Source organism: Apus apus, chromosome Z, assembly GCF_020740795.1.
Source record: "Apus apus isolate bApuApu2 chromosome Z, bApuApu2.pri.cur, whole genome shotgun sequence".
Taxonomy (NCBI): Eukaryota; Metazoa; Chordata; class Aves; order Apodiformes; family Apodidae; genus Apus; species Apus apus.
Window position 1 is genome coordinate 47,939,015 of NC_067312.1, and position 60,948 is coordinate 47,999,962.

General features: G+C 39.8%; 1 protein-coding gene across 4 annotated transcripts; it reads left to right on the forward strand.

The window, feature by feature from the left end:
• Positions 1–25,835: 25,835 nt before the first annotated feature.
• TUT7 (terminal uridylyl transferase 7) lies at positions 25,836–58,767 on the forward strand. 4 transcript variants are annotated; one of them, XM_051643637.1, is made up of 29 exons: positions 25,836–25,913; positions 28,301–28,827; positions 31,915–32,090; positions 32,681–32,797; positions 33,795–33,972; positions 34,419–34,507; positions 35,592–35,643; positions 37,508–37,577; positions 38,459–38,585; positions 39,347–39,466; positions 40,436–40,567; positions 41,311–41,491; positions 41,878–43,007; positions 43,137–43,287; positions 43,980–44,066; positions 44,895–44,995; positions 45,507–45,564; positions 46,276–46,379; positions 48,283–48,372; positions 48,460–48,573; positions 48,682–48,759; positions 49,351–49,528; positions 50,257–50,304; positions 50,484–50,575; positions 51,035–51,150; positions 54,591–54,916; positions 56,759–56,835; positions 56,996–57,059; positions 58,178–58,767. In XM_051643637.1, the coding sequence occupies exons 2-29, from the start codon at positions 28,332–28,334 to the stop codon at positions 58,243–58,245; spliced, it is 4,620 nt and encodes a 1,539-aa protein (XP_051499597.1). In that variant the 5' UTR covers positions 25,836–25,913; positions 28,301–28,331; the 3' UTR covers positions 58,246–58,767. The 4 variants fall into 4 exon arrangements, 3 of the variants coding, with proteins under 3 accessions (XP_051499597.1, XP_051499596.1, XP_051499598.1); XR_007891895.1 differs by lacking the exons at positions 56,996–57,059; positions 58,178–58,767 and adding an exon at positions 56,517–56,663; XM_051643636.1 differs by having other exon boundaries at positions 56,996–58,767.
• The last annotated feature ends 2,181 nt before the right edge of the window (positions 58,768–60,948 follow it).

Consider the following 60,948-nt stretch of genomic DNA (forward strand, 5'->3'; position numbering starts at 1 on the left):
GTTAAACTAAGGCATTCCTGTACCAAGGGACTGCTCCAGGGCAAAGTATCCACCAACATTATTGAGCCTATTTTCACAAAGAGGCACGTAGTTCATGCAGTTTGGGAGTGAGAGGGAAGCAAAGAAGATCCTCAGATGCATACAGACAGACCTGAAACTGAGGACAGTGTTTTCTTCCCTTACATTGCAGCCAGGAGCCAAAGGAACACAGTGGCCTGCCAGATTTGTGCCAAGGATTTCGAAATCAAGGTGAAACCTAGCAACCATGTTTCTTGGTCTGACTTCCAAATGCTTTTCCATTGTTTTACTTTAGCAAAATCAGCTCTTAAGCCATTTTTACATTTCCATTTAGATACTGATCTATCATATTCTCAAGCCCTTGGAAGTGCTTCCATTGACTTGGGTAAGAGCTGCATCATGCTTTTAGCAGTGCATCAGTGAGGAAAAAAACAATGGGAAAAGAAAGAAGAGGCAGAGACAGGAAATAAGTTCAAGTTGTGTTGTGTTTTCTTGTGAAGCTTTGAATTTTAAAAAAACAAAACTAAACTAACAAAAAAACCCAACAGATAATGTTTCCCTTTTGAAGGCTAGGGTTTGTCACAGGCTCAAAGAAGGGAACACTGGGTGATGGCCATGGCATTACTGATACCAGTGATCCCATGCGCACCATGTTGCACTTCAAAATCCTTCTTGAGTCAACAGGACACCAAGAGGCACTCTTGTATTTCTGGTTTGGGTCAACATTGGTAAAAAAAGGATGTTGTGACAGGACAGTGATGCACAGTTATAGATTCATAGAATCACCTTGTTTGGAAACATCCCTTAAGATCATCAAGTACAACCCTTAACCCAAAACTGTCTCTGAGCACCACTCAACCACTGCCCTGGGCAGCCTGTTCCAGTGCTTGATAACACTTTCAGTGAAGAACTAATATCCAGTCTAAACCTCCCCTGGCACAACTTGAGGCTGAATGTATACATAGATACATGAATGATGTAGTGAGAAACGAAGACTAGTAATGGTAGAGGACTGGGAGATGCTATTCAGCTACCTACACTACTGCTATGCCACTTGTAAGTAAGGCACATTCTCTTTTGATAATATGTTCAACAGAAGTTTGAGGAGGCCTTGTTTCCTTTTCTCAGCAGAGGCAAAATATATAACTTGATGTGACCTCAATCCCAGATCTCAGAGCAATAGGATGCTCTGGGACAAGTTAGCTGCATGATCTTCCCAGCCTCTGGACAATTGTGTCACTTCTGGAGCAGTGTGGGTCAACTGACTCGAGCAACTTTATATAAATTCAGTGTAGGCTTTTCTATGGATGTGAACATCACATCCAGCCTTAATAAGGCAAACAGGAAAGGGAGTCATATGGTCCTCAGACTCAGACAAGCTATAGTTACCATCTGTTTTCTGAAAATATTTGTATTTACAGGATGAATAGAAGCCCTGAGTATCTGTGTGTGATTTACTGGTTACTGATCTGTTAAATACCTGTTTGCTAGCTGGGGTTGTTCAGCCTGGAGAAGAGGAGGCTGAGGGCAGACTTCATTGCTCTTTACAACTATCTGAGGAAGCTGTAGTGAGGCAGGCTTTGGCCTCTTCTTCCTAGTGACCAGTGATAGGACAAGAGGAAATGGGGTCAAGTTGCTCTGGGGGAGGTTCAGATTGGATATTAGGAAAAATTTCTTCACAGAAGGAGTGGTGACACATTGGAACAGGCTGGCCAGGGAGATGGTGAAGGCATCATCCCTGGAGACGTTAAAAAAAGGGGCTAGACATGGTGTTTCATAAGATGGCTTAGTGGTTTGGGGTTGTAGGGTGGATGGTTGGACGTGATGATTCTACGATTCTATGTAGTCGTTGTGATCTTCACAAAGTGGAAGAACCATCACTCTAAAAGCTAAAAAATAATCACCTTTGTATGATTTATAGTACAAGAAATGCTGGAGTTTCTAAATCCACTTAACCACCTAAGTAATATTCTTTAACCTGAGAATCCAACTCATTTTCCACTCTAATAGTTACATGCAGTGAATATTTGAGACATAGCAGCAGGCATTGCATTTGTAGCTAGTTAAAAGAAAGCTGGATTAAGCATAGATGTGGATTATGTAAAGTGATTACTGATGTCCTTTAGAAGCTGAAAATTTTGAAAGCATTTCCTTGTGTTTGTTCACTTTTTCCAGTAAACCAAAATAGATAAGTTTCTGAAGGGAGAAGAATAGGCTTCTACAAAGTAAAAGTGTCAATGGCAATTATTTCCATAATTTCAAATTGACTTATATAGTAGTTAACAACTGGGTTACAGCCATTCTTTCACTAAAAACTTGCTGTTTAGTTGTAATCCAAAGTGAGCACATTAAATGTGGAATTCCACACAATAATTCCCACTGGAAAAATCTGTGAATGTTACTTAGTTAGTTAGTTAGTTAGTTAGTTAGTTAGTTAGTTAGTTAGTGAAAAACAAGCACTATGATACGCAATAATTGTTAAAGGTAAGATTCTGCTATGTTTAATTCCACTGAGCTGTTGAAATGAATTACACTGTTTGATGAGTAAGAAGTCAGTCAGCCTGAGGAAAGGAAATAGAATTGGGCTTTCTAGAAGCAAGAGAATGCCAGTGCTATTCCAAGACCTTTGATACAACATCAAGAAATACATACATAAACTATGTTGCACAAACAAGAAAAAAAATACTTTTAAATCTCCTTTTGAAAGAAAATTTTATGTTTTTGATAGATTATCAAATTGCCATCAGAATATCGGGGTGGGAAAAAAAAATATTTGAAAAGGTATTTATGCTGATTTTGTGATGGGAAACTTGTCTGTATGCTTGATTATACAAAATCAGCCTCTGCCTGAAAGAGCTTGCAACCAAGGAAAAAGGTTAGCATCAGATACAGAGAGACTGTGAGGACAGGGCAGCAATAACTTCCTAGCAGTCCCAATATCCCCAAAGCTTAACTGCTATCTGCATCTTGGGGGCACCAGGGAAAATTATGGGATTAAAAGGAACAAGGCTGGTTTGGGGAGCATTTCCCAAAAGTCCTTTTAGAACAAGAGAACAGCATCATGACAGAAGCCATAGAGGCACTTGTTTCACCACAGCGAATTGGTGAAAACTCAGTCATCTGGGAGATTTTCAGCTAGTTCTGGACAAGATGAGTGTGTGGTTGGACTGGATCTTAGGGAAGCAGGTTGGTGGATGATAGTGTCTGCTTCCTGTAGTATATTTATTACAAGGAACAGTAGTAGGCCTGAATAATGAAAGTTGCACACTGTAGACATTTGTTAAGATTCAGAGGAGAATTATGCTGCACTAGATTTGTTAGCAAAAGGGACTTTCTTTATCATGTCCTATAAAGCCAAAACATTGGCATCTGTGAAAATAAATAAATAAATAAATAAATAGCTACATCAATCAATCAAACAAACAAGCAAAACCCACTACAATAGTGGCAGGGTAATAAATAATCATCACACACAGGACTGGACCTGTGCTTAAATCAAAGTGAGTGCACACCGAAGAACTGGACCTGTCATGAGCCCTTTTCATTTGTGAGCACAACTATTGCCCTCATTGTGCTGAACTCTTAGAACTGCCCGTACAAAATATCATTAGAAAAACCAGGAAAACTATACTCAGTATTCATTAGCCTGATGTGGAATTCTTACATTATACAGAGACATAAGCTGTTTTTACATGTACTCAGAAACCATCTGCTCAGTTCTTTGCTTAAATTTTGGTCTCAGAAAAAAGCAGGTTGTATTTTCTCAGTTAAATATTCTAAAATGTAGCAATATATGTGGGAGAATGTATTGGTATCTAATGAGATTAAGAAATAAGCCTATCTGTAAAGGTTATATTACATACAGAAATTGTAAAAGCAAGTAGCAGCAGAGAAAGTTAAAGATAAGGCTGATTTTAAAACCTTTTGCAGTAGTATTAATTGCTCAATTACAGTTCTTTGTAAGAATACACAGGAAAAAAAATCTGCTCTGCTATCTATCCTTGCAATACCAGAATTTAGCTCACAATTTTTACTTTGATAGGGTCTCTAGAGACTGAGGTTGCAGACTCTTCCTGTATGCAGCTCTTTAAAAAGTGTGTACCTCTTCATGCTAATTTCCTGTGGGTTACTGTGGGACAGTGAAGCAAATATTCTTAACTGGAATTAACTTTTTCAAAGATTTCTCTGTGCATGGCTTCATCAGAGAGACTCTTTCTTCATGGTCTTTCATTTCCTTAGTCAGAGAGATCTCTGTAGGTAAAATAACGCTGTGTTTTCCCTGTGGTTGTAATGATATCCACATAAATCCTACAAAATACAATGTAGTGGTGGATACAGTCCTGAAATATTTGGGGTTTTCTAATCTTTTTTCTCAGGCATGTTCTGGGAGTACATGAAAATATGAGGGTGCCCTTTGAGGAGTGTGCTGGAGCTCCCCAGAATCTCCCACTGAATGTAAGCCACATGACTGACATAACTGTTTTTGACTACAGTCCTTCAAGACTCACCAAAGCTGTCCTTGCTTTCACAGCCCTGAAGCCCCCACCAGTGCCCTTGCCCCTTCTTCTCAGACCTTGACAAACTGCCAGTTTTGGATGTTTTCAACTCAAAACCAGGAATCTGAACAGATTTGCTTGAAAATGGGCCTAGTTTCATTCAAATTGTGTAACAAACTTCAACAGAGTCTGGGTTTTGACTTTTTTGTGAAACTTTAAACCACATGTATTCCACATGGTTTAGGTTTTTGTTGTGAATATCTTTCACAGCTCTACGGGAATAGCCTTTTCTAGTGGGCTTTTAGCATTTCCTATTCCAATCAGAACCATAAAAAGCAAAGGCTGGAAAAGATGAAAACTACAATTATGTGGAAAAAAGGGGGATTTTACTTTTTAAACCTCAGACAACATTTGTGTTAATTTAAAGCAGAGAGTGAGGTTTTTAATTAATCTGTGTTTTATTTTAACTCCTAGCCTTAATTAGGGGCACTCAGAAGAAGTCACTTCCCCTGTAATATAAAATCATGGAGCTAGTGACACATGGAAATTATAAACACTTTGGAGTGACTTGAGAAATGGGTGTTGGCTTTGCAGCAGCAGAAGAGAAAATATTTACAGTACATTAGGCTTCATTTCACTTCTAAATTATTATCTTTCCCTTTGGAATAATCTGTTTTTCAAAGATGGATTGCTACTAATGCTAGTGTCCTCCTCATCCATTTTGTTGCAGCCAATTATTTTTTCTTCATTTCTATATTGAAATTTCTTGTTCTAGCTATCCATAGTCAAATGAAAACTGAGGAAGTCCTTAATTTGATATATCTTTTGTTCCTGGATCACACTGTGGCCTCTGGAAAATTATTATACTTCTCTGAGCTTCCATTTTCTTTTTTTCAAAATAAAAATGCCAATACTTAACTTCCTACCAGAAATGTTAATTAACTCATATTCATAAGAGAAATTAATACTTTATATACATATACTTTAAAATAGAAAGTGATATATAACATTAATTAGTGGCATTATAATTTCTTATTCCAAAAGCCCAAAGAAGCTGTTACTTTGCAAATCACTTAAATTTGTGCTAAAATATTCCTATCTTTGATATCACAAGTATCAGTTATAGGAAGTTAAATACAAAGAAAGCAACACTATTACATAAAGGGGAAGAAATAATTATGTATGCCATTTTTATTCCCTTGATATAACTTCTGCAGTCCATGATGTGCTATTAGGTTTTGCAGCAAAAGTACAGCAACCTGGCTTTCTGCTCACAATAGCTAAAACCATCTGCGTACATGTAAAACCTTTGCTGGCGGGTTTCCATGTGTGGTTCATGCATTCCTTCTCCTGTGCAATTTGAAGCTGTCAAAAACTAATTAAATAATTACGTGGTTGTTACTGCAGCTGTGTGTATTCTTCATTATGTTATAAGGCTGCGGTTTGAGGCACTCTCCTGCTGCAGGTTTCAAAATACTAGTAATGGAAGGTGTGTTGTCGGTGCACGTTCAGCTGCTGCCAGAAAAAGCAGGGAGGGAAGTGAACTGTCTTTAACGTCAGTCTGTTGTTGCACTTTATACTGTATATTTCCTGTATACAGCACAGAGGTGAAAATACAAATTGCCTTATTGCAGCTTTCTCTTGTTGGGCAGAATTCAGCATGGCCTGTCCTGAGTACAGGGCAGACCAAAGTCCCTGCAGGACCTCCACGGTGGATGCATATCTGAAGGATTTAAGTGGCCTTGTACTGTCTCTCAGCCTGGGAGCATTATGTGGAGGGTGACATCAGGAGAGCACAGCTGTGGAGAAGACCACCTCTTCTCCTCCCCAGCCAAGAAGGGGACTGCTTTTGGTCCTGCCTGACTGCTTTTTCTCCCTGACTCCAAAGAAATCACTCCCTGGGCCCACCTGCCTATCAGTAAGTCACGGATAACACTGTATTTCCTCCTTCAAGAACTCATCAGGTGGTTTTCTTAATAGTAGTAACTCAACTTGATCTCAGACTGACAGTGCTACCCATATGCAGCACAGTGTCACAGAATGAATTCTAGAATGGTTTGGGTTGGAAGGGACTTTAAAGTTCATCTAGTTCCAAACTCCCCTACATGGGCTGGGACATTCTGGCAATGATGCCAAATTACCACACCTCCCACTCACTAGCATTAGATTTTCATTTGAAGAACAAGGAGCTGCCACTGCAGGAAAATAATCCCTACCCATCCTCCTCACCCTCCTGGTGGATGTTATTCATGTGGACAGAAAAACACAGCTTTTATTTACATTGACCAAAATAGTCCCTAGGGCATCAGCCCTTTGGACATAACCCTGACTCATGTCTCCTGACCACAGTGTAAACTAGAGAGAAGGGTAGCAGTCCCAAAGCAGAAGATCTGAGACCTCTTCACTGAGGAAGACATTTCTCAGGACTACTTAATGAGGCCACTAAGGCAGCCTAAATGCACGTAATGCTGCTGCTTCCAGAGCGTATCAAAGATGTTTTTCACTGCTGCAGAAGAGATGCTCTGGTTGCACTAGCAATGTACACTTCAGAGACAGCATAGCTGTTGAAGGAACTGTGTTACTGCCACAGCAAAGATGCATAATACACAGTGTCTCAAATTTATAATACTTACGGAGCAACTTTTAATAAGGTTTTCTTCTAATTTATGGAACTGTCTCATCACATCATCAGTTGTCTGCTTGGCTAATTGTTAAAAAATACTAATAAAGGGAAACATCCAGGTGCTAGTTTTCTACAATGTTTTTCACATATGCACCCATAGTATAATACATTAATGCAGATGCCTTCCTCCTAATGTCTTCATATGATTTATGACTACCAGCCTAGATGTCCACCGCCTTTTTCAGTGCACTGGACAGCTGAAACAAAGCTGTTTAAAATTTTCTGTTATCCAAAGTAGCCTTTTTTAAAATAGCCTTTCTCATACTTTCCCTCAGCTTACATGTGAGTAGCAGTAAAATTTCTGAAAACTAAAACAAAATGAAAATAAGCTACTTTCTGAAAACCCACGTTGGAAGAAAACTATCTTTCAAGTTCATAGGGGCTACTAGAAAGCAACGTGGGTCTTTGGGTCCCTCGTGTGGTCGGTCTGGCAGCAACAAGCTGCCATCACCAACATACCCTTGCATGATCCCAGATAAACCAAAACAAAGGGAAATACATGTTCCCAGAGTTACAGCCAGATCTGGCACACAAAAAGGGACAAAGATGCTGGTAATCTGCATGAGAGCAGCAAGCTCACTTCTCTTTATTATTACAACTATTGAAATTGCAGGGAAATACTATGTAGAACCAAATCCACTTCATTCCACTGTATCACATAAACATAATGAAACTACTGCAGATTACAACCCAAGGAAGGGTATAACACAATCATAGAATGCCAGGTTGGAAAGGATCACAAGAATCATCCAACCCTTTTAGATAATACTATAGTTTATATGAGATGGCTCAGCACCCTGTCAAGCTGAGGCTTAAAACTATCCAATGTGAGGGAATCCACCCCTTCCCTTGGCAGACTATGCCAATGTTTGATTGTCCTCATGGTGAAAAATTTACCTTTTGTGTCCAATGAGAATCTCCACAGGAGCAATTTGTGCCCATTACCCCTTGTCTTTTCCATATGACTCCTTGTAAATATGGTGTCTCCATCTTAAAGGTCTTTTCCAACCTTGGTGATTCTGTAATTCTTGGTAGCCACCCTTTAAGTAGTGGAATGTTGTCATAAGATTTCCCTGAAGCCTTCTTTTCTCAAGGCTGAACAAACCCATCAGAACATGACTGTGTTTCACATAACTTCCAGATATATATCCAAGATTGTGTAGTAAAGACTTTGAATAGATGTATACTCAAGATTTCATATATTAATAATTGGTATATCGCATCTTTGTATTTTCAGGATTTTAAGGCATTCTTCTCCTTAAGCATGGATTACTTAAAATGCATGGATTCTTCTTAAGTTTTGGGATTATTTACAAAGCCAAGTTTTTTGAGGACAGTATAAATTTGGTTGGGGGGCAGTCTAGTTAATGATATGATAAATGTTCATGTTAACAAAATATGATAAATAATTTCTTCCATTCTCCCTGAGCTTCAGCTTGTTTACAAGCTAGTAACTTCAGAAACAATTTCAGAAATTCAGGCAGTAGCTTGACATTGCAAGTTTTGAGTAGAGGATGATGAAGGAGTGAGAAAATATCCTTAAAAATCCGTTACCCTAGGCAAAGTAACAAGCTCCTTTTGCTATCCGTCCTCACCCAAGCACCAAGAAAGGAATGCACCCTCAGGTCCTGTAGGGAAGGTGTTTAAGAGAAGTCTAAGCATTGTTGTCTCCTCCCTCTAGCTGCCTCCACTACTACTGCAGATTCTCATTGGGCATGAAAGGGTCAAAGAGATATGAAGCAACAGCTGGACAAACAGACCAGAGAAACATCTGAAGCCATAAAGTACAGCAATGTGTGTATTCAGAGGAGCATGTGCTAATGACATACCAGACAAACAGGCTGCTTGTTGCAGGCCTGCTTCAACATCACCCAGCTGCCTGCACTGGCCACAACCATGCTCACCTTTGCTAACTAAAGGGGAGTATGACAAATTCTTGTCTTCTCTACTGCTTGAGTGCTCATCATCACACAGCCTTTAGAAATCTCTTACCTCCCCCAGACATAATTCTGTGCAGCTTTGGCCACATTCCTGAAAAAAAAAATTATGTGAAACACCACCCGTCCCTTCTTTCCCCTACAGCAGCCCCCTGTAACTGCCAGGGACCCTTCTGAGCTCCTTTCTCCTAACTCCAACTAGTCCCTGTTGCAGTCCAAGTTCAACCCAGGTTAGAAAACTCGACTTGAATCATGGACCACCCCTTCTCTTCTCCACGATTTGAGGAGGAACAGCCTCAAATTGGCTGGTTTTACTTTCCCAGTGGGTTAATTCCTTAACTTGGGGCCAGCTGGCTAACCAGTATGTCCCTAGAGCACAAAACTCTGCCCAGATGTGGGAGCACCAGCACAAACAGAGAGATTATGTGTTTAAAATACCACTTTACTGTAATACTTTTCAAAGAGTGTGTGTGGGGAAACTAGATATGTAAACGTACCCAGTCGGTAAAGAGAAAGAAAGGCCATTATAGCTGGAGTAGAGAGAGCCCAACCCCTTTCCCGAGGTGCGTGCGCGCGTGCGTGGCCGGAGGCTTTTGCCCGGCAGGAGAACCAGGAAAAGATTCCTTGGTTGCGGTTCCCGGCTCAGAAACGCTGAGGAGTAGCGCCGACTAGTGGTGACGGCTGGAGCTGCAGCGGCTGCTGGGTCCTCGGGGTTGCTCGGGTGGCTTGATGACCGAGGCTTTGGGGAGCGAGCAGTGATCTCAGATTTTTTACCGTGCTCCGGTTCCCCTCTTCCGTTTCTTCGGCTCTGTCTGTGTAGCTCCTCGGCGAGCAGGCTCCACTAGAAAAAGCAGGAACAAGCTGCCTCCCCAGCCACAGAAGGGTCCCTTTTTATCTGTCCTTCTATTCCTCTTTTATCTTTTCCTCTCTCTCCTTTGCTCCAGCAGCAGCAACAAGAGGCGGCAACGACCCATCATGGCCCTTAAGGACCGCCGATGGGTCTGTTTGTCCACTCAGCTCCTGGCGCCAAGGTGCGGCTCCTGGCTGGGGCTGGTCCTGGCTGCACACGCAACGAGGTGGGGCTGTCTATGTCCTTCATTGGTAAGCCCCGGCCCGCAGCCCATTCCCCGCAGTGTTGCTGCCATTTCTCTGGTTTTTTTGTGGTTTTTTTCCCTTCCTTTTTCTTTTCCTCTGTTTTAGTCTTTCTGTTCACAGTCGATTTGGTTGAGAGGTGTATCTTTTGTGGAGGCTGGTTCTCCACAGTCCCTCCCAACTTGCTTCCCCTATCTGCACCCTCATCCCCAGCACCAGCTCTACCACTACTACAAAACCACACTTTGCCCACAAAGAGCTATCTGCACTCGCCAACAGGAAGCAAAATTCGATTTTGCCTGTGCTACAGAGAAGCCTTAAAACACTCTGAATTCATTTATAGTGTTGGCTCACTGTTCCTTGTCACAAAGGAACTGTTAAAGGCAGAAGTGATTTGCTGCACTCTAAGGACAAATGTACTAGTATATATATCAAACAAGCCAGCAGTGTTGTGTGTAACAGCTTGCATCTCCAATTTTGGCAATCAAACATGCTTTCTTGGAAAAAATAAATAAAAATATATATCAATATGTTCTGGCAAAATCTTACTGTTTCTTTTCAAATAATTCCAGCTTTCAGGTTGTGACCAGTGGCACAAGGTCCAGTTGGAGGCCAGTTCATAGTGGTGTGCCCCAAGGACTGATACTGGGGCCACTTGAAACAAAAATTCAGAGCTTCCAAACCCCCTTGCTTTCTAACACTCCTCACCGAAGTGGGAGGCTGGGTGCAACTGGGTAAGGATTCTGAGATAAAAACCCAATAACAACAAACAAGCTATTATTGAGCAGGCATTCTTTATTGCAGAGCTGGGCAGCACTGAAACACCCCAAGTAATATACACCAAAAACATACATATTCAGTTCCATGTCAATTAGTTTCCAGAGTTCTTTTACATAGTCATTTTATTGCCTGGAATTGGCTATCTTTGTAGTTATGCATGCTTGAGAGTCTCCAGGGGGGGGGGGGGGGGGGTGGGGGGGGGAGGGGGGGGCGGCGGCCGGGGTGTCTTTGTTGATTCTAGTGCTTTGTCATCTTTGTCCTGTCTCCCGTCCTGGTCCTGTCTCCAGTCTCCCACTGGTGGATTGCCCATGTGGGTCAGAATCAACATGAGTGTTGTCTGTAGGCCCACAGGTCTTAGAAGACTCGATGTTATCACAGCCTGAAGGATGCTTGGCATACTTGACTGACAGTTTCACAAAGCACATTGTTTTAAAACCCATTCAGCTAACTTAGAACAGCAAATTAATTATTTTAGTACATTTTTATTAGGCTATATTTCTACCAAATCTACTAACGAGTATCCTATGACTATCACACTAGTGTTCAATATTGTAATCAATAACCTGCAAGCTGGTACAGAGTGCACCTTCACCAGGTCTGAAGACAGTACAAAACTGGGACAGGAGGCTGATACACCACGGAGTCCTGGACAGGCTGCAGAAATCAGCACAGAGGAACCTCATGAAGTTCAACAAATGGAAGTGGAAATTCCTGCCCCTGGGGACAAACAACCCCAGGCATGAGTACATGCTTCTCCATCCAAGACATTAAAAACCCAACTGGACAGGGTCCTAGGAGACTTGCTGCAGGTGACTCTGCTTGAAAGAGGCGGGTAAACTAGAAGATCTCAAGAGGTCCTCTCCAACCTCAGCCATTCTGTGATTCTGTGTCAATAGTATTGACAAACTTTTGGTAACTGGAATGAAGTTTACAGACCCACATCCCAGGACAGACACCTCTTGTAACTATCTGTGCCAGCAGAAGTTGGTACCCTTTCCATTTATGTTTCTTTTTTCAGGCCCCTTATTTCTGAAGATACCAATTTTATAATAGATATAGGCATGTTATATGTCTGAGGCAACTGAATTAATTATCAATAAAAGATCAGATACAATGATCATCTAGAGCTTTCCAAATTAATTATGATAGTTAGATAAATATATTTCACTTGCATCTTTTTACAGCCTCTCTGCTTCAAGGCAAATAAAGTATTCAGGTCAAAGTGCATTAGATTAAGAAAGTCTTTCACAGAGTGGGAATCAATTCTAAAATATCCTCTTAGATGCCACTGACACAGAAAATGAGCACTTGGATGTGTCACAGGGAGGAATAGGCACACTAGCTTCAATCTAGTGAGCTTGGAGTATTGCAGAAACCCCAGCTTGGGAGAGCAGGCAAATCACAAATTGTATGGAATCTCTGGTAGAAGACTCAACATGCCAGATCAGGCTGAAGCCTGTGCAGCCATCGCTCCCCCTGGTGTTGTACTTACCTAGACAAGCTAAATTTTTATTCACATATTATTCTTGCACCTTTATTTCACGGCATAAGCATGTCTTTAAATCCTGTTTTCATCGGCAGTTTGAGCAATACTTTTTCAGCAATTCTTTGGAATCTGCTGCCATCTAGTGAGAAGAAATCAAGATTAAATGCACGGGTTTTACAGCTAGCAGTAGTTTTTCAGCTTCCGAGCCAGGCAGGATTTTGTTCCACTCTTCCTCCACGCCAGGGTGCAGCTTACGGTGGGGTTTGCATGCATTTCCCAGCAGGCTTCCAGATTTAAAGATACAATTGATATAAGACCTCTTCTGCCTTATACCGTATATCTTCTCTGGCCAATTCTAAATCACTGCATTTTAACACCTGAATATTTTCATTAGATTGCTCTCCACTAAGAAATACATATTTGAATCTCTCAATCAAAACGTTTTGAACATCCAAGATTGGCTATGTGTACTGATTTTGGCTGGGATAGACTTAAATTTCCTCACAGTAGCTGACATAGTGCTACGTTTTTGATCTGTGCTGAAAACAGTGCTGATCACACAAGGATTTTTGCTTCTCACACCACTCCATCAGCAAGTAAGCTGGGGTGGGGACACAGTGGGGACAACTTATCCCCACTGACCAAAGGGATATTCCATACCATAGGATGTAAAGTTAATAAATAAAACTCACAGCAATGTATGGGAGGGGGCACTGCTCCCTTGGATGGGCATTGATAGATTGGTGGTGAGCAATAGTTTTCATTTGCATTACTTGTTTTTTCCTGGGTTTTTCTCCCTCTTTCTTATTTTTCCCTCTTTTCCTTATATTATTATCATGATTACCTGCTAGCCTTGAGCTTAATCTGTAATTACTGTACTTTAGGTACAATCTTATGGGGACAATTAGCAACTACACTTCTTCCTCTAATAAGTTTGGGGTTTTTTTTTGTGGAGGAAATACAGAAGACCACCTTCACCAGCTTCTTCTCTGATATTTTCTCCCTTGCTCCAATAACTTTTCAGTATCCTGAACACCCCTGAGTAGTTAAAATACTTCTATTGGTATTTCTTAGGAATATTGTTTAAGCTTTTTCTAAGGTTGACAAGCTAAAGCTATTTAGGAATATGATGCAGGCACATGGCACTGTGGCCATGGGTGGCAACGCATGGGCAGGTATCTAGAAAACTTCTCACCTCCAATGGTCTGGAACTTTATACCCAAACAAGTGCAGGATCCTGATGAAGTGATAAATATTTTAAACAAAAATGCCCTGGCTGTTCCAAAGTGGCACAACTTACTGCACTGTGCTAGGCCATGGCCAACACCTACCAAACACTGCTAGATACTACAGAGCACCCTCAGGGAGAAGAAATGGTTTCTGGATCTGAAAATGTAACAGTCACTATTGCTAAACCAGATGCTATAATAGTGCCCTTATAACTAAAAATAAACAATGAAACCAGAAGCCAACTTATTTAGGAAGGGCTCAGCAAGCTTCTCCTAAGAGGGAGCAGAAGAAAGAATCATGAGAGGCAGCCTGATCTGCAGCAGACAAGTCACAAGAACAGACACTGAGCTCATAAATGAGACAGAAACCACCCAATCTCTACCGCTAAGTGAGCTGTGAGATATGTGAAAAAATGTTAGGTGTCAACAAGGCAAGCAAATTCTTAGCTGGTTACTCCAGTGCTGAGATATTGGGGCCAAGAGTCAGGAATTAGAGGGTAAGGAAGCCTGGCAGCTCAGATGCCTTGCGAAGGATAGGGCCACTGAAAAAGGGATTGGAAAAAGAGCAGGAGTCATACAATGGTTGGGGTTGGAAGGGACCTTAAAGAACATCTAGTCCCAACCCCCCTTGCATGCAAAGGACACCTCCCACTAGATCAGGTTGCTTAGAGCACCATTCAACCTGGCCTTGAACAGTTCCAGGGATTGGGCTTCCACAACTTCCCTGGGCAACCTGTGCCAGTGTCTCACTACCCTCACACTAAATAATTTCTTTCTAATGTCTAACCTAAATCTACTTCCAAATTCAATCCATTACCCCCATCCTCTCACTACAAGGCCTTGTAGAAAGTCCCTCTCCAGCTTTCCTGTAGGCCCTTTCAGGTACTTGAAGGCCACTATGAGATCTCCCCAGAGCCTCCTTTTCTCCAGGCTGAATAATCTCAACTCTCCCAGGCTGTCCCCATAGAATATATGCTCCAGCCCTCTGATCATCTTCATGGCCCTCCTCTGGACTTTCTTCAACAGTTCCATGTCCTTCTTATGTTGGGGGCTCCAGAACTGGACACAGTACTGCAGGTGGGTTCTCATGAGAGCCAAGTCAAGGGAGAGAATCACCTCCCTTTGCCTGCTGGCCAAGATTCTTTTGATGCAGCCCAGGACATGGTTGGCTTTCTGGGCTGCAAGTGCACATTGCTGGCTTATGTTGAGATTCTTGTCCACCATCATCCTTAAGTCCTTCTCCTCTGGTCTGTTTTTGGTCAGTTGTCCACCCAGCCCATATTTGTGCTTGGGATTGCCCCAACTCAGGAGCAGAATCTTGCATTTAGCCCTGTTGAACTTCATGCAGTTTGCACGAGCCCACCACTCAGGGTACCTCTGGATAGGGACCTCACTTCCCTCCAGCATGTTGACCTCACCACACACTTTGGTGTCATTGGCAAACTTGCTGAGGGTGCATTGATTCCCCTGTCCATATCACTGACAAGGATGTTAAACAGCACTGGTCCTGGTCCTGGTACCAACCCTTGAGGAGCACCACTTGTCACTGGTCTCCATCTGGGCATTGACCCATTGATCACCACTGTTTGAGAGTGAACATCAAGTCAGTTCCTTACCCAATGAGTGGCCCATGCATGGAAACTGTATTGTTCCAGATATCAGCATGTCATGCAGGACTGTGTCCAAAGCGTTGCACAGGTCCAGGTAGATGATGTTGGTTGCTCCTCCTTTGTCCGCCAGTGCTGTGACTTGTGGCAATTAAGTGCATGGACTCCAAGTTTCCAAAAATCGAAGACCTTTATTGTTCTTACAACAAGCTAGTTATACACTTTGTTAAACTGAGGCAAGCTTTACTGTTGTAACATGTTTCTACGGTCCATTGTTAAGCTGAAGTAAACATTTTTGCAAGCAGTTACAATATTATTCTGGTTTGCAAGCAGCTGCAAGATTCCCCTGGTAGTCAGCCTTGCAGAAGCTTATGTTTCACACTTAGTGGTTATTTTGTTTAAATTTTAACACTGCCTTACTATGTTCTCTTGTCTTAGTTTCTTTTGCTGTGCTGAACACACACTTTTAGTTCAACTTTCCCATGGCTTCAGGCCCATCAAAGCAACTATATCCCTCAGGCCTGAGTCTCCTTCTGATTCCCCTATTGCTACAGTGACCCCATTGTAGAAGACCACTAAATTAGTCAGGCAGGATTTGCCCTTGGTGAAGATGTTTTGGCTGTCACCAATCACACTTTTGTTTTCCACATGCCTTTGTAGAGTCTTCAGGAGGATCTGCTCCGTAATCTTGCTGGACACAAAGGTGAGACTGACTGGTCTGTAGTTCCCTGGGTCTTCCTTTTTTTTCTCTTTTTAAAAACGGGAGTGATGTTTCCCCTTTTCCATTCAGTGGGAATTTCTCCAGACTGCCAAGAATTTTCAAATGTGATGGACAGAGGCTTTGCAACTTCATTGGCCAGTTCCCTCAGGAGCCATGGATGAATCCTGTCAGGTCCCATGGACTTGTGCACCTTCAGATCTTTCAGATGGTCACAAACCTGCTCTTCTCCTGTAGTGGGGAGATCTTCCTTTTCACAGTTCATGACTTTGCCTTCTTTAACTGGAATGATGTGACCAGAGGTGAAGACCGAGGCAAAGCAATCACTGGGTACCTCAGCCTTCTCTATGTCATGCATGGCCAGGTCTCCAGTTTCCTTCTGAAGTGAGGCCCAGTTTCCCTCATCTTCCTCTTGTCACTGACATAACTGTAGAAACTTTTCTTGTTGTCCTTAACATCCCTGGCCAGGTCCAACTCCATCTGTGCTTTGGCCTTCCTTACCCAATCCCTTGCTTCTCTGAGAACTTGTCTGTACTCCTCCCATGATACCTGGCCTTGCTTCCATTCTCTTGGTTTTTACATCAAACTGTGTCCAGGAGTGCTTTGCTCATCCACTCAGGCCTCCTAGCACTCCTGCCTGCCTTCCTCTTCACTGGGACACATAGCTCTTGGGCATGGAGGAGATGACCCTTGAATAAGGACCAGCTTTCCTGGGCTCCCCTCCCCTCCGGGCCTTTGTTCCATGGTACCCTGCCAACCAGATGCTTGAAGAGAGCAAGCTCTCTTGAACTTGAAGTTGAGGGTAGTGAGCTTGCTTTGCTTCTTCTCACTTCCCTAAGGATCCTGAATTCAACCATGTCATGGTGGCTGCAGCTTAGTATCCCATTAGTCCCTTCCTGTTGGTGAGAGCAAGGTCCAGCAAAGCACTCTTTCTTGTTGGTTTTTCTACCATCTAGAGGAGGAAGTTGTAATGAATGCACTCCAGGAACTTCCTGGAATGCTGGTGCTTTGCTGGACTCTTGTTAAGTGTGAAGGACTGGTTCTTCAAGGAAGAACTCAGAAATTCCCAAAGCAAATGGACCGTCATTGAGGGAGGTATCCAGTATTTGAGGGAATTAGCTGTGGTGAAGGTGATCTGTAAAAACCTGGATGATGACAGGGGTGCTGGTTGACAGCTGACTTAACATGAGCCAGCAGGGTGCCCAGGTGGCCAAGAAGGCCAACAGTATCCTGGCCTGCATCAGGAATAGTGTGGCCAGCAGGAGTAGAGAGCTGATCGTGCCCCTGTACTTGGCATTGGTGAAGCTGTACCTCGAGTACTGTGTGCAGGTTTGGGGCCCTCACTATAAGAAGAATGTAGAGTTGCTGGAGCGTGTCCAGAGAAGAGCTACAAAGCTGGTGAAAGGTCTGGAGAGTAAGTCCTATGAGGAGAGGCTGAGGGAACTGGGATTGTTCAGTTTGAAGAAGAGGAGGCTGAGGGGAGACCTCATTGCTCTCTACAACTACCTGAAAGGAGGTTGTAGGGATGTGGTTGAACAGTGGAACAGGCTGCCCAGGGAGGTGGTGGAGTCACCATCCCTGGAAGTATTTAAAGAATTGTGGATATAGTGCTTACCGACATGATTTAAGCTCTAAACAGATAACTTAGGTTATAGTAGGGGGATTTAGGTTATGGTTGGACATGATGATCTTCAAGGTCCCTTCCAACCAGAATGATTCTATAATTCTATGACCAGATATCCAAAGTCCTGGATGACATCCAGGACTTGTGCCCTCTGTGGCAAAAGTTTGTACACAGTGCACCAATGTTAATGGACAAGCTGCTGCTGGAGCATTCACAGAGCAGCCAAGACTTTAACTGTGCAGACTGGAGTCCCTTCACAGCGGGTAGCTCCAGTGAGCTGCAGATGCCCCTTCTGGCTCCTCATTCAGGCACACACACTCTCTGGACATTCCTCTTCCTGCAGGCTTGACCCTAGGCTTCCTGGAGCAGAGTCCCAGGCACAAAACCTTATTTAAAAAAAAAAAAAAAAAAAAAAATTTCAGATGGCAAAGCTGGATAAAACGGCTTGAGCTGGGTGCCTTCTGAGAGGAACCCCTGGCAAAGAACTCCCTGGGCCGTTACATGCTTACAGTCTCTGCACTCATCCATCACACACTCTTCACGTGCCCTTCTGGTGCAATGCTGATTTCTGGTCTGGGGTTTCCTAACACCTTATTGGATTCTTCCTCTGCCTCCAGGCAGGCCATAAACAGCTCTTACCTTGTTCAGCTGCAGCTTGTGCTGATGCATGTAGCTTCCTTATCTTCTGGTTTGCACTTCTGGTGCACCTACTTGCTGCCAGTACTTGGGAAACCGAAAAGTCCTGGGCTTTGGATAAACATTACTTAACCGCAACTAAAACATCACGTCAGTATTATTCTCATACTAAATCCAAAACATTCTACTGGCTACTGGGAAGAAAATTAACTCTATCCCAGCTGACAGCTTATCTAGGTGAAAGTCTACAGCTTGTGGCCTAAGGTTTCAGCAAATCCATCTACTCATGCTAAGTAAATAATAAGCAAAGAATGTACCAAATTGCACGTTATGCCGTAAACCCTGCATCCTAATGCTAAATGATTGACTCTGAGTGATTAATTCTATTTAAAACTTATTGATTTAAGCTAATCAACTAGGATTTCTTAACACTAACACCCTGGCAATAATGTGCTGGACAGACACAGAGGCACCAACTATGGATGGATTGGCCAGAAAGCTCTAAGAATGTGAAGATCATCTCACTTCCTCTCTACAGGCCTGTGTTTCAGTTGTGAAGAAACCTGAAAATTGCTTGAGCAATCTGAGAAGGATAGGTCTTCCTCACCCACACCAACCAATATCTCAGCTATTAAGAATCAGTGTTTTCCTGTTCACAGGAAAGGATACTGGTGGCACACACCATGTGCAACCCTGTGGTTCTTCTTGCATGACCAGCGGGAGGACATGAAGAAGTGGGATACTGAACCCATCTGAAGACTAGAAGCTTAGGTACAGGAACTGAAAGGAAAAACAACAGCCAAAAAGCATCCATCCAGGAAAACTACTATTCCAGTGTCTGTTGAGCAGGGTAAAAGGGCTAATTATACTTTTTGCCCTGATGAAGGGACTTCTGTGTTACAGTTACAAAAAACAAGTAATGAAGAGTCCACCTAGGAACTGAGAAGCCCTGCCTTTGGCCACGTGGAGAAAAGGGACAGCTGAGTTGACCAAACTGTGTGGGTTCAGTGGCCTCGCACAGCAGTCCCACAGGAGTATAAAGCTCTAGTGGACACCAATGTGCTGTGTACTCTAATACCATCAGATTACGAAGGGGCAGAATCCCTCTGTATTTCTTGAATGACATCTGCACTATAATTGATTACAACATTGTGTAGGGCAACACAGCAAAGGAAATGTTTAAAAAGGGAAGAAAAATAACCCAGATTCTTTTGAAGGTTGGTTTTCCTATAAAGCCAAGCAAGATCAAAGGACCTGCATGGGAGACCCAGTTTTTAGGAATAAAATGGCAAGATAGGCATAATCATATCCTAGCTAAAGTGATCAATAAAATAACAGCTATGTCTCCATCAACTAACAAAAAATAATCACAAGATTTTTGGGGTGTTGTGGGTTTTTGGTGAAAACGTATTGCAGGTTATAGTCTGATTATGAGCCCTCTCAATCAAGTGATCTAGAAAAACAATTACTTTGAATGAGGCTCTGAGCAGCAGCAAGCCTTTGAACAAATCATATGGGAGATAATCTGTGCAATAGCACTTGAGACAGTCTGGACAGGACAAGATGTGAAAAATGTGCTTTACTCTTCAGCCAGGGATAACAGTCCAACATGGAGCCTTGGACAGAATGTGCCTGTAGGGACTTGAGGTCCCTCTAGGGTTCTGGAGGTGGGAACGCAGAGGATCTTAAGCCTATTACATTTCAACTGAAAACAAAATATTAGCAGCGTATGAAAAAAAAATGAGCCACTTCAGAAGCAGTTGATATGATAGCACAGCGCCTTTTGGCCACTTTGGAGTGTTGCCAGAGGAAGTAACTTGTGCTGAAAAGTCCCCTCTGTGTAACAAACAACCAGAAAATGAAAAGCAATGTGCTGTGTTTACACGTGGATCCCATTGTACTGTGGGAAAATACTGAAGGTGGAAAGTCCTACACAGCAAGTCATAGAAACTGGTGAAAGACAAGATGAATCAAGTAATTTTGCAGAAGTTAAAGCCATCCAGCTGGTGTTACATATTGCTGAATGAGAAAAATAGCCATTACTTTGTCTTTAAACTGACCCACGGATGGTGACAAATGCTTTCTGGGAGTGGCTACAGCAATGGAAGCCCACCAACTGGCAGAACACATATGGGCTGCTGAATTGTGACAAAATATTGCTGCTTGGGTGGAGAAACTGGTTGTAAAAGTACATTGTGTAGATGCTACCATACCCAAGAGTCATGCCACTGAGGAACTTAGAAACAATGTAGACCAGGTAGACCAGCCTGCTAGAATTGAGGTGGCTCAGGTAGATCTGGACTAGGAACATCAGGGTGAGCAATTTATAGCTCAATGGGCCCATGACACATCAGGACATCTAGGAAGGGATGCAACATATACACAGGCTTGTTATCAAGGGATGGACTGGGCTATTGATGCCATTGCACATCATATCTATGAATGTAAAACATGTGCCATAATGAAACAAACCAAGTAGCTTTTTTTGTATATAGAGGACAACAGCTGAAATATCAATATGGGGAAGTCTGGCAGATTTATTATATCACACTACCATGAAGCTGCCAAGGCAAGCATCATGGATGGAAGAAACTACTGGATGGTTGGAAACATACCGTGACCCAAGCCACTGCCCAGAACACTATCTAGGGCTTTGAAAAACAAGCTTTATGGTGACACAGCACTCTTGAATGAATCGAATCAGAAAACAGGACTAATTTCTGAAACAGCCTCATAAACACCTGAGCCAAGCAGCAAGACATTGGCTGGGTGTATCACATCCCCAATCATGCACTAACCTCCAGGAAGGTTGAGTAGTACAATGGACTGTTAAAAAGTACACTAGGAGCAATGGGTCCTGGGACATCCAAGCACTGGGATACACATTTAGCAGAAGCCACTTGGCTAGTTAATACTAGAGGATTGGACAGTTGACTTGGCCTTGCCCAATCAAAATCCCGGTTATCACAGTTTGACTCAGAATCGGCAATTAAACCAGAGACAACAATGCTTTCTATCCCTGAGACACTTTGGAGAGAGAGACTTGTCTGGATTGCAGACTAAACTACACAGCTTTAAATAAGCACTAATGATAAAAGAAAATATGTACAAATATATACAAATGTGTTCAGGAATGTGCAAAAGCCTCTTGCCTCCCCCCACCCCCAGCAACTCCCACAGCATCTCCTGAGCTGGAAAAGTCCCGAAAAATCCCAGAGCACTGCTGGAGAGAGTGGCAGAGCAGACATGAGCTGAGGGGAGAGTGATGAGGGTCACAAATCCATCACCCTAGGGATCAACGGTGATAGATGGACGGAGTCTTCCCTAGACACTTGCCTTGGACGGAAGAGCAAGGAAGAAGAAGCAGGAAGGAAGTTGTCTTCTGCGATCTCTGACCTTCCTCTGAGCTTAAGTAGATACATGGAATGGAATATCTCCGGCCAGTTTTGCTGTCTCTCCAATTCAGCCTGCTATGGGTGGGTCATAGATCTCCTGGTAGTGCCTGAGCTAGCAGGGCAAAGATATGACTTTGGAATCTCAGCAGTAACATAAACATTCCAGTGTCATCAGTCCACTAGCTGGAACACTTGCTTCTAGTTAAAAGAGAGCTTACTGAAGGGGAAAAAAAAAAAAAAAAATCAGTAGAAGGAAAATTGGCTTAATCCTGGCTCAAACCAGGACACCGGTGCACTGTGGAAGGAGATAAAATCCCTGTAGTACATATAAGGAACTGGCTGGGAAAAAAATAGTCTGCATTATTACTTCTTCAAGAATGCAATTGCTTTTGTTTGTGGACCAGAGTGCACTTTATGGGTAATGCGGAAAGAGAGGCAAGTCCAAAGTGTACATGAAGATGATTCAGTCCTGGGTGAAAATAATCCATGGTATGAGTTGTGATGGCAGTGTTACATGATGTATGTCACCACTACTGTGGCTGCCAAGGGTATTATAGCAGGAACCTCTTGCTAGTCACACTAGCTGCAAGAAAAGGGATTAATTGCAATGTTAAAACTTATGGCCTGGTACAAAGGGACCAGGGATGGAAAATGCAATGGACATACCCTTAAATTGTTGAGTTGCATGTCACGTGAAATAGTGCAGCAGAAACCACCTAAACCAATGGAGAACAAACCTCATAAGAAGCAGTGCAAGTGCAGCAGTTACCCAACCTGAGGTGGTTTTCGTGGTCAGTAACTCCACCTCTCCTGTCCTGAGTGAACACCATAAAAGACAAAGCCCAAAGTCATAGATCAAAAGAAGTCAATGAACATTTTATGAATATTTATGGACACCTCACAAACATGTTATAGGGAAAGTGCTGGTTGATGAGGTTGTATTAGGATCAGGTGGGATCTGAATATGACGTAAATTGTATGGAATAAGGGGTGGAAAATGTACTGGGTTTAGCTGGAATAGAGTTAAATTTGTTCACAATAGCTTGTATGGGACTATGCTTTGGATTTGTGCTGAAAACAGTATCAATCACATAGGGATTATAGTTCCTGCTGAGCAATGCTTAGACAGTCGAGGCCTTTTCTGCTTTCCACCCCACCAGCAAGTAGACTGAGGAGCACAAGAAGTTGGGAGGGGACACAACACTGGGCCAAGTTCCTTCTGGGTAGAAATGGGTCAACTCCATTTTCTTAAGGAAAATCTCACTGTAAAATAACCGGCAGACAGGTTTGCTGACTAATGTGCAAGCATTGCAGTCTTCTACTGATGTAGACAAGCAGCAACACTTTCAATATTTCCTAGTAGATTTTCAAGTTGGAGAGTCTTGCAACAGTGAAATACTGAGGTGACAAAGACAGTAGTTATGAGGTGAGGCTCTAGAAGATGTCTGAGTCACAGTCAAAACAGACACTCCACTTCTGCTTGCTGTAACTCCTATACTCAAGCAATCCCATCCCTATGAGAACCAGTTTGGCAGGTTTCTGATCCCTGATTGGACTTGTTTATTGCACAAAACAACCAAAAACCTCATATATTTTTTTTTTCTTGGTGGGAAAGCTTTCCTTAAGGAAAATAGCACTTGTTGCACCACACAAAAAAAAGCTATTTAAAAATCTACCAAATACTTGTTTGAGCTAAGTAAATGTATTTACAGAGAAACTGGAAATGTGATGTGTTGCTTCAGCTGGAGCAAAAAGTCTGTGGCAGATTCAATGACAACTCTCAAGGAATTCCAGAGACTACAATTCTTCAAAAAGAAAATATTATTCTGAATAGTGCTATTTGTTTTTTAAGTTTTTTTAACATTCAGTCTTATCATTTATATGTATCTGGCTCATCTTACTTGATTTAATATGTTGTTATCTTTTAATATTTTTCAATTTCTCTCCCTTGCTTTTTCTTATTTCAGGTAAATTTAGTAAAATGTGATAATTCTCTTTCCCATTTGTCCTGGTTTCAGCTGGTGCAGAGTTTTCTTCCCAGCAGCTGATACTGTGCTGTATTTTGGATTTAGCGTGAGAATAATGTTGACAACACACTGTTTTAGTTGTTGCGAAGTAGTGCTTACACTAGTCAAGGACTTTTCCATTTCTCATGCCTTGCCAGTGAGAAGCTGGGAGGGGGCACAGCCAGGACAGCTGACCCCAAGGGAAGTGGTAGATTTCCCCACCGTGGACAGTTTTAAGTCTCAGCTTGACAGGGTGCTGAGGCACCTCATATGAACTGTCCTATTACTTTAAAAGGTTGAACCAGATGATCCTTGAGGTCCCTTCCAACCTGGCATTCTATGATTCTGTGACCCAAACTGACACAAGTGATAGTCCATACGATATGATGTCATGCTCAGTATATAAAATGGGAGGAGCTGGCTGGGAGGTACTGCAGCTCAGGAACTAGCTGGGCATTGGTCAGCAGGTGATGAGCAGTTGTGCTGTGCATCACTTGGTTTGTATGTTCTTCTTAGTAGTAGTAGTAGTAGCATTTTTATTGTTATTATCATTTTCTGTCCTAGTTCAGTCCTATTCAGCCCTTTTATCTCAACCTACAAGTTTCTTTCCCCGATTCTTCTCCTTATCCCACTGGACATGGAGGGGAGTAGTAAGCAAGCAGCTGTGTGGTGGTTAGTTGCCAGCTGGGGTTAACCAATGACACCATTTCAGTGTATTTGTATTCAGTATGTTAAGTTTACTTTTTCTCACAAAAGCTGCCTAATTGTCTCTTCATAATACCTATTTAGGGGGAAAAAAAAAAAAAAAAAAAAAAAAAGTCAGCTAAGCAAAGTTTGGGTCTTTCAAGTATCATGTATATTTAGACATATAACCCTTTTTGCTCACTTCCTCTTCTATTAGTCTGATCATAGAAACTGCTGGTATTTAAGTATACAATTATCCATCCAATCAAAATCTAAACCAGAATCTGGGTTTGATAAAAACAACAATTCCAGTTTCATAAAGAAGACAGGAGCTTGAGACAGTCTTGCATGAGTGAACTAGTGAAGAGTTTCCATGAAACTGAACAGTGTTTGACCTGCTGCATCCAGTATGACACTAGAAGTTTTTATCCTGCCACCACTCAAATAATTTTATGTAAGGAGGAGGCGAGACAGGGCTTAGAAACGTTTCTGTGTTTGGCACCCCAGCCACACCTGCTCACAGCAATGGTTTTGGTAAGTTATATTATCTTTCCATGCCAGGCCCTCTCCAGAAAGTGTCTTGCTAGGAAACTTATTATTTTGAAGGAGTCATATAGGGGAAGGCAAAAGTAACTTCCAAGTGCTGATGCAAAGCACTAGGTTCTACAGCTGTAATGTGCGGTCTTTGAAATATACCATAAGTAATTTTGGGAAGTCTCCCTTCAAAATCTGTGCACTTGTACTAATTTTGCTAAGGAAGTCTGGATTGGAATGGGAACATGAATTCTCACGAGAACCACCTCATGAGGTAGCTTAAGAGCACATCTTCTCCATAAACAGGGATGCAAAAGAGCAGCAGGAAGATACCCTCCCCAACAAGGCAGTCCTTTGATAATTAAGAGGGCATGCAGAAACAGGAGGAAGCTGTAAAAGGAAGAGGCTGTGCAAGCACAATCAACATTCACAAAACACACAGGTTTAGTGATAAGGGAAAGAAGTTCTTCTACAGGAAGAAACCAAGATACGTATCCTCTTCCCCACCTGCCCTGCCTTTCCCATTTCCTGTCGTTTGTTTCTGTTTCTTCTGAATAATTTGCTCTGAAAATTAGCTACTTCGACTGGGGTAGGTAGCTTGGTACGCAGCGGCGCGAAAGCACCTGCAGCTCTCGACATCACATTCAGGGACTCTCCTGCAGCAGCTCATCCTGCGCTGTTCCTGCGGCTGCTCGTGCCGACCCGTTCCTTCCCCGCTGCATTTACGAGACGAGCACGGCGGGTCGCCCCGCACACCCCGGCCGGCGCGGCCGGGCTCCGCAGAGCGATAATCGCTGACTCCTCCCGGCGGCGGCGCCCAACCCCCCCCAGCCCTGGGCAGGGCCCGTCCCAGCCGCCCCGCCCGCGCTCCCGGCGGGAGGCGGGGCCGGGCTGCCGGAAGCCTGGAGCGGAGCATCCGCGGGGACGGGTCCTGCTTCCGCCGCGGCACAATGGCGGGGCGGCGGTAGGCGCCGGGTCGTGGCGGCCGGTGAGTGCCTTTCTCTCGGTGGGTGGTGGCTGCTGCCCGCTGCCCGGGCAACGCCTTCCCCAGCAGTGGGTGGATGTCCCCGGCGTCCGGTGCCTCTTCGCCTGCCGCTGCGCCTCCCTTCCCGGCCTGGGCCGCAGCCCGCCCCTCTGCCGGCCCCTCTGCCCGCGGACTGCCCGGCAGCAGCCGCCTGGCTGTCCTTCCGCCAGGCCGCTCCCAGGGCTTTGGGCTGTTGGGGGCGAGGCAGAAGGTGGGAGGACTGGAAGGAGGGGCAGGGGCTGCCGCGTGGGAGCAGGGGAGCCCCGGCCCTGGTGACGGGGCCAGCACCGTCACACCTCCGCCTGCCTGCGCTTGGCAGCCCGGCCGGCGCTGCCCGCCGCTTCTGGCCCCGCAGGAACCATGTCGTCGCGCAGCTGCCTTGCTGCTGACCCTCCGGGGCAGCCCGCCCGCCAGGCCAGCACCTCGGGTCCAGCTGGGAGCCGGAGGCGAGCGTCAGCTCCGAGGCCGCGGTGCCGGCCTTCGCCGTGGGAGCGCGTCGTCATCTGGCCTGGCCGCTGGTTGTGGGCGTTGCTCCTGGGGATGACTAAAGCAAGCCGGTTTTAGATCACTCTGAAATGCAAATTTGAGGCAGTTTCTTCCCTGAAATAGGAAGCAAGTTCACATTGTGTGCTTGAAACTTCTCTTTCGGCTCTTAGCTAGAAGAGCTGCATCTCCAGGGTCGTACATGAATTGAGATCTTTAGGACAGGAATGCTACTTTTTTTGTCACTCATGCAATAGCAAACGACCTCTTCTGCTTAAGAGGAGGATAAAAACTAAAAGCCTCAAGCCTATAGAAAGCAGACACTGAGATGCTTAAACGGTGCCTTTGAGGCCTGCAGAACTTAAAAAAAGCCAGACATTTAAGAAGGTCAGGTGCCCTACTCTCGTATTAAAGGCAATGGAAAGGCATTTACTGCCGTTTGGGTGCATCTTGTAAATGCCCTGCAGCCTTCTCTGCATCCTTAAGCCCATACATGTCTTTTGAAAATTGAAACCATTTTTGTTTGTTTGTAGGTGGTTATATTTAAGTTATATATTCAGTGTCAATGTGACTGCTGCTGCCTATGTGCGTGTAGCCAGTCTCTTCCAGGTAACTCCTCCTTTCACAATCCATGCAGGTTTATGCTAACATAGCAGTTACAACTCCCTGGAAATGTTTTACAATAAGAACATGGATGTGATCAAATTGGGAGGAGGGAGTGCAAATCAGTAGCCCAGATGTTTCAGAGAATGCTGGAATAATACGAGTGCTTAATACCCAGTAATGTGAGACTTCAGATCGCTGGTATAGGTAAAAAACACACTGGGCAGTGTAATCATTGTTTTGTAATCATTGTGTCAGATTTGTTTGATGGATTGCTACTCAGCTTCTACATCTCTGATGGCAATTTTAATCCTTAGTAAGTTGAACAGCATCTGCTGTCAGGAAAGGGGAATATTCAAATTATGTACAATGGTTTTGAGGCCATCCTCGTGTTTGCATTCTACATATTCTATATGCTACAGAGTTCCTTCAGTTGTTCTTTCAAAGCTCCCCCCCTCCCCATTGGAGGCTGAATTAGACAGACAGCAAAATTGGCCAGAGATATTCCATTCCATATATCTACGTAAGCTCAGACAAAGGTCAAAGATCACAGAAAACTTCCTGCTTCTTCTTCCCTTCTTTTCTGTCCATGGCTGGCATTCGGGGAGGACTCTGTCCATCTATTACCATTGATCCTTAGGCATTCCTGACCTTCATAATTCTACACTCTCTGTGGCAGCTCCGGGACTTTCCAGACTGCTCACAGGTCAGGAGAGTGCTGAGGGAGTTGCTGGGGGTGGGGGGAGACAATAGGGGTTTGCACATTCCTGAACACATTTGTATATGAGTGTACATATTTTCGTTTATTATTAGTGTTTAATTAAAGCTGTGTAGTTTAGTTTGCAATCCAGCCAAGTCTCTCTTTTTCTGTCCTTCCCTACCTGGATGGGAGGGGGTCGAGAGCATTGTTGTCTTTGGTTTAATTAATTGCCAATCCTAAGTCAAACCATGACAGGCTGATATGGACTCATAAATATAGTTATCTCTCCTAAAGACATCTGGACTTTTAAGCCTCAGAAAGCTATAGACTGACTGTGCATTTGGTGGTGCATACCTGTTAGACATGTTAAGAGGAGAAACCTAGCTGAATTTTGGAATGCATTTTTCTTTTTGTTGGAATAAACTTTGCTTTCCACCGAGACTTGCTTGCCTTGATGCTATTACAAAGCCAGGGCTTTGATTGTTGAGATTTCTGTAACAAATAATAACCAGTGTTTATCACTTGGTTAATTTTAAAATTCAACTTCTGTTTTTTTAATTTTTAGGTGGGGATCACGGAGCTGAACAGCAATAGCCATGGGAGATGCTGCAAAACATTGCTTTGCCAAACAAAACAAAGAACAGGAAACTTTACATCAGGAAGAATTAAAATATAGTTCCTTACAGAAAGACTGCCGAGTCATGGATGAATACGGCAATGGCCATAGCAATAAAATAGATACCAACCCGCAAAGGAAAAAGGGAACACCAAGTCATTATGGAAGCAGTCCCAGACAAGGGCCACGCAATGTTTTGAGTAGCCCAAATTTACTTAAAATCACAACTTGCAGTCAAGGGGCAAAGTTAAATGATACTCAGAGAGACCAAATGAAGAAGTGGGTATCTGATGACCACCATGGTCCTTCTGACAGCTGGAGGGAGTACAGATCTGTTGCCTGGATGCCAGTGTATAGCAAGTCAAGAAGGGGCTCTCTTCATGAGGTTGAAGGTGCTGGAAACAGAAATACAAGACGACAACTTCAGGAAGACTTAATGAGTGAAATTGTGCCAGACATGCAGAGAGGAAGCTCTGGTAATCAACATGTTTGTTTTTACATAGCTATTCAGTAAAGTAGCTTTTTGTGTATGCTACTGAGAAGTAAATTTTCAAGATTCACTCTTAATGCAAAAAATAATTTTTGTTCTGTCTAGCATTGCAAACTGTTGACTATACTGCAGCACTTTAAATAAATTGCTACAGCAAATACAGAACGTGTTTTATAAATTGTATTGTTTATAAATGGTAGGAGTAAGTAGATTGCAGCATCTGTGTAGTGTTCTTGTTTGCAGTTTTCCAGGTAGAATTTTATTGAATCTGCCAAGGTTCATAAGGGATGTTTCAATTAAGTTGATACAGGGTAGGATTTTGGAGCTACTGAAGAGATCTGTAACAACATATCTTAATGAAGATTGAAAAAAACAATGCCTCATAAGTATTGTGAGAACTTAGTACTAGCAACAGTAATACAGCAATAAGACAGAACTAATTTTCCATGCATATTGAACTTGTCTATGGGCAACAGGCACTAATATGAGAGGATAAGCCCTAAGTATATAAGTAAATGCAAGAAAGAACAGGCTAAGGGAGGATACAGTGATCAATATAATATCTTCATTGAATGTGAGTACCATAAGGAAGCGTAAGTAGAACTGTTTCCCACAAGAACAAAGCAGAAAGAGAGAGCTTTAAAGAAAATATAATTAGATGGAAACACTAAGGCATAGATGAGGTGCTGCCAAGATGGAAGGACAGGCTGGTAGCAAGAGACGTGTCTTGTTTTATTTAAGTCTGCCCCCTGATGAGAAGAAAAGCTATTGCTGGTTGAAACCGAGAAGTCCAGGAATTAAATGCCCTTTGCCTTGATATCAGCTGTCACTGATTTTGTCAAAATGATAGGAAGCCTTAAGCCAACAGTACTCTAATGGTGAGTGAAGATAGCATGCTTATGAATTATGTGCTTTTAAATTTTAGTATTCTGTAGAGCTGGTAGGAACTGAATGCAAAAAAGCAGGAAGGTTGATTAAAATAATCACACAATAGGAGAAATTGCCTACATATAGGGTGAAATACAAAAGAAGGATGTGCAAATGCCATTAAGTAGGAATGTCAGCTGTACAAATAATGGAGGAATAAAGGAAAATTTTCTAATGGTTAAGCTCATTAAGTACTGCAGAGGCTGTCTGAGCAGTTAATAGACTATGTACCTGAAAACCTTTAAGAACAGATTGAGTGAGTTGCTTAAAATTGACGAAGTTCATTTCATTGTGCTGCAAAGCGCAGGCATGCCATAGCTTACCTCTTGGAGTCCCTTCAAAAGTTCTGATTCTGTGTCATGTAGCAAACAATTACTGAAAAGGTTTCATTTAGCATTTCCTTTTACTTTACATCTTTTGTGCAAGTTTTTGCTTTCCTTTACCTTTATGTCTTTTCCTGTAGCTCTTAAGAAAGGAGTTTATCAAATCTGAGGCACTGATTTTATTGCAGGAGCTTGGACTTGCCTTTAGTACTTTAGGTAGTCATTAACCTATAATGAGATTGTCACTACTGTAACTACCAAACATTAGAAGTATTTCTTTGTAGTTTTTTGGAAGTTACTTAGTGATTGCAGAAATAGTGGGTTAGTAGGTTGTCGTCCCATGCTTTCCTGCAAAGACATTTACTACACATTTTCCCCTAAGTTCTAGCTACGCTGATCAGTAAAAATCTCATCAGGCAACACAGGATTTGGGTCTTAGGAGTTTGAGCAGGAGAATCAGCATGTCAAATGGAAGGGATGTGTAAAGTTCAGAGCTTTGGAGCCTTGGAGCTTCCTTGGGCATACTGTTCCTGCAACATATTCAGATTTACCTCTGCTTATTCCAGCATAAACTGGTGCTACTGCTGAAATAAATGTTACCATTCTTTCCCATTCCTGTTTACACTAGTACATGCATGCTACTTAGTGAACTGAGTGAAACAACTGGTTGAAAATACACAAGTTTTTTATCTTTTAGCAATTATTAGAGACAGATACTGTTATTGCAGGAAGGAAACTATAAATAATATTTGGTAGAGTGGTTGTGTTTTATCTGATTTTTTTGGTTTTTTTTAATAATGACGAATTCAAAACCTTGTGCTACGGTAGTAGTTTTGAGTCTAAGAAAGTTGCATAAACTTTCTCAGAAGCAGGGAACTTTAAAAATCCCATGCATCTGGATGTACTGCATAGGTACTCAAGTGAAAGGTAAGATGTGATCTAAAGTCATGTGTGACAATCTGGCCTGTATATATTAATTTCTGATATTATTTTATGGGTATCCTTTGGGCCAGTAGCAATCCCTGCTTCCAAATCATGACTAAGTTTACTTAAAAGTAGAAATGTTAATTTACATCAATTAGTTCCTGAAGTTTTGCTGCAAACATAAGCTGTCTAAACATACTAATTCTGCCAGTTGTATAGCTTTATTAAGAAATGTGTGGAAATACTTAGCAAGATCATTTTTTACTGACTTATCTAGCCAATAAGGTTGGTGGGCTTTTCCCACTTTATTAAATAATGTGAAGGCAAGACTGATTCATATGCTTTTTTAATTGAAAGGCAAGTGACGTTAACAGGCAGTTACTACGGGTGATAATAAATTGTTCAGTGTCACCTAAGCCATGGTAGTGCTGTATCAAAGTGCTGTTAGGTCTTTGGCCTAGACTCATTAGTTCTGTGATACTCATAGTGACCTATGGGTCAGTACACTTCTAGCTTGTTTGTCTAGCTAAGCCTGACCAGACTTATATATTCTATGTTTTCCCTATAATGACGTACACATGTTTCAACTAGGCAGTGAAATCTATTGCATTTCATTATTATTTTTTTTGCCAGTTTTAACAAAGCTATCTAAATAAGACCGGTGCCTTCATTGGGAAAAATGAATGTTTTTTAGTAGTCTGGGACAAAGGTACTACGGTTATGACATAAATATACATGCTTGCAATTGTCAGATTTACACAGAACAGACCATGAAACATGCAGGGTAGGTGATTTGTATCTTCTTTGACTCACACGTAAGTAGAATTAAAGAAGAAAAAAAAATGCTGTGTGGTACTCTGAAGTTATTTGACATACTTGTTCTCATAACTCTTTATAAGAAATGAAGAAGCTTAGGAAACCAAGAAGATCAAGAAGAACTAGAAAGGATGACTATGATCAAGATGAAGTGAATGGTCCAGTCATAGATGAGTCTGTGCTATCAGAAAAAGAACTTCTAGGGTTGCGGCAAGCTGAAGAACGATTGAAGCGAGACTGCGTTTATCGACTGAAGAAGGTGCTACTGTCTTTACTTGTATAGTCTCCTATTATTTTGTCTGTAAATGGGATATAGAGGGTACAGTCTGAGCAATTTCTCCAACTGTAGCTAGAAAGTCTAGTTATAGAATTGATCAGACATAAAAAGGGATGCTGTTAATGGATTGTCAGAAGAAGTCAGGTTATTCTTTTGGGGTTTTGTTCAGTTGTTTGTTGTTTTTTTTACTATAATACATCTTGGTTTGGCAGCAATTTAAGCCTCCCAAAATCACTGCTACTTTAATTCATTAACTAACATCAGATCGTTGTTCGCTGGGGCAGTGGACCAGTAAAGTTTTATTGTATAATTTATCAGTTAATATATTTTTCCATGGGCATTGGGTATTTTCCACTGTAAAATACAAAGTGTTAGGCGTGATTGACCCAGTACTACCATTCTTCTGGCATTGTATTTTATATGGGAATTTTCTCCTATAAAGGTGAAGTTAGGAAAGCTGAAGTAAGTATTTCAGGACTACCGAGTTACAGTCCTTCAACTTAGCAAGGGTATTGAATGAAATGAAGGTACTATCTTTCTACATTTTAGGGTTTTTTACATCTTTATTTTAGCAACCTCGAAGCTACCCATCAGCAAAATATACCTGCAAATTGTGTGACGTTTTGATTGAGTCTGTGGCTTTTGCTCATAAGCATATTAAAGAGAAAAGACACAAGAAAAGCTTCAAGGTGAGTTATGAACAAGAAAAAGTATAAAATGCAGATTTATGAAACTGTCCTCACTGTACAAAGGACAATGAGACTGTACTGCTTCTGAAATCGCCGTACATTTATTGTGTTTCAATCTTCTTAAAAGCTATTACTAATACTGGTAAAAAGAGTAACTGACTTTGCTTCCGCCCTCTCAACTTCAGAATTTCATTTGTACTTTTTCATGCCTATTATTATTAGAATTTGTTCTCATTTAAGGTATAACTCAGTAATATTTTGTTACTGGTGATTTAAGTGTAATAAAAAAGCTGTATCAACTGACTTTTCTGCGGTTCTATGATTCTTCTTGTAGAATACATAAAGTGTATTCCTGTTAGTGTGTATTTCTTTGGTGTCTTTCAACAATGAAGACTTGTGATCAAGTCCAGAGCAATGAAGAGTAGCAATAAGCAAATATAATTGGCATGGTAGAGTTATAGGTTATAACTTATATGTCAGAGTGAAGATGTCAATTCAGAAGTTCTGTAAATGACTGTAAGAACTTGTGGAGTATTACAGACTTGTTTATATGTAAAGGAAGTTTACATAGTTTTGTTTTGAATATAAGCATCAAAATAATCTCCAGCATAACCTCAGTTTTACTTTTTTTTTTTTTTTAATTATGTCTTCTGTTCCATCTACTTTCTCAGCTTGAAGTGGATAAAAATATTTGTCTTCTGCAGGTATTCTGTTTCTTCCTCTAACTCCTACCTGTTTCCACTTCCTAGGTGGTAAAAGAATTGGAGACTTTTTTATGTTCTAAATACATGTATGTATACCTCCTCACATCACTGAAGCTTCCTGCAGTATCTAACTGTTCATACCGGTCACTGTTTCTCTCTTGATGTTCTTGCTTCCAATTACCTGCATTATCTGGACAACCTATGGTCGTGTTGGTATGAGTTGCAGGCCTTTATTGTAGCATATTGAGCAGCCCAAGGAAATGATTAAAATGTCAGTCTTCTTATCTCTAAAGGAAAAGCAAGAAGAAAGGCTGCTGACAGCTCTACCTCCTCCAACGGCTTCCCAGATACAAGCTATTGGTGTTGCTATTGAAAATGTAGTGCAGCAGTTTGGCTTAAATAATGAAGATCTAGAAGAAAGGCTCAACATCAAAACAGTGATGGAAAACTTACTGCAGCAAAAATTGCCAGGTATGAGTTACAATCTGTTTTAGATTGTAGAAATGCCAGCTTGGAGAAAGAAAACAACAGCTCATAAAGTGAAAACTTAATTTAAAACCTTAGCTAGCTAAATTCGGAAACACTATATTTAGTTACTAATCTGAATGACATGATATGGTAATACAACACTGTATCAGAAATGAATTACAGTGGTCTTCATTACCCAAGCAGACCTGTAGTAAAAAGTGAAGTTGAGCAGGACATGGGAGGCGTTTGACCTTAGTGGTAAGCCTCTACTAGCAGCAGTATGGAAGGCAGGATTTGCTAAGACAGTTCTGTGCTGTTGGCAGACCCTTCTTCATTCCTGTGGTTATCAAGACTGTGTGTAGAATTTAGATCTACTGACAATGCCATGAAGTAGCTGCAGACTTATAATTAGGTATAGAGTAAATGCAGTGTAATTCTTTTTGTTGCAGAGTGCTCATTAAGATTGTATGGCTCCTCCTATAGCAGTTTTGGTTTCAAAACTTCAGACATAAACATAGATATCCAGTTTCCTGCCAGTGTAAGTAAGACCTTTTTATTAAGTACATCTAAGTGGTATTCAATGGTTGTGCCTTTGTATAGATTATAGTTTAAATATAACTTACAGTGTGGTAGTACCACTTTTGTGGGGTAGAACAGAGCTACCACATTAAAATAGTCTTAAAATAACACTCCTTGCTTCATACATCTGTATTGATGAGGAAATATAATACATAGTTGTGTTTTGCCACATTTTCTTTCTGAAGACACTTAAAATGTGTGTACTTCTGGCAGTCCTATGAGACAGGTCATTATTTACCTTGTCTTCTTTGGATTAAATGGCACTTCCATGATCTTTTTTTTCTGTATTGATATATGCACATCAGAGTTTTTGATTGCTAGGTTATTTCTGAGTCATGAAACCATCTTAACATCATTTATCTCTGAAGTAATTTGAATTCTTAATTTATCATGTTAAATGTTTCTATACATCTTTCTGCTTGAGCATTTAAAAGAAATTAAGTACTGTGAAAAGTTTTTGATTCCATGCTTAAACTTAACATCTGCTGTAGATGATTTGGCAGTCTCATATTTAAAATTTAGCATTTCCTTTAGGAAACACAGATGGAAATACAGGGACAATTAATAATTTTAAGTTCATAAAGTGCATATAATTTTAAAAAGCTATTATTCCAGTTTTTGATATGAGGCAGACCTATAGTGTCAAGAGGCAATCATATTTGAGCACACTGAAATAGTATCTCTTTTAGTGTTTTTTTCCACAACCAGGTATGATCTTTAAGGTCCTTCCAACCCTAACCATTCTATGGTTAGGTTCTACAGTTCTGTGATTTGATAGACGTAAAAATGGCTTTACTTAAAAATACTCCAAGATGTGTTTCTTTTCATCAACATAGGCAGAGTTTGTGTTCCTTTTGATATATTTTATTGATAACCAAGGACTAAACAATTTTTTCTCAGTTGCTGTTATTTTGTTTCTTTCTTGCTGCCCTCTGTGGAAGGAAAACAGAAGTGGAGTAGGAGTGATGTTTTACTTTTTTTTTGAGTTGTGGGAAATCACCGTTTTCTAGCTATGAAAACAACTTTGTTACTTTTGTTGACAGATGACCCAACCAGACGTTCTCTTACTTGTGCAAGAAAGTCTCCAGAACAGTGGTAAGAAAGAATTGCTGCCTTCTCAATTCTTTTAAACTATTACTGCTTACTGTTGTTGAATTCCACCTCTGTTGAACAGGTAAACCACATGCTACCGTGCTATTTATTTATTTATTTATTTTTAGAAAGACGTGAGGGTTAAAAATACTGCAGGAAAAAATCCATTGGCAGTACTAACTTAGGTTTATATTCAGTTATTTTTAAAGTTCCATTATTTGAGAAATTCCTAGTGAGAAGTTTTCTTCTACATTGTAAGGGAAGATGTCATTAAACAAGGTAGAGTGTGCTCTCTTTGATTCCCCAGGTTGCACTATTAGCCATGTACAGTAGAGAAAGTAGACTAAGCTCTTCTAACATGTGATCAGAAACTTTTTAATATATTTTCAGATTGTGGGCTCTTTTCCTATAATTATATGCATTTGCCTGTTAGTGCAGTGAGGCCATGTACAAATGACTGTATGCAGACATGTTTTTTTTTTGGGTAATAAATACAACTCTATGCATTAATACAGGCAAGTAAATGTCAAGACTTAAAAAAAAAAATGTACTTAAAACAATTTGAGCATATGCATGCAAAACATGAAAAGACAGGAAAAAACTCTGTCCTTTCAAGTGCATATTGCAAAAAGTAAGTTTACTGCTTTCTTGCCTTGTTCTGTGCCTGCAGTTGGATAATCAGACCATGTAGATCTGAGCATGTGTATTGCATGCATACATTTATGGACCTAGATTTTTCTTACTGCTACCCCCACCCCTATTGCATGTGCATCTTCTTGTCTGGTCAAATTACTATTACAGTCTTTGACAAGAGGGATATTGTTCAACCATATTGAAGGAATGAAGACCTAGATTCTATGAAAAGTTAAGATCTTGAATGTGTTTTGAAAACAAGTGATGCTTATATTAATACTGTGCAAAGCCTTTTCCTGTGAGTCAGAAGATTCAGGGACAGAGCACAAGGCTTTTGAAATATTCCAGTGGCAAAAGCAAGATGTTTTTCAAAAAAATCAAGTGTCCAAATGGCTGTATACAATCACAAAAACGTTCTTTCAGAATTTTTTAGTTGGTTATGTACAATTTTTTCATAGTCTCCTTTCCAGTGAACCAGTGAGGTATTAAAAAAGAAGCCCGGTTTGGATCAATGAACTCCACTTGGAGAAAGGACTGCTGTACATAAGTACTGCAGTAAATAATAATATTACTATAAATAATATTTACTGCTGTAAATAAGTACAGACTTCTGTACTTATTTAGTGTTAAGATAAAAATGTAGCAGAATTGCGCTTGGAAATCTATGTAAACAGTAAGAGGGAAAAAAAATCGAGAATAGTAAGAAGTTACTACATGATATCTCTAAGCCTGTTGTATACCTATGAAGAGCGTTTCTAGATGACCAGGAAAAATAAACTTGGATATTTTCTGTCTGTCTAGTACTGACATAATGCTCTACTGTTTTCATTTTTCATATTAACGTTGTTTCACAGATGTCATTGGTCTGTCTTTTTTACTGAATTACTATAATGACCTGAATTACTGAAGTCAGCACTTAGCCAAAATATAACTGCTTAATTATGTCTACCGTGTATACGAATTTTGAAAAGTTACGTTTTTTTCTTGAGTATTTTCTTAACAGAAAGTGCTTATCATAGAGTATAGACCATACTCTTCCCATCACAAATGAAAAACTTGCTTTAAAAGAGTGGCAGAATTAATCTATCAGATGTACTGAGTTATTTGTGTCAAAATTAGTAATTTTATTAAGAAGTTGATGTTCTAGCTGTAGTCTTCCAGCTGCATCCAGTTTAAGATATCTTTTGTCAGCACCATGTTTAACTTGGCTTCTTTTTTCTCTTTTTCCCCGTAGAATCTTTTACGGAAGTTGATGCAGATTTCCATGCTAGAATACCGGTGGTGGTGTGCAGAGAAAAACAAAGGTCTCGGTTGTCACTTTGTGTGTTCTAATAGTATATAGCAATGTAAATTGTGTACCAACATCTGAAAAATGACGTTTCTGTACTAAATTATTACAGTTCCATGGATCTTGAAACACAAACTAACACTCATGGGCAAGTCATTCCTAGCCTAGAATAAGAGGGTAAGGGTTATTCTATCCTCAGCTGTGTATTTCCCAATCCCTTTAACCATTATGGCTTCCAGCATGTACCCTTACCCTTCCATCTGGGAACTGCTTAAGCAGAAGGTTTCCTTACTTATAGGTAATGTAGATACCATGTTTAAATTACAGATTTTTGTAAGGGCAAGATCAGCTTGCTTAGCTTCACTGGTATTCTGCAAATCAGTGAAAGACCTTTTGTTTTGCCCATTTAGTGGATATCACTTAAGATTCATGAAACATTCTATAAACACCTACTGGTATAGAAATATTACACGTTATTTGCTGCTACCTTGATCTTTCACTATTTGAAAACGTTTCCTGTGCTGTGGAAACAGCAGGGAAGCTGTTTTCTGATGAATGGGGTATGGGAAGATGTTTTTAATTCATGAGGGAAATTAATACTGTAATTTTTTCAATTTATTTTTTAGTTCAGTGAATTAATATAATTAGAAACAAGTACTTAAATTTTAATTGTATATGAAAACACTTTTACAGAAAATTACAATGCATATATTTCAACCTAACCATAAATCAAATTTGTTTTCCATGCTCCTTTTAATGTAGGTATGGTGACTTTGAGATACTATTAAGTCTTTCCTTACAGCCTTCTGCTGTACTGTTTTGTGAGGTGTCATCTGACCTATGGCTTTTCTTAAAAAACCTCTAAGATCTTGTACTTTGTTTATTTTTGGGTTTTAGTGGCCTTATTTGTAAAGTGAGCGCAGGGAATGAGAATGCTTGTCTGACAGCAAACCATTTGGCTGCACTTGGAAAACTGGAACCTACTGTAGTACCTTTAGTGATTGCCTTCAGGTACTGGGCAAAGGTAAGAGAAGTTTGTATTGCCCCATCTTTGAATAAATACTGAATGAACATTGATATTACGCTGTTAAGATGGTAGGTATGGTATAGAAAACAGTTGCTGAAACTATCTTTAGAAGAAGAGTTGGGAAAAGGATATTTAATGTTCTTATAAATTGTAAATTTTATACATTATATAATTACATTTGTGTGTTAGAATATTCCAGTAATTTCAAAAGTGGAATTTTAAGGTCCAGTTAGTGGCATACTCTTAAGTATACTGCTCTGTTACCAAACTAGTCAAAGCAATATATATGAAATGTATATGAAATGGAATTACCAGTTTCCCATACACTTAATCCATCATGAAGGAAACGAAATAAAAAGCCGCTTGCTTCCATATGTAGATGGGAAATTTTTGTGAAATAAAATAACTTGTTCCAGAGCTTTGTGTGCCTGCAATTAAAATATGATTTAAGAAAAAAATGCTTTAAAGCTTTTGATTTGTACTGTATCTGCATAAAATGAGTTGGTATTTTTGCAGATGTGCTTTATGCTTTATGTTTTGGCAGTTTGCATCCTATAGCTCTTAAACTAAACATTTTATGGTAATAATATGACTCAATAAATACGCAGGCCTTGACAACAAAGTCCATCTCGACAAGACATCAAAGATGTCTGAGTTTCTGTCAGTATTTAGTGTGACAGACTTCTGACCAGTAATTAAAAGAATATTTTCCACAGATTTGCTTGAAACTGTAATGACTGCATAATTTATTTTTACAGTTGTGCTGTGTTGATCATCCTGAAGAGGGAGGCTTGTCACCTTATGTGTTCGCTTTAATGGTTATTTTCTTTCTACAACAGAGGAAAGAGCCTTTTCTACCTGTATATTTGGGATCATGGGTATGTATGTTAATACACCAAATAGTGTGTATGAAAGAACTAAACACTTAAAAGTTGCATGTAACATGTCAGCTATTCTGAGCCAAGCAATAAGCCATCCATTTCTGCAGGAATTTAGAAAGACTGAAAGTTCAGCCACACTACACCTAACTTTTGTATGTTTGTCTGTAAGGGTGCAATTCACAATCCTAGTAATTCAGTTAAGTGTTCTGTTGCCCCCTTTGTGAGTAAGGAGAGCTGGCATTCAGTAATGCAATATTGAATGCATTCAATAACAACCTACTATCTAATTTCTTCCAGGGTGTTGAGAACTGCATTCACATAGCTACATTCCAAAACAACGTCTTGGATTTTGAAATCAATTTGTTCAAAATGTAGACCGCAGCTGGGGAGCGCACTGGTGTGGTATCTGCCCAAGAGATCAGACTAGGGTTTGGAGAATGTATTTCTTGGGTTAGAAGCTGAAATGCATCTTAATATTATGAGTTGTATTATGGACACAAATCCAGAATCCAGTTCTCCAGGACACCATTCAGGTGTTATATTCATGGCATTCATGGCCATTTTTGTTCTTACAGCCACCTGCTATATTTAGTGTGTATGTTCCAGTTTTCATAACCAATTACATGGACCTTGCAGTTCGTGGTTTCCTTCAGTACATGACTCGCTTATTCCCAAAGAGTCTTCACACTCTACACTGAGAGAAAAGTCCTACAATATATGACCATATAATATTTATGCTTGTATAAGGTTCTGTGACATTTGGTTACCCTTCCAAAAGCACTGCGTTCCTCAGAGTTTTCTGGAGAGAAGTATGGGGAGAAGAGAGAAGCAGATTGAGGCATAATCTAGGCATGGAACAGCTGTTTTAAACTTTGTTCAGTTTTAATTGGGCTTGCTGCTATGGAGAGGAAGGATTTAAAGTTCACATGATGGTTAGGTGTATGTTTCTTAATCTGTTTCTTTTAGATTGGAGGATTCTCAGAAAACAAATTAAGTAATTTTCATCTGAAAGAAGTAGAGAATGGTGCTGTGGTTTGGGAGTATAACCCCATGGATGATTCTGATTTGCCACAAGAAGTTTCCCCAAGCAGGGGCAAGGTCTGAACCATTTAATCTACTTCTGTAGAAGTCTAGCACTGCTGTTTTAAAACAAAACATCTTCTATTTCTGTTTTGAGTCAATGTTGCAAAACTATGAGCTGAACTAAGAGTTTGCATGACTTCTTGATACCATGCTCATTATGCTTGCCTCTTGGTGCTAAGAACCTAGCAGGAAACCAGGTGTTAATTCAAATGTCTTACATAAGACCCTGGGTTTTGATCTGTCAGGGGACAGACAATATAGTTTATAGAGCCAAAGCTATTTTATCTCAGAATTAGGTTAAGCATATGAAAAATATTTCCTCTTAGTTTTGAACACTTCTTAGCTATTATTTATTTTGTTATAAGAACTTTGCAGAAACCAGTATTGCTATACGATGGCATGTGACAATGCATGACACAATGCAGCTTAGGTTTTCCTAAAAAATGGGCTGCATAATCCATTCTGTCCCATTAGATTAGATGTGATGTTGGAAATGTATACATTATGGCAAAAACACTTAAGCAATTTCTTATTATGAATTTGTTATATTACTTGCCATTGCTGCAGTCTTTAATTTTGAAGTTTAATAATCTGAGTTTACATTATCTGTTCCAATTTTTTAATTGCAGTTTTTATTGCGACTGCAGAAGCATAGGAGCAAATAGTTTTTTAATATTACATTACAGATTAAATATAAGGAAATGTAACTGCTAAACACCTGCGCATTAAATATTATTTAAGCTTTTCTTCTGTGGCAGGTTCCTTTAGTGTTTGGTTCAGGACAGCAGTGTTCAGCACCTGCTGGTCAGCTCTGGGTAGAACTGCTGCGTTTCTATGCCTTGGAGTTCAACATGGCCGATTCAGTTATTAGCATACGGCTCAAAGAAGCAGTGTCTCGTGAATCAAAGGACTGGCCTAAGAAACGCATTGCTGTGGAAGGTATATACGTGCATATATATATATATATATATATCTCAACAAACTTCAAATAACTGTTCCTTTAATTTTCTAAGGTGCTGTCTTGGCTATTGACATTGTGGGTAGTAACAGAATTTTTCAGTATTGGACTGTGATTCCCAATAATATAGTAGAATGTGTTTTGGAAAAAAATAAATTTAAGTAGTATTTCTCATGGGTATTTTTTTCAAGGTTGTTAAAAGTAAATCTGCGGACTTAAAAATTAACTGCAGCACAATTCCTAGGTCTTACGTTTCTACACAATGTTTTACAGTAACAGTAGCATATTCAAACTTTGTAACAATGTAATTTTATTCTTCTTTTAAAAAAGTTAGCTTCTGCACGGCTGACTCACTTCTTTCTTCTAGACCCATATTCAGTCAAAAGGAATGTGGCAAGAACTCTGAACAGCCAGTTAGTGTATGAGTATATTCTCCACTGCCTAAGAGCAACTTACAAGTATTTTGCCTTGCCTCACAAAAAAAGTGCAAAATCAAGCAAAAAATCCTCTCCAAATGCTAATAAGGATAAATCCCAAATGCTGAACTATGGAAAAGGTGGTATAAAGCATGAAAACCCTGAACTGAAAAATCTGGATGGTACAACAAACACAGCTGTAGTGGGAGATGATGTAACTGAGACTATAGGTGTGGCTCAGGCACACCAAATGGATCCTTCAAGGCTCTATGATGGCTCAGAAAGCTTCACAGAAGAAGAACTGGCTGATGATATAAGTAATTTAGGAATTGCCCATGATGATTCAGACTGTATAATTGAGGAAGTTATTTCTGGAGATAATGAGGATTTTAAACCAAGTTGTGAAGAGACAGAGAGTGGAAATGAAGAGGAAGAAGAAGAGGAAGAACATGAACAACAAAAAAGAAGGTGGAATAATATTTTGTCTACTGAGCAGGGAATAGATGAAGACAGTGATAGTGGAGATCTTGCTGTTACAGTGAATGAACATGATACAGAGACATGTAGTACTTCAGACTTAGAAGGTTTTCAAAACACTGCACTTACAGAGAGTGATGAGTTTGGTTTAGAGTGCAGTGGTATAATGGATAACAAGATTGACATCGATGAGCAGAGCACTGAAGGTACTGATGAACTGGATGAATCCCCAAAAAAATTCCTATGTTCAGCACAGAGTCAAATGTTGCAAATTATTAACTTGGATGATGAGGAGGAAGAGGAGGAAGAAGCAAGTCTTCTAAACCAGAGAGAGCGTGGTGTTAGAAGAGCTGGAGATGACCTAGATAACACGTACACAGGGTCTGGAGATGACGATGCACTGTCAGAAGAAGACTTTTCCATCCCCAATAAATACGAGGACAAACATTTTGAAGTGAGTGTGGAAGGACCTCTGAGGATCAGTTTGAGTCAAGAGGATCTTACTGAGAAGGGACGCCTTTTTGAAGACTACACAGCAACAGAACAGTGTTCGGAATCTGAGCTCTTCTATGAATTCAGTAAACCAGCTTTTACAAAGGGCAAGGTAAGGAAGCTGTATCAGAACATAAACATATTTCTTATGTTCTATTACCAGTTACTTACATGAAAGTGTTTCTCAAATTCATTAAAGCAGTATAGTTTCTAAAACCAATCTTGCGTTCTGTTCTTGCAGTCTCCTACTGTGGTATGTAGCTTGTGCAAACGAGAAGGTCATTTAAAGAGGGATTGTCCAGAAGACTTCAAGAAAATTGAACTTGACCCACTGCCAATGCTAACACCCAAATTTTCAGTTATTCTAGATCAAGTTTGTGTCCAATGTTACCGTAAGTTTTTTTCCTTTGAATATTGTTGTGAGATAGAAAAATAATTGCAAAAAATAAACAAATAATCACAGGCTAATGGTGCTAAAAAGGGGGCTGGTTTATTTGCTGCATGTCATCCACCTCTAGGATTTGTAAGGGCTTTAACAGGACTACAGAGTAGCTTGTGTCTAGATAAATACAAACTGTTAAGGTTTCTCTTCCACACACTGGCTGTCTAATTACTCAATTAGACATCCTAGTGTAATTTCTAAGAGTTAAATTTTGGGTGGTTTTTTGACTGATACTTTTACATTTGTGTCAACTTCGAATTTCATTACTGTTCCTTAACTTTTGTTTTTTAGTAAACAAAGACATCAGTGTGCTAGAAAAAAAAAAGAAGTCAAAATACTGTTTTGTAACACTTCTCCACTTTTGTTCTTTTCAGAGTGACCCAACTTTCCTCCTTTCTCTCTCGCCATTTCTGACCAGACAAAATGCATTGTCTGTCTAATTAATGTTTTTCTTTGAACAGGTATTTCTTCTACTTCATCTTTGCTTTGTTTCCTTCACATGTGAATCTTCTCTTCCCACCCCTTCCCACTGTAAACCCCTCACTTTTTTCATTTGAATCTTTACTGTTGAGTCTTTTCTGCAGATCAGTTTGCCTGAATTGTTGTCATTTGTTGTTTTTGTTTGTTTGTTTGTTTTTTAAGATGACTTTGCTCCAAATATTGTAGAGGATCAGGCTCGGGAACATATAAGACAAAGTCTGGAAAACTTCATTAGACAGGATTTCCCAGGTAATTAGGCAGTTCTAGCTTTGTATTTATACTTTGGTGCCTTTATATGTGTTTTCCAAGAAAAACTATCATGCCAGCATAATAAACACTTTAATTTTGAACACTTAACCTAGATTGTTGCTCAGCATTGCTATACTTCATTATAGTAATTTTCATTTTAAGTCTTTTAAGGCTTTGGTTTAAGTCATTTTTGGCTTAGTCATATATACAACACATTACTAGGAAGGAACAATGGCAAGTAAAGGAGAAAATAAGGCAGTAGTGGAAGTTTTATAGTTGTTATTTTAGTCTTATTCATTAGACAGACTTGTATCTGCTTTTACAAGCAACAAATCCTTCCTACTGAAACTTACTGGGTTTGGAATATTTTAAAATACAGGCACATCATCTGACCTATTTGCAGAACTTAGGTATTTGGGGTTTTTTTCGTATGTTTCTGGAGTTCTCAGCTGTACTATCTGGCCTTCAGTTCACAGTCTTTTAAAATCAGCAAAAGATTTTTTGCCTGGATCCTGGTATATGGACAAATATATCCCTTAGTCTGAAAATCTCTGTAGGGAGTAGTCCTACACATTTTATCAGATTTCAGCTTGGGTCTGCAAGGTGATGATTTAATTATTAGAAAACCTAAGTTGTTTCTGGAACTGTCAGGCAGTTTATTTGAATCAATAAAAGCAAAGATTGTTTCATCATCAAAATTGGTAAGAAAGTAAGTTTTGATGTACCACAGAAAAATAATATTTTCATACCTGTGTTAAAGACATGCATTTCTACAGTCTCAGAGATTTGGTGTCAGTATGTGGTTTTAACTCATCATATCTCTTCCAGGAACCAAGCTGAATTTGTTTGGCTCCTCAAAAAATGGCTTTGGCTTCAAACAAAGTGACCTTGATATCTGTATGACAATGGATGGGCGAGAAACTGCTGAGGTAGTTTGAAAATACTTTTTCAATGCACAATTTTATGGTTATATCATGTATGTAGCACAACAAATTTATTATTTTGTAAAAGCTTTTCAAATTAAAAGAAAACACAAGTAGGTGCCACAAAGGCAGATTATTTTAGGGTGTTCTGCTGTTGGTCTAGATGTGAGTTTTAAGAACTACTCTCAAGTAGTCATCCTCTGAATTCTGCACTACCATTAGTTCTAGCATTAGCTGTGCAGATAAATGACGTGCTTTGTGGCATATATAACTAAACAGTGGAAAAGAACATCAATGTCGTCATACCTAATATAAACCTTTCATAAGCCTCTGTTGAGATACCACCTAGTGTTGATTTTACAAATGCTGTTTTGAAACAATTTCCAGTATTCACATGATTCTGTATGATATGAGACCCTCAATTATACAGCTGTAAGTTAAATGGCAACTAGTAGAAGCTTTACCTAAAATACTTGTAACAGATAACATCTTTCAACTTACTTTTTTAATGTCTTAGGGACTTGACTGCATCAGAATAATTGAAGATTTAGCAAAAGTTCTCAACAAGCAGTCAGGTAACTTTCTTGAAAATTAAAATTAATGGTTCTGTTTGTGACTTGAGGTGCTGCAGGGAGATCATTCTGAAGCTCTGTAGGTTAAAATATTTTAAGATAAAAACCATATTGAAGAGGTTAATGCTGGTAAGAATGAGGCTGTATGTTGTGAACATTTGGATTTCTTTTAGGTTTATGAGATTATCATGTTACAAGATGGGATCCAAATTGGACAGATAAATATATTTATAACCTATGTGCATATGAACAAACCTTAGGCTAAGCTTGAGGTTTCACATTAGTAGTTATGTTGTATTTTTATGTTCAGAGCCTAATAAGTTAGTAGTAAACGGTAGGCTGATACAAGTTTGCAATGACCATCCTGTTTTCCCTAATAGAAGCTATCATTTCACAGTGCTTGTTTTAGTGTATCTAACATGAGCTTAATACAATTGGAGCAAACTATAAATGATTTCTTAAGCTTGTATTTTGGTAACATTTAGACTGATGTTTGTTTTATTGGGGGGCTAAACTTAGAAATTATATCTAGCAGATTCATCATGTTTGACAGATACCTAAAATCAATACTAGAATATAACCAAAATAGAATCTTGGTATCAACTAAGATTTTCTTTTATAGCCTTTTTACTACAGTTTGGAGTTGTTTATAGAGTCATTTGATACTGTTGCAACTGTTTTGTAGTCATTCACTAATTAAACATTTCACCCTAGGTTTAAGAAATGTTTTGCCTATAACAACTGCTAAAGTCCCCATTGTAAAATTTTTCCATGTTAGAAGTGGTCTTGAAGTAGACATCAGTTTATATAATACTCTGGTAAGGTTATCTCCTTTCTTACTGTATGTTTTCTTTGTAACTGAAAAATGTGGGTCTGCTTCTTGAGATTGAAAGGATTTTATGTTGACGTTCAATAATCAATTGTTTCGAATTATCTATTGCAGCTTGAGATTTATGGACAACTTTTTTCTTTAACTTGGCTGAGTGGAGTCAGTTGCACAATTGTGACTTCAGAGTTGTCACTTCTCAAAGAAAATACATTCGTTCTTCAGTAATAGTAAGAAATAGTGATTCAGGTGTTTTAAGTCATTTACAGAAAATGAGAGAGACAAAATAATAAAACCTCAGCTTTCCTACACTCAACTTCCTGTCATAGCTTTTGCTTAGTCTTGGGAGCTCCAATAGTGATTTTAAATCCAGCTTGCCTGAACTTGAACATGTGTTAAAATTAAAAAAAAAACGAACCACAGGTTCTTGGCCAAATACTTTAAATACAACTTTGCAGGTTATTTTCAGTGTCTCTGAACTTCAAAAGCCAGTTCCTTGAAGTATCAAGAAAGTTTTAGAACCACAAACTTTCTTAAGTTTTTTTTATGAGCTCAAGGGGAACTTGAGGAAGATACCTCAACCAGTAGGTCTGAAAGTTTTCTTGAAGTTATTTATCTATATGGATCAGTTGATAGCTCTTGCATTTCTGGTCTCAGATCTCTTAGGTAAAGAACTTGCCTTTCACCAAATATTTTCAAAATTCAGTAGTAGATTGTGACATCCCACCCCATGGATAGAGGGGAGAGGTAACTCCGATTCATGAATCCCCTTAGTTGGATTAAGGTGAAATGACACTCAAAGTCTGTATTTAACCATTAGCTTTAATTAGAACTATAGAAGGAGTAATTCATAAAGGCTGATATTATATGTACTTTGGTTACATGATCATAAAGGCTGATACTTTAATTATAAAACTAAAAATACAGATATTCAAGCTGTGTGAACTCAGAAAGGTCACAGTAGGCCTTGTGTTACTTAATGATTTTAGGAAGAAGAAAGGAGAGAGAGAGAGAACAGGAGAAGAAAAGTTAGAGATGGAGACATCATGAGTCCTGGATCCAGCATTAGTTGTTTGGTGGAGAGAGAGAGAGAGAACCCCCTGAAGTTGTTGCATGCCTGTATTTATGGACTCCACCACTTCTGGAGCCTTCTGTCTTAACTACCACATAGTTCATTATTGGTTCAGTTGTTCCTGCTCACTGTGTAAATTAGCATGCATGTTCCTAGCAGGTGTGGGAGGGCAAGTCTTTTTGGCCCTGAGTTGAATTGGTGGTTGTGATCTCTCCCTGCCATCTTAACCTTTTTCCCCAGTTTCTGCAGTTTTGTTGGCTTCATGCCATGTGGCGCAGTGTTTCCTCTGCTGTCTCTCATGGTGCCCCTTCAGCTCCGTTCTTGTAACTCTTCAAGGCTGGTGCCTAGGCTTCTGGTACTCCTCAATAATCTTCCTTCATTTCAGTCTCCCCTTTATATGAGGCTTTGTTTCAGGGAAAGGTTTCTGTGAATGTTTGAGGCATTCTCTCATCATCACCCACACCCTCCTCAGCAAATGGTTCTTTGTTTTGGGGGACCACATGTTGACAGGAGTGTTAGGACCACTGCCTGGGTAGACCTGTTCCTTCATTTGGTCTCCAAGTAGATAAATGCTTCTTGTTCTGAAGTACTCTTCTGTGAATGCTGCTTTGTACTACTGTGCAGATTAAGGATATTCATCAGCTTTTTAACAGAGCAGGTGGTAACCTCATTGTTGAGTGCTTCCTTTCTTGATACAGATTCTACACAGGGCTTCATATGTGCATTTCTTGAGCACACAACTTAGAGGTTTTCTTGTTTGCAATTTATTCCTTCATTTCTTCAGAGCTCTTGTATTTTCTATTTAACTTGCTTATTTTTATAGGCCTTGCATAACACAAGACTCCTATCATCATATGCAGCCATTGATCCTAGAGTGAAATACCTGTGTTACACAATGAAAGTCTTTACAAAGGTAAGTGTGTTTCAGACATTCTGGAAGCAGTAGCACCTGCAGCAAGACATGATAACCATGAAAGATAATAATCATTTCTTTTTCTAGATCTGTGACATTGGAGATGCATCACGAGGCAGCCTTTCTTCTTATGCATATACTCTTATGGTGCTTTATTTTCTTCAGCAGAGAAATCCACCTGTCATTCCTGTTCTTCAAGAGGTACAGTATATCAAGAAAGAACTGAGTACCTGTACACAATATCGACCAGAATAATGTCAGTGCTGAATCTGAAGGGCTCTGCTAATGAATTCAATATTATGCTTTCAGATCTACAAAGAACCAAAAAAGCCTGAAATTTTAGTTGATGGCTGGAACGTTTATTTCTTTGATAAGATAGAGGAGTTGGTGAGTAAATCCTATTAATTTGAAATGCTGTTACCTGCAGCTTCACAAGTGGAAAAGAGTTCATTTTAAGAAACATGATCTTCAAGTATGGTGGTTGAATATATAAATGGAAGTGGAGTAGCTATTGGTTTGAAAATTGCTGTTCCATGCTCTAGAGCTTTAATTGGTTGTAATTCATCTGTGTACAAAAAAAAATATTTTAAGGTGTTAACGGTGATTGATTGTTCTGTGTGTCACATTACGGAGTGGCGGTAATTCCTACTAATACCATCTGCATATTTAGTCATAGCTGGTTAATCTTCTTGAATAGTTTTGTATTAAGAGACACATAAAGTTAATTAATAAATTCTTTTTTTAATAACAGGCAAAATCTAGTGTTACAAATCTTATTAATTCTCCACTTCTGTTGTTAATATTTTTTAATATTTAAAAATCAATGTTGGATTATTGATGCCAATTATGAAGGGAAGATAAGTATTCTGGTGTAGCTCAATTGTGTTTCTTTATAAAATAAGAGTTTTGTAACTTGGAAACTCAATTTAAATTATTCTGCCTAATGGAATGGAAGTTAAACTATTTGTCATTTTTCAGTCAGCTGTTTGGCCAGACTGTGGCAAAAACACTGAATCTGTTGGGCAACTGTGGCTGGGACTTCTTCGTTTCTACACAGAAGAATTTGATTTTAAAGAGCATGTCATCTGCATTAGGAGGAAAAATCTGCTTACAACTTTCAAGAAACAGTGGACCTCCAAATACATTGTAATTGAAGGTATAAGTGATGAAGTGCACTAGTATGTGGAATTTCTATAATGCCCGCATGAAAAGTTTGGCCTTTCAATAAGGCTTACGTATTTTTCTCTTACTGGGTTATAAATTGTTTTCTGCTCATGTTTTGAAATAATCACAAAATTTTCATTGAGCTTCTGTAGTGCTAAAAACTATTCTTAGTTTTGGAAGGTTTTTTAACTCTACTGAAAAGAAGCTGCAAAGCAGATTTCCTACTTGTAATGGTGGTAGTAACTGACACAAAAACAGATTTGACCAAATCCTTTGGAAAAGAAATTAGCTTTAATCCAGTTGAGGTTTTCTCACAAATACTGAGTTTAACTGAGTGTGTATTTACATGACCAATTTAACCCTGTGTATGATTACTAGTAATACTTACTAGTTAGTAAGTAATACCATGGTCTCTATAAAGAAAATGCAGTGACGTGTTTTAGAAACATACCCTAAACCACTCTCTGACCGATACGGCTTTCCAGGAAAGAATTTCACTTGCTGGCACAATCAACTTAGTCTTTTACAACATTTCAATCAGTTCTGAGCTGGATGGCTGTGATCCTTCATCCATGGAGTTAATTTATTTTCAGTAAATTATAAAACAGTTTCATTTTAGTGTATTAATTCTGCTTTGGGAATAGCTGGCTGACTAAGTGCATGTATATATCACTCAACTGACCCTGGGCTTCAGTAATGTGTGTAATGTTTTTTGTACAGATCCCTTTGATTTGAACCACAATCTTGGAGCTGGATTGTCAAGAAAAAGTAGGTCTCCCGTTAGCAAATTTGTATACAAAGTCAAGATCTTGTCTTAGATCTTATTTGACTGGCTTATTTGATGTTTGGATGATGTGGGGTTTTTTGGTGTGGTTTGGTTTTTTTTTTGGTTGGTTTTATTTTTGTTTGTTTTGTTTGGTTGTTTTGTTTTGTTTTTTCTTTTCCAGTGACAAATTTTATAATGAAGGCCTTTATCAATGGCAGAAGGGTATTTGGTACTCCTATAAAAATATTTCCTAAAGAATATCCATCAAAAATGGTAAGTTGCTTCTAAAAGCAGTATGTGCATGCTCTTGGGTGTATAACTTGCCACTCACAACTGTAAGGTTACGCTCATTTTAAGCTCTCCTTCAATTTCAACAGTACTCAAAATATTTATAGGAGTTATTACGCTATTTTTGTGTTGTTTGTGTGTAAAATGTGTTGGCATGCAGAATACTAATCAAGTCAGAGCTTCATTGTACTGGCTTACAATTGTAGTTCCTACCAAAACCAGCATACCATTTTTTAAAACTGCAGTTTTAAGAAAAGAGTTTGCACACCTGGTGGCCAGCAGATTGCCTGTAAAGAGGCCAGTGGCCAGTTAATTTCATCAAGTTTTTCAGGAGTTCAGCTACACCCACAAGGTTTATTCTTCTCTGTCATTCTTAACTGGAGTTTAACGCTTGATTTCCCAAATGTCTGAATTTGAATTTCAAATGCATGCTTTCTTCTTCAGGAGTATTTTTTTGATCCAGAGGTACTAACAGAAGGAGAACTGGCACCAAATGATAGATGCTGCAGAATTTGTGGTAAAATTGGCCATTTCATGAAAGATTGTCCCATGAGAAGAAAGTGAGTACAGTTTTGGCATCTGTGGGGAATTTTTCCTTAGGCTTGTGGAGAGGAGATACTAAAGCTAAAGCAAGACTTTTACATGCTGCAGATTATTTCCTTTACTGTTGAAATGAAAACATATCAATAGCAGTTTTGGCAGTGGTGGATGGATGTTCTGTGTTCAGCCACTGCTTAATCTTTGTCAGCCTTCATAGAAGGCTGCAAAACTACTTAGCTTTTGATAGTAATACTAACTCTGCTCTTAATTGTGCAGGAAAGCAGTAGTCAAAGACAATCTAAATGCAGAGCTGAATAGCTGTGTGCTGTGTATAGCACTCATGAAAGCATTTATATATTTTCATTTATTAGTTTCTACTTCTAGAATCCTGTTGCTCCCAACAAGACACATCTTGGTGATGTTCACAGGAACATGCATTTCGTGACAAAAAGGCAAGACAAGGATGTCATAGCTTTATTTTTCTTACACACACACATATGAGAACAGTGTCCTGTTTTGCATCCAAGAGGTTTCCTTATCCTGAGTAACCAGACCTCCAAAATTCAGCAGCTGTCTTGCAACAAATAAGTGCTAAAATGACGTGCCTCCTTTCTGTATTATGAACTGACTAAACTTAAAACTGATCTATTGATTTTTTTTTCCTAATTAAGACAAAGCACTTTAAAGATTTATGTCTATAAAATAGTGAAAATCAGCAAATAAGTTCAAAAGAACAAAATCATTAATGCCTTTGTGCTCACTTGTAAGGTGAATGTAAAAATCAAACCTTTATTTAGAGTCTGTCTTAAAAGCTGTAATCAAAAATCACCCACACTTTTATAAAATCATAGAATCATAAAATACCAGGTTGCAAGAGACCTCAAAGATCATCTGGTCCAACATTTCTTGGCAAAATCATGGTCTAGGCAAGATGGCTCAGCACCCTGTATTGCTCTATCTTAAAAATGTCCAGTGTTGGGGAATCCACCACCTCCCTTGGGAAGGGAGGTTATTCCAACTGCTGCTTGTTCTTATTGTGAAAAATTTTTCTCTTGTGTCCAATCGGGATCTCCCCAGGAGCAACTTGTGCCCATTACTTCTTGTCTTTTCCATGTGTCTTTTTGTGTTTGCAAAACATTATTTGCCCCTGGTGAATCTGTGCTGGCTTTCCCTAATCACATACTTCATTTGTCTTGTGACTCTGCTTTTTCAACATTGTTGGTGACTAGTTCACCTGTACTCTATAACACTGGGCCAATATTCTCCTTCTGTTTCTGCTTATTTACATATCTGAAGAACCCCTTCTGTTAGTCTTTGACAGCTCTGGTCAATTCCAATTCAAGCTGAGCTTTTGCTTTTCTAACTGCATGTCTGCACACCCTGGCAATGCCTTGTACCTCTTAATGGGTATTTGTCTGCTTTTGCATCTCTGGTATGCTTCCCTTTTGGTTTTGAGCAAACTCAGAAGCTTGCAGTTAAGCCAAAGGGGTCTCCTATTCCACCCACTTCCCTCACCTTTAAAGTGGATTAACTCTTCTTGTGCTTCCAGAAGAATGTTCTTGAAAAACTCACAGCACTTGTAGCTCCTTTATTCTCCATGGAAGCTTCCCACGGCATCCCTTCCAAATGATCTTTGAGCAAGCTAAAGTTTACCCTCCTAAAATCTAAAATTTTTTTCTTCCTGCTAACCTTCAGCATGTTCATCAGTATCCCAAACACCACTGCATTTCAATCATTGCAGCTAAGGCTGTCACTAAGCAAGGTATTACAAAGCAGATTTTCTTGGTTTGTGAGTATCAAGTCCAGTAATGCCTTATTCCTGGCTGCCATATCTAACATTTGCATGAAGAAGCAGTTCTCTACACATTCCAGGAACTTGATGGATGACATGCAAGCTGCTTTATTTTTTCTTCTGATAAAGAAGCCCAAACACCTGCAGTTGCTGCCTAAGAGATACTTGAGCACATACCTGCCCTGGTAGTACTTATTTGTGGACTGGAGTTGTTTGTGATTTTGTTCTTTGGTTGTTTTTTGCCTTTTTTTTTTTTCTGAACCTGATTCTCCCATTTTCCTCAACAAGCTCTTCTGTGGCAGCCAGTTTCATATGTATGCTAGACTGTTTCTCATGTTTAAAGCTGATAACATTTTAGTTTCCTAAGCATCCCATAATCCTAGCCTTGTGGGATTTAGTAACGCTACTGTCTTGATGATTCTGTAAGCCATGGTAATGCTCACCCTCTAACTTCTCTTCAGGTTGGAAAGTCTTAACCTTTTTAGTCTCTCTTCCTTAGACACTTGCTCTCTTCATCATTTAGCTTTCTTTCTCTGCATCCCCTAACTCTACTTCTTCCTTCTTAAAATATTAAGACCAGACCAACATGTAGTACTCGGATGTAGGCATGCAATGGTTTTATGTAGCAACAAAATGATGTATTTTTTCCTGTTCTTAGTGTTCTATTCATCCTAACACTACACTCCTTGATGAGAGTCCCTCCTCATCTTTTCTATAGGCCCCCTGTTGAGTACTGAAAGGCTTCTATAAGGACTCCCTGGACCCTTCTCTCTTCCAGGCTAAAAAACACCCAACACTCTTAGCCTGCTCTCACAGGGGAGGTGCTCTCATCATCTTTGTTACCTTCCTCTGGACTCGCTTCAACAGCTCCACATCCTTCTTGCTTTGGGGACTCCAAAATTGGATTCAGAGCAGAGGGGCTTCCCTCAGTCTGCTGGCCACTCTTTTGATGCAGCCTAAGACTGGCTTTCATCAGCATACATTGCTGACTCATATTCAGTTTTTCATCCACTAATACCTCCCAAGTCCTTGTCTTCTGGGCTGCTCTCAATCCGCTCATCACCCAGTTCATATCCATGTTCAGGATTGCCCTGACCCTGTTGCAGGATCTTGCACTTGGCCTTGTTGAACCTCATGAGGTTCACATGGACACACCTCTCAAGCCTGCCAAGATTCATCTTGATGGCCTCCCTTTGGTCTAATCAACCACAGTACTTAGTAGGTGTCATTAGCAAACTTGCTGAAGGTGCACTCAGTCCAACTGTCCATATCCCCAGTTGCTGACTAGGAATTGAATTGTACAAAAAAAAATAAATAGAACTATAGCCTATTTTTATACCTTGTTAGCATTTTGCTCAGTGTTTCTGTTCCACTGTATTTTCAGCTTCAGCACACAGATTTTCTGTTATATTTTTTGAGATATAATGATTAGAATTTAAGGCTGTATTGTAATCTAATTATAAAGTTAAATTATTATATATTACATCAATGTAGCACTGCTTGGTAGGAGAGTCAAAGTTTCAAGTACATTAAATAATTTTATTTAACCTGCTGAAGGAATATGTGAAATACATCTGTTATGTAATCAAGAGCAGACAGCACTTGGTTTACTTTTCTTTTTTCTCTGTGTGTGCCTGTGAACTCTGCAGCATTTTTCTGCTCTTGCAGACTAAGACGACGTCGTGATTATGAAGACAGCAAAAACCAGAGGTATGCAGAAAGCAAGGACAAAAGAAGCAAGGAGGATAAAGAAACACAGAATAAAACAACAGAAAAGGAGAGCCCAGTCAAGGAAGCGAAGTTGCACGTATGTACACCTCAGAAAAGGAAACTAACAAGGGCAATAGTGGAAACCGGAAGAGAAAAGACTCCCAGGCATTCCGCAGATAAGTGGAAGCACCTGGAAGAGAGAGACTTAAGAGAAAAACGCTGTTTTATCTGTGGAAGAGAAGGTCATATTAAAAAGGAATGCCCACAGTACAAAGGAACTGCAGGTATGCAGCTGATCAAGATGAGTAGTTTAAACAGAGCCTGTTTTATTGGTATTTTTAATAGGGTTGGTAACAGGTAAGGTTTTTGCTTTGAGTGGCCTTACCTAAATGCTTTTTTTTTTTTTTTAAGGTAGTCCCATTTAGTCAATTTTCCCTTTATCCTCACCTACCTTTCAGAACTTTGCTGAATCCTATAAGATGTGATGTGGTTTCTCTTAGCAGATAAGGTGTTTGTAATACAAAAAGGTATGAGTGTCTAGTGTGTTGAAACTGCTTTCATCGTTGTCACTATGTAAGAGTTTGCTAACATTTCAGATTACAACTTCTCTTTCAGTACATCATAATTGAAACAATTCATATCACCTTCACATCACCTTAACCAGAATTATTCGACAAAGACCCTAAAGACACTAAGAAAGTGTACAAATTGCTCAGACAGAATAGTGATAGAAGGAAATAAAGAACATTTCTGCTGATTTAGCAGTCAGAGGGATACAGTGATCTGTCTTATTTTTCATGGAGTCAGTCTGCAATTTTGGTTAAAAAAAAAACAAACGGCAAAACTGACAAAAATTACCCCAAATCCTATCTGACAGACCTGAACAAAATAATGCAATACCTGCTTAACAGTATCTTAAGTCCTTCTTCAGAAAAGACCGAACTCCCATCATCTGTGTTGTAAAGGGAAATCACACCAAGACAAAACTGAGACTCCTTAAGACAGTGAATGGTACTTGCTTTCTGAAGGAGTACATGCTAATTTTTCCTTACAGATAGGAGCATTTAAATGCATTCTGAAAAAATCTGCTCTATAGATTAGTCATTACTTGACCTCTGCAGGTAACACATAGGAATCCTTTGTATAAAAGTAACTTAAACCAGCTCTTGTCTACTATCAGAATGTTGCATCTGGCTTAGATCAGGAAACTCTTCTTAATCAAATGTAATTGGTAGAAAAGGGCATAAAACTGTGCTAACAAAATACTGGAAGTGGGAGGAAAGCAGAGCAAATACATTGAGAACTTTAAAGATATTTAGAAGTGTTCTTAGTTTGATAGATCACTAGAAGTGTTGAGTAGTCAGAAAAGATGTTTAGAAGTCGAAGCTGCATTTTCTTCAGCCTCTGATCTTTTAATAGCATATGCTGAGTCTGAATTTAACTATTGAGTTTATTTTTGACCTCTTCTCGTTGAGCATTTCGTTCTGCTATTCCATTTGTGGTGATACTGAGTCTGCCAAGGTGAAGGGGAGCATGCCTGACTGTTTTGTAGTCAGTGACATTGGTGTATTTTACAACATTCATTATATGAGAACTATGCTGAGGCTGTACAGTGCATATATCTGAAATAATTAATTCTGCAGTAGATGTTTTTGTCTTCTAACTGTATTTTGTGAATTATTATATTTAAATTTGAAGAGAACTGCTGTATATTGGGCTTTGTCTTTTTTAGCTTGCTTAGTGCCAGAACTACATTCTCTGTTGTTGAATGGGGGACTATGAACTACTGGACCTAAGAGATCAAACTTAATTCTTTGCTATGCTACAGACATTTTGTGACATTATGGACAATTTGGTTATCACCATATCTTCATTAATTTTCAGAAGTTCCCTGTCTCCCAAGGATCCTGGAGGAGCATATAGAGCTTAATTTATTATAGGTTCCTAACTTAGATGCTTAACTATAGATGCACCTCACCTCGTTGTGTCAGTTTTCCATGTTACAAAACTGAACTGAACTGTATTATGAAGGTAGCTTGCAAATATTTTTGTATTTTTATATCTTATAATACCTGAAATAGAAACTACTTGCAAACTAGCAAACCTTTGCTATATTATCTTCTCAGGTGGTTCAAAACCAGAAGTGTTGTGTGGATCCCCTTCTTTACCCAGTGCTGCCAAACATGTTGGTAGAATAAATCAGGTAAACACGAAGTGTTCCTTTTCTTAGATCTTTTTCTCTTTAAATGTTCTGAAGTCCAGATAAAGTAACTAAAAATAGCTTTCAGAGAGAACCTTTACTTTATTGTGGAATGCTGTAATTCAATTTTGTTGGTTCATCAAGTATGTTATGTTTTTTATAGGGAGTGCTTATACATGAAGAAAAAAAGAAACAAAAAGGAAAAGTATTTTTGAGTCCCCAGTCAGGTTTGTACATCTTCATTTCAATTCAGAAATTCTGTGTAAAAGCATGTATTTTTTTCACTTGCTTTCCCTGTCAGCCCTTAGGGGAACTCTACCTATTTTGCTGAACACAGCAGCAGTCTGAACTGGTTGCTAGCTAATTGTGAAGGGAAGCCACATTTTTTTTACTGGAGAAGTGTGCATTTTGTTTTGTTTTGGAAGCAAAACTTAGGCCTGTCAGTTCTCTGCATTTTTTTTTCTTTATCTCTGGTAGACCTATTTTGCAGAAGGATATGTTGGGTTTTTAGCAGTCGTGCTTTCTCCTTTTTCGGTACACATGGGGTTCTCTGTTTCCTCGAGGATGAGGAGCAGTTTCTTGTGTGGCTTCCTCAGAGTAACCATGTAGACTATAACATGATCAACTAACTTGGGAAAGACTATCAAAGCACATCCATGGTCTGAGCTGTCAAAATGTAAGGCAGTTACAAAACTACACTTTTTTAAAAATGGCAGTCAGATGATAATATAAAGGCCTTTATGTATTAACTCTGGATCAGAGTTGTTTTGTGTTGATGTGTGGTTGCAAGTGCAGCTTATTAACAGTAATTTCACACACTTATTAACAGATACAATGAAGATTTTTAAAGCGACTGCTTTTTTTTTTTTTTAATGACTTTGAGTTTCCACTGCAATTCTGCAAACCTTTTAACAGCTTGGGTTCTTTCAATAAAATATATTAGTCTCTCCTGGGGCACCTGAAGCCTTTAAGTAGCTACCTAAGAAGCCTTTACAAACTGGAGAACTAAACTGAATTAAGTATCTCAAATTCTCAGTTTTGTTGGGAAGACACAGTATTTTCTGTTTTCACTGCAAAGCTTTTCCAAATCTTAAGATTCAGATTTTAAACACAAAGTGATTTGTCATTACGTGTTTAATTGAAAAAAAGTGCTGGTTTTCAGTTTTGTATACTAGTATTTCCTGTCCTCCAGCAGATAAAGTTGATCTGTGTATGCCTTTACTATCATTTGTCTAAACAGTAATTTTCTCCTTGTTGTTTCAACTGTTTTATGTCTCGGGATTGTTTTTGTCTGTTTTTTTCCAAAACCTTTTAAAGTGTGATGCTTTCTTCCTCTCAATCTTAGGCAGCCTTTCCAATAAATACATGACTCAGGGAAAAGCCTCACAGAAGAGGACCCAACAAGAACCATGAGGGATATTAAGCACTATTAAATTACCATACAGGCCCTTCATTCATTTTTTAAATTTTCTTTGGCAAAAGCATCTGAATTCACAGAACAGCAGCATAGACAACCTTTGACTTAAGTTTAATGAATTACGGGCGTTTGTAGAATGCTAGTACAAGCAACTGTGGATTTTAATACAGACCCTTTTTCTTAAATAGATTGAGCATTTTAATAGAACGCTGTTATGGTTTTTGTATTTGTTTACTAGGTAAATCATATAGAAAAGGGCAGGTACTAAAAATGGACCGTTTCAAGGTTTTGTCATTCCACCTGACCGTTTTAAAATGCACTAAAATTGTGTGTGAGCCAAATACATTATTTTCTTCAAAAATTGATTTTTTTTTTTTAAGAAGCAAATAATATTTATTAATGTTGATTGTTTACGGAGTCCTTGTGTAGAAGTGTTTGAAATGTTTTATTTTTTTCCTATAGAGAACTGAAACCATAGACACTAGTAAACATACATACAGCTATCTCTGGACAAGTAATGTCATTGAGATTTCTTGAATTTTTTGTCTGTTCTATGATTTTATGGGAGTTTATTTGCTGCTGTGCTTGTGTACAAGAAGAAAGACTAAGAAACCGGTCAGTCCTGTTTGATGCTGCTAAGAATCTTTTTCAAGGCCTTGGGGATACAGACAAATGCTTTAGGGGATACAGACAAAAATGCTTTAAGGAACAGAAGTATTATATTTGGCAATTGGGGAAAACGTGTCCATTTTCATAAAATGTGAAGAAGATACTTGTACCAGCCAATAATTTAATTAGTAGTATGAACCTGAGCTTTACTTGAAGTCCTTCCACAGCTGGCAATGTACCATCTTACCTTGTTCAGGAAAGAATTAGTTACATAGTAAAATTGAAACCACTGTTATTTATGACTTTGAAATAAATTTAAAAAAAAAAAACAGAACTAAAACTAAAAAAAATTAGACTGAAGTTTCTGTATTTTTCTTTAAGTTGTAGTTTTCAGTATTCAGACTTCTAAGTTATTATTGATCCTGCATTTTAGAATGACCTGATTTTAGAAATGTCATGTTCTTTTTTTTTTTTTCCGTACCCATCTATTTTTATTAAAGCTGAAAGCTGGAATTGCTATAGTGGTCTTAGAGAACTGGGATCATAATTCCTGTCAAGGTGCAGGGGTGACTGACTCCTAGGACTAGTTCAGTCAACTAAAAAGGGAGCATTGTGGTAGGCGGTTCACTTCTCAGGGGAACTGAGGGCCCCATATGTCGACCAGATCCCTCCCTGAGGAAAGTCGGCTGCCTCCATGGGGCCCAGTTTAGGGATATTAGTAGGAAAATCCCTGGTCTGGTGCAGCCCTCAGACTAGTGCCCATTTTGGTTATCCAAGCTAGTAGTGATAAGATTACAAAGAGAATGGTAGGGAATGGGGGGGAACTGGGAGGGGCTGAGGGTACAGGGAAAGTGGGGGCCACTGAGGAGGATACTGGGAAGGCCTCACATCCTAAGGAGTTGCCAGACCAGCCTTGAGACAGGCAGTGAGACACCTGCAGGAGAGAGGACAGGGATGGTGAGGAGCACTGCCCACAGCTTGTCCTGGGGACAGACTGGAGCACTGGGGGGGAAACAAGAATTGGACTCACCCTATTAACAAATTAGTGAGCTATTAGCATACTGAAATATCTCCCCCCAGAGGTGAGAGGTTTGAGCATTGCCACTTTCTATGGAAGGGACAGGTTAGCTGACCAATCCCATGAGGGAGTGATAGAGCAATCTTAGAGATCAAGTTATTTCTCACATTGTTGGGTATAAAAGCAGTCCTCTGCTTCGGAAAGCAGGGTTGGCTCTGTGGAACAACCCCCTGCTCCCTGCTTTGCGCACACCTGGAGATGGCAGCAAATCTCGGACCCTGTGTGTGGGCTGGCTCCTTGCACACCAGGTGACAAACCCTGCTCTGGGGACAACCCCCCAACCCTGAAACTGCTTCAAAAAGCAAAAGCAACAGGAAAAAAGAAAACAGAAGTAAATTTTGTTTTCATTGAGCAGGGCAGACAGCATACCTGCCCTTGCCCCTGCCAGTGCAGAAGGTCAGGGCTCTCCAGTGTTGCAGCAGGCGTGCAGTGGGTGTATTGGCAAAGGGTAGGGGGTGGGCAAGAGTTTGGGTGTGGTGAGGGGTGTGTGGAGTCATAGGGGTGTGCCAAGGGGTGTGTGTGCAAGGGCTGAGGGGTTTGCAATATCAGCATATGCACAGGGATGTGTGAATGCCCTTTGTGCACAAAGGAGGGGGTGTGCAAAGGGTTTGCACGTGCAAAGGAGTGTGTGATGGTGAAGGAGCCTGTAAAGGTCTGTGTGAGGTCCCGGGTGTCAAGGAAGTCCCGTCCCATGGGGGTGTGCTCACAAGGAGGTGATCTTTTAGATGGTCTGTTGCAGTACCAGGAATCACGACAAGGACTTAGGAAGGACAGAAACATTCTAAAAGCCCCTGTCACTTGACCAACCCCAGGGTGGGAGTCAATGACTTGGGCTTCTGGATGGTCAAAAAAGGCTTTATTCCACATGTGGCTTAAAACACAAACCTGGCTAATTTGTAGTAGGGATATCCTGGATAAAAAGCTTAACATCTAACAGGGCGATAACAATGCTGAACACCTAACAAAGAGGTAAGATAACAACTCTTTAACACCTAACAGGGAGGTAACAACT

Coding starts and splice junctions, on each gene's coding strand:
- TUT7 (XM_051643636.1), top strand. CDS start 28,332: ATGGGAGATGCTGCAAAACATTGCTTTGCCAAACAAAACAAAGAACAG. Junction 28,828..31,914: donor CATGCAGAGAGGAAGCTCTG/GTAATCAACATG, acceptor ACTCTTTATAAG/AAATGAAGAAGCTTAGGAAA. Junction 45,565..46,275: donor AGTTCTCAACAAGCAGTCAG/GTAACTTTCTTG, acceptor ATTTCACCCTAG/GTTTAAGAAATGTTTTGCCT.